A 72,089-nucleotide genomic window follows, 5' to 3' on the forward strand; every position below is an offset into this window, starting at 1 on the left:
TCAAGAAAGGCAGAAGTGACGCATAATATTTGGTGAGCTCCTTCTGTGGCAGGAGCTGAACTAACCAACCCCTTCCACGTGGATCACTTCACGTAATCTTCCAAACAGTAGAGGATTGTCCAAACTTAATGCATGCTAAACACCACATGCTGTAGGTACCTGATCTTTACGATCATTACTGATTGATATTCTCTCCGTTCAATTTATAGATGTAGAAACTGAGGCATAGAGGATGAAGTAACATGGCCAGTTAGGGAGCAGAAGAATTAGGGGTTTGAACCCCGATCTAACTATTAGGAAAATCCATCGCTCACCAACACACAGGCTGCCTCCGATCAGAGAGCTGGGCTTGATGGACCACAGTAACCCCTATGACAGTGCCCAGCTATGACAGTGTAGTAGAGCCTCTCTGATAATTCAGGAAGAGTAGCAGATCATGGTTTTCTCCCCACCAACTACAGAGACACAAGCTTCCAAGGAAGGCCCGTTTTATTCACTAACTGGTCACTGGTTAACAGCCTGCCAGGCAGTGTCCATGGACACAACTTGCTAGGGAGTCCTTGTGACTGTCACTGATGTAGGCTATCATCCATCCTCCTTCATGCAAGAGGAGGAAATGGCAACCCACTCCAGCATTCTTGCCTGGGAAATTCCATGAACAGAGGAGCTTGGCGGCCTACAGTCCATGGGTTACAAAGAGTCAGGCACAACTGATCATGCACGCTTCACGTTTCATAAGGTCATTCTAGTTGGACTGCTCTGGCCACCTCTGTTGGTGAGAAGCCCTGGGATGTGGCAGTGGGGCCAGGCTGGGGTGGAGCAGAAACACTGATGAGAGATGTAAGGGGCATTTGGGAAGGAAGTTTGGTGAAGGCTTGGCTGGCCAGGGAATCAAAAGTGAACAAGAGATCTGAGGCAGAGATTAGAAAAATGGCAGGACCTTTTTCTAATTGTTTGCAGTAAAGACTGGGTATGGTTTGGACTCCCAAGGTAAATTTTTATTTAGATATGAAAGTTTAATATTCACAATTTTAAAAAGGGGCAGGTAGGAAGGAGCAGGTTGTTTACTCAAAAAGAGCCTATTGATGCCTTTGCGTTTAAACTGCCATTAATATTATGGGCTTCTGAGTTATAGTTTCTCATCATTAAAATTGAGGCTATCATTTTTCAAAGTTAGTATGTTGGGGGTGGCAAGGGTGCCAGGGAGAGTTGAGGAGTCACTTTGCTACTAATTCCACTGAAGTTAATCATCTTTTTATCCTGGATGCTTTTAAGATTTCCTTTATATATTAGGTATTCTAAATTTTAATTTGTTGTGTCTAGGTGTGTATTTCTCTTCATCTTTTCTAGGGGGATTCAACAGCCTTTTCAAATCTGTAGATTATTGTATTGTAACTTATAAATCCTCATTGTTCTCATCCATTTTCCTTTTTTGTTTCTTTAAAATTTGATTAAAAATTGTTTCTTCCAGTTTTATTGAAATAATTGATAAATATAGCACTGTATAAGTTTTAGGTAGGAAGCATAATGATTCAACTTATATGCTCATGAAATGATTACCACAATAAGCTTAGAAAGCATCATTTCATATAAATAAGAAATTAGAAATGGAAAAATTTTTTCCTTGTAATGAGAACTCTTAGGATTTACTTTCAACAACTTTCACATATAACCTATAGCAGTGTTAGTTATATTTATCCTGGTGTGCATGACATCATTAGTATTTATAAGTGGAAGTTTATTTATTTTGACATCTTCATCCAATTTCCCCTCCCCTTACCCTGTGCTTCTGGTAATCACAAATCTGATCTCTTCTTTCCTGAGTTTGTTTTTGAAGTATACCTGACCTACAACACTATGATAGGTCCTGGTGCACAACTTAGTGATTTGATATTTCTATACATTTCAGAATGATGACTACAGTCAGCCTAGTTAGCATCTGTCACCACAAAGATATGATGTTATTATTGAGTATATTCCCCACTATATCTTTCATACCTGTGACTCACTTATTTTGTAACTGGACGTTTGTACCTCTTAATCTCCCTCACCTGTTTCTCTCCTCCCCAAGTCCCCACCTCTCTGGCAATCACCTGGTTGTCCTCTGTATCTATGACTCTGTTTTTTTTTTTTTTTTTTTAATGCTTGTTTTTTAGGTTTCAGATATAAGTGAACTTACTTGTCTTTCTCTGCTTTATTTCATTTGGCAAAAGTATCTTCTAGGTTCATCCATGTTGCTGCAAATGCCAAGATCTCATTCTTTCTTATTACTGATTAATATTCCATTGTATATATTGCTGGATCATATATGGTAGTTCTAGTTTAAATTTTGGGAAGAATCTCCATACTGGTTTTCATAGTGGATGCACCAATTTACAATCCACCAGCAATGAACGAGGGCTCCCTTTTCTCTACGTCCTTGCCAGTACCTCTCATTTGTCGTCTTCTGGACACCAGCCATCCTGACAGTTCTGAAATGATGTCTCGTCGTGGTTTCGATCTGCATTTCCCTGATGATGAGTGATGTGAACATCTTTTCATGCGCCACTTGGCCTTCTGTTGTCTTCTTTGGGGAGATGCTTATTCAGGTTCTGTGCCCATTTTTTTAAATCTTTTTTTTAATGTGGGTTGTATGAGTTATTTGTATATTTTGGATATTAGCCCCTTTTCAGACATATCACTTACAAATATCTTCTCCCATTCAGTAGGCTGCCCTTTTGTTTTGTTGATACTTTCCTTCACTGTGTAAAATCTTTTTAGTTTGATGAGGTCCCATTAGTTTATTTTGCTTTTGTTTCTATTTTCTGAGGAGACAGATGCAAAAAAAATATTGCTAAAACCAATATCAAAGAGTGTATGTTTTCTCTATGTTTTCTCCTAGGAGTTCTATGGTTTCAGGTCTTACATTTAAATCTTTAATCCATTTTGAGTTTCTTTTTGCATACTGTGTTTTACTGTGGTCCTCTTTGGGTTGATCTTGTTTGTAACTCTCTACTTCCTGAACCTGGATGTCTGTTTCCTTTTCTAGGTTAGGTAAGTTTTCAGCGATTGCATCTTCAAATAAGTTCTCTGTTCCCTTTTCTCTCTCTTCTCCTTCCGAAACAACTACAATGTGAATGTTAGTATGCTTAATATTGTCCCAGAGGTCTCTTAAACTATCCTCATTTTAAAAATTCTTTTTTTCTGTTCAGTTTGGGTAATTTCCAATATTCTGTCATCCAGTTTGTTGATTTCTTCCTCTGTTACATCTAATTTACTGTTGATTCCTTTGGGTGTATTTCAGTTGTTATATTCTTCATCTTTGGCTCTTCTTTATATTTTCTGACTCTTTGTTAAACTTCTCACTGTGTTCATTCATTCTTCTGCTGAGTTTTTTGAGCATCTTTATGATCATTACCTTGAACTCTTTACTGGGTAGAGAGTTGCTTTTCTCCACTTTGCTTCTTCTGGGTTTTTATCATGTTTCTCAAAGATATTTGGAACATATTCCTTTGTCATCTCATTTTGCTTAATTTGCTGTTTTTAGCTCTATGTATTAGGTAGCTCAGTCATGTTTTCCAATCTTGGAGAAGTGATCTTATGAAGGAGACATCCTCTGGGACCCAGCAATACACTTTCCTCTGGTCACCAGACCCACACACTCTAGCAAGGCCCTTTATGTGGGCCTCATGGACCTTTCTATTGTACTGGGCTGACTACTGTGGGCATGCTATTAGGTGTGGCTGACCTCTGTCTGGTTGGTTGCCAGGCCCTGCCTAGTGTGGAGGCTGCTGGCCAATGATGGGTAGTGGCAGGTCCTGGCATAGCTGGCTGCACAGCCTGTGGAGTCACCAGTGGGTGACCAGGTCCTGGGTTAACTGGCTGAGGGGCCCTGGCAGTCCTAGGGCTACTCCTGGCCCACAGGTGGCTGAGGCTGAGACTGAGGCTGAGTCCTTAGCCCTCTGGTGGGTGGTCCTATGATAGTGGGTCTGCTGGTAGGTTGGGCTATGCTTCTGCACATCTGTCTGTTTGGACTGGAGTTTCCCAGGACTGGGGATGACCAACTCATGGCCAGGGTCACATCCCAATGCTAATAATCTAGAAGGAGGATTCCACAATGGTGCCCACAGTAAAATGATGTCCCCCAAATGGCTACCGCCAGTGTCTCTGTCCTCAAGGTAAGTTCCAGGTGCCTCGTGCCTCTCTAGGAGGCTCTCTGAAATCAACCAGTGGGTCTGACCCATGCTTCTTTCAAATTGCTGCCTCTTCCCTGGGAGCCAGAGCACGTGAGATTTTGTGTGTGCTCTTGAAGAATGGAATGTATATTTCCCACAGCCCTCTGAGTCTCCTGAAAGTAAGCTCCCCTGGCTTTCAAAACAAATATTCTGAAGTCTTGTCTTCCTTGTGGAGGAGGCCTGGGCTGGGGATCCCAGTATGGGACTTGGACCCCTTGCTCCTTGGAGATAACGTCAAGGCAATTGTAATTATCCTCCCATCTGTGAGTCATCGATCCAGGAGTGTGGGTCTTGACCATACCACATCTCCATCCTCCTACCCATCTTGTTGTGGTTCCTTCTTTATATCTAATTTTAGAACATACTTTCTGCTAGTGTTCATCTATAGCTACTCTGTAAGTAGTTGTAATTTTGGGAAGAGGAGGAGGTGAGCTCAGGGTCTTTGTACTCTACCATCTTGGCTACTCCCTTCTTATCCATCTTCTTGTTGAATATTGTGTCCCTTTTGTTTTCCTTCTCATCACCTTCATAAGCTCCAGTTGGATGTATATAAGATATTATATCTCTGTTTTCTAGGATTCTACTCCATGTTTTCATGTTATTAGCCTCTTTATTTCTCTATCCTCAAATTTACTGGGGGACAATGTTTGGCACATAGAAAGCACATGATAAATCATTGTACTCTTTCCTGGTCAAGGTGGATAAACATGTAATTATTAGGGTATGGGCAGTAGGTGAGCCTTATATTTAAAGACAAACTGAAAAATGCATGACTGCAAAGTGTATTTGTATGAAGATAAAATGGGATACAGAATGGTCCTCTAAATCTTTGCTACTCAGGCATAGTTCCTGGACTGTAACATCAACCATACCCTGCATCTTGTTAGAAAGGCAGAATCTCAGGCCTTACCCCAGACCTGCTGAATCAGAATCTGTGTTTTAACAAAAGCCCCAGAAGACTCACATGCATTGTAAATTTTGAGAAACTCAGTTGCTTTACAAACTTGCCTGAGTGTCGAAATTATAAACTACTGGCACCCAGGTCTCACTCCCAGAGACACTGATTTTTTTGGTCTGGGCACTGAGTCTTTTCTAACATGCAGCCAGCATTAGGAACCAGCACTCTGCATCCCTGGGGTTTCGGGTGCTTGGTGCATCTGGGCAGGGGGTGAAACAGAGGAAACAGGTTGCCTGCTCAGCTTTCTCAGACAAAACCTCCTTGCCACAGAAGGAGTTGCCCTGGCTTTTGCCCAAAAGAGGATGCAGGGTTTAAAGGAAGGAAATTTGGGTACTAATTTCAACTCTGCCTCCCCAGTAGGCTGTATCCCTGAGTCTAGTCACTGCTGGCCAAAAGAAGGACGAGGAAGTGACCTGTCCCTCTGAGTCCTGGTGTCATAACTGGAAAAGGAGGCTATTTATTCCCTCCAGCCATATGGTGTAAAGTTTTCCCCTATATTTTCTGTCCTTCCTGCTTTATGGTCCTGCAAAAGAGGGCTTCTCCCAGCTGGTCTGGCAACACTGGGACCTGAAGCAGCTTCAGGCAGAGCAGGTGTGCTTCTGAGGGGTGCAGAGAACGTGATTTCATTTATAGGAAGGTTGTGAGGGTCAGAAGAGTGGTTACCCTTTGGAGGAGTAACTGACAACAAATCGGCACTTGGAAGACTGCTGGGGAAGGATGGTATTCTATATCTAGATCTGGGTGGTGGTTTTATGGGTGTATAAACCTTCACTGAGCTATTCACCTGGGAACTGAAGACTTTATGCAAATTATATCTCAATTGAAAACAAAGAGCCAGTAGTGCTCAGCAGGCTTGCAGGGAAATAAAAAGTTCAAATCACTTGATGGCTAGAGGCTGGGAAGACTGGCTTGGGAGCTAAAGCAGAAATTGGGTAGATGGGGTGAGGATGAGTATGGACAGAGACGATGCTTAGGGGAATAAGCTAATCCAAATTTCAAGCAGTTGAATTAGTTCTAGGTAAGAAGGGTGGGGTTTGGCTTCCAAGTAGGGTGAACAACAGTACTGGTTTGCCCAGAACTCCTGGTTTTGGCCCTGAAAGTTTTGTATTCCGGGAAACATCTCAGGCCAGGGCAGTGGGGACACCGCATCACCCTGCTTCCGGACTCTGGGCTGAGGCTGGCAGGGAAATGGAGCATGTCGAGGGCGCCCAGGAGGGTTAGGTAGATGGGTTCTCTCCTCTCGGGCCAGAGGTGGCTATTGCTCCAGAGTCTGATGTGAGGTAGTGGCCACCTACTTCATGGCTGCCCTGCACATACATGGCTTCTGTCCAATCGCTGCTGTCATGTTACCCATCAGGCTAGTCTGCGGTGACTTATTTGCTGTGAGTATTTCTCTTGGCTTTGCACCCCTGTGGGTTATGGATGAGGCTCCCTTGCCTATGCAAGTTCAACTCTTGTCTGCTCAGGGCCCTAGTGCCAGCCCCTCAGGGGATTCCTCACTGGCTCCCTGAAGACATTTTAATCCTCTTTTCAGAATAATACTATAAATGCATAAAATGCAAAGAGTTGCACACAAAATCAATTGTGCTGACATACAGCCACGCACTTGTGACAAAGTCATAAATGTCCTTTATTAATGCTTTACCTAACAAAATGCAGCAGCAGGTTTGACTTTGAGGTAGCCATGACTACAAATGGTAATTCCTGATCCCTGCAACAAGTGTACCGTGAAAATGAAAATACTGGTCATTTCTGTTGGTGACAGTCACGGTGCTGCTGACACTCCTGTGATTTGTTGCCAACATCTCTAATAGCAGGACATGCTAAATTTTTACTTAACTGTTGTTCAGTCGTAAACCGTGTCTGACTCTTTGCAACCCAGTAGACTGTACCCCGCCAGGTTCCTCTGTCCATGGGATTTTCCAGGGAAGAACACTGGAGTGGGTTGCCATTTCCTTCCTCAGGGGATCTTCCTGGACCAGGTATCAAACTCATGTCTCCTGCGTTAGCAGGCAGATTCTTTACCATTGAACCATCAGGGAAGCCCTTCACTTAGTCAATGAAAATATAGATGTTCTTTTGCTTGCTTGCTAAGTCACTTCAGTCGTGTCCGACTCTGCGTAACCCCATAGATGGCAGCCCACCAGGCTCCCCCGTCCCTGGGATTCTCCAGGCAAGAACACTGGAGTGGGTTGCCATTTCCTTCTCCAATGCATGGAAGTGAAAAGTGAAAGTGAAGTCACTCAGTCATGTCCGACCCTCAGCGACCCCACGGACTGCAGACTTTCCACGCTCCTCCGTCCATGGGATTTTCCAGGCAAGAACACTGGAGTGGGTTGCCATTGCCTTCTCCGAGATGTTCTTTTAGTCTCCTCCAAATTCAGATGCTCCCCTGAATTCTACCCATGTGCCCAGGTTCCAAAAGTGCTGTGTAAGTGAGTGAAAGATCTGAAGTAAGTATGGTAAACCATAGAGTGCAGTGCCCGTATAATATTGTTATCCCTGGGGGATGTGGGTACTTCTGGGATGGGCAGGAGAGGATGAGAAACAGACTAAGAGCAGATGATTAGCCAACAAACAGTGAGGCCAGAAGCCAACAGGGGTGCCCAGTCTCCATGTTTCAGATCTGGCTGCTGATCCTCACCAGGTTTTGCTGCAGTAAAATAGCATTTGGCCTGACCCTTGCCCCTTCCCCTTCCATTCCCCAATGTGTAGGAAACTAACCACTGGCCAAGCTCGAGCACTGAGGGGAACAGGAAGCCTGTCTCTTCAGCCTGGAGAGAGGACTTTTGGGGCATAGTAGGAGGTGCGACGGGGTCAGGCCCCGCCCATAGCCAAAGGAGAGAGCTGCAGGGAAGGTCTCCGTCCTCACCCCACCTGCATCCAGAGACAAACTTCAGGTAAGCCCTCCTGGGCTGGGGCCCTCTTGTAAGATGAAAGTCTCCCTGGGAGAGGTGGGGCACTGAGATCTCAAGACCTCAGCATGAGTGATCTTTTATATCACCCTGTGTAAGAGTGCAGGGGAGCAGAGACCCTGGGGGCAAGGGGCCCCATTCCTGGCACCAGCCCAAATGACCTCCAGCTGGAAAACTGCCCTCTAATTAGCAATCAGGAAATGAAGGTATCGCACAGCGCCAAGGAGCACGACCCCAGCTGTAGCCTGGTGACATTCCAGCCCTCGAGACGGCATGCCCCTGCCCCCGCACCGCAGGGCTGCAGACCCTGTGGGTTATTTTTATCTAAGGGCGCTATTGTTGGTTGTGTGGTAGCTGCTGTGGTGGGTCCCAGCAGCGGGGAGCTTGCAGCCAGGATTTCCTGTGCAGCTTCCTTCTCCTCCTCCCTCATGCAAGGGGCCCTCCTTCCAGTGCTCAGGAGACAATCTGAGGGCTGCCTGGAGCCTAACCCTGGCCTTGGAGGAGGCCAAGGGCATCGTGGCCTTCTCTGGCTTCTCCCGGCAACACTGGGCCACCCTGGCCCTGCCCTTGGGTGCCTCAGCCCCATTTCCTCTGCAGAGAAGGGTATAAAAGGCACTGTTTCTAGCTGCCTCTCTTCTACCCCACAACTCTAAAAGGTAAAAGCACTGCTTTCTACAAAGCCAGATTCACTCAATGACTCTATTTTAATGGCAACCTACAGCAAGAAGAAAAATTTCTCATGATCCAGTACATACATCCACACACATGTAGGAATGAAACAGACGTTTCAGGAAATAACACAATCTTCCCATGTCTGCTGCACTCTGATTTTTTTTTCTTTCCTGTTTTATTTTAGTCTTTTTTGTTGTCTTTCTTTTAAAAAATTCTTGTTGCAACTCACAGATAAATCGGTTTCACAACCCAATAATGATTCATGATTCCGTTGGAAAAATACTGTGCCAAATACGTCTTCTGGAGCTATTTCTCTTTTCTGATTGAAGGAAGGGCACGCACTAGAGTTTATAGAGGGCTTCTTAACTAGGCAGTACCCGGTGTTGGAATTAAATTCATTTTCTAGAAAGGGATGTTGAGACTCTGACAGGCTGAGTAGCTTGTGCACAGAATCAGCCAAAGTGGGATCATTTACCCCATGGAAATTGCCAGAAGTTTTAAATCAGGTTTGTTTTTTGTTTTTCTTCTCTTGAGAGCCAGCTCTTACACATTTACCAGCACATCACTGATTCTAACCCCGCTCTTTCAGACCTCAGCTTCTGACCTCAGCTTCCTCATCTGTAAAATAACATTAAAAATGTCTACTTCATGGGAAAAATATATTGAGTACCTTCTGGTAAGTATGAGGGACAATGACTGGAAGGAAACAAAGATGCAAATCATCCTGTCACTTGCCACTGGATGGGATTTGAAAGATGAGGTCCCCAAACTCTGTCTTCTACCTTGCTAACTGTAGTTGATACAGAAAAAAAAAAAAAAAATCTATATATAAAAACCCACATTTTAAAAAGCTGTTGTGAGAATTAGAAGAAGTGATAGTAAACCTAGAGCCCAGTGCTCTACAAACGGTAGCCAATATTAGAAAAGAGTGAATTCATGTTTTCCTGATTGGAAATGGCAAAGGAAGTAGTGCAAACAAATTGCATTTCAAGCAGGACCTTCTTTGCAGATAAATGGGGAAAGGGGAGTGTTGTAATGAATATTCTCATATGCAGGCTATAATGACCAATATGAAAAGTGAAAGTCGCTCAGTTGTGTCCGACTCTTTGCGCCCCATGAACTGTAACCCGCAAGTCTCCTCTGTCCATGGAATTCTGCAGGCCCGAATACTGGAGTGGGTAGCCTTTCCCTTCTCCAGGGGATCTCCCCAACCCAGGGATCGAACCCAGGTCTCCCGCATTGCAGGCGGATTCTTTACCATCTGAGCCACCAGGGAAGCATCCACATGTCAATCATTAATTCTTATTCTTTCTAGAAATTTGAAAATTAGTGAAAACATTTCAATCACTAATTTTCAAATTTCTAGAATAAGCACTTTACAGCCTCAGATTTACCCAGTCCAGAGCAGTGGTGCCCTCTCTAGCTGACAGACACCTCTGCCTGGAGACACCAAAAGAACATTTAGCCTTAAGACAGCGTGGGCTTTAGAGCTGGACAGTGGACTTGGCCTGCTTAGAACCCCTCCTGTCCACTGACACCCTGTTCTCCGAGGCCACGCAGGAAAAGTCTGTCTCAGCAGTCCCCAACCTTTTCGGCACTGGGGACCGATTTCATGGAAGACAATTTTTCCATGGACCAGGGTTATGGCGGGGGGGAGGGGGGGATGGTTTCAGGATGATTCAAGTGCTTTACTTTTATTGTGCACTTTATTTCTACTCTAACGTGGCTGCTGATCGGCTCCTGTGGTACCAGCCTGTGACCTGGAGGTTGGGGACCTCTGGTCTATATCATCATCACCACCACCATATTATAACAATGGCTGTTTTGGTTTCTTACTGTGGCTCAAACAAATTACCACAAATTTAGTAGCTTAACCTGAATTTATTATCTTACCGTTTTGGAAGTTGGAAGTCCAAAATATCACTGGGATACAATCAACATGTGGGTAGGGCTGTCAACCTTCTGGGGGCTTCAGGAATTGTTTCTTCACCTTTTCCAACTTCTGCAGAGAGGTACCTTTACTCCTTGAGGCTCCTTCTGCCATCTTCAAACCTCTCTTTAACTCCCAAACTAGCTCATCTGCTTTCCCCCACCCCCTATAAAGACCCATATGATTAGATTGGGCTCACCTGGATAATCCAGACTCTCTCAAGTCAGTCAGCTGATTAGCAACATTAATTTCACCTGCAACTTTAATTCCCACTTGCAGTGTAACATCACAGAGTCACAGGTTCCTGAGATTAGGATGTGGACAACTTTGGGGAGTCAGGGGAGGGTATTATTCTGCCTTCTGCAATGATTAACATTTGAGAACTTACTTTGTGCCTGGTACAGCTCTAAGCTTGTTACTACTTGTAACCGCACTTAAGCCTCACCTCAACCCTGTGAGGTAGGTACCCACTTTACAGAGGAGGAAAGTGAGGCCCAGAGAAGGAAAGTAACTTGCCTACAGTCACACAGATAGTAAAAGGCAGGGCTGAGCTACATACAGATCCAGGGGCCTGAGCTCAGTGCCCATTCTCTTAGCCATAACCACTTTTCAGTAACTGGAGGACAGATGTACAACCAGACTTCTGCCTAGTTTAATCCTTCTTTGATGATCCAGAAACCCCTTCAGGCTGTGACACTGCCTCAGGTCCATCAATCCTGACTGCCATTTGCACTGGTGAGACACCTTTGAATGGGCTGAGCAGTGGATTTCTTGGGGCTGGGATGCCTGATGAGCCTGCTTCCTTCCCCAGTGGGCTTCTCACAACAGGCAATAGTGATTCTAAACTCCACTCTGGTATCTGACCTCAGCTACTTCTCTTTTCCTCTGCTCTAGCCCCGCTGGCTTCACAGACGTTTCTCCAAAAGAGTCAAGTCAATGCCTACCACAGGGTCTTTGCACTTGCTGTCACCCACATGTTGAATCTCTCTCCATTTCACACAAAACCATCACTTCCAACAGGTCTCTGCCCAAGGATCTCCTCTTATTTAAAAAGGAGCCAGACATCAGGCCTAGCTTGATGGGAGATGTCTCCCTCTCCCCTCTCCAATATTTTGGTGGACAGAGGCTTTAATGTTCCCTTCATCTCTCTGCTTTCTCCCCGCTCATGGTGATAAATAAAAGGGGCAAACTAAGAGAGGAATTTTTTTTTTTTTCTGTTTAAATTTGCTTTAAAAAAGAAAGCAACTCTGAATTATAAAAAAAAATTAAAATGCATTTATCTTCCATTAAGATCAATTAATCTCATCATTAATTGATCAATTAATTTCAGCATTTGTGGATAGAGAGCTGTCTTCACCTTGAAGCTCTTCTTGACTCTTGGTGTGCACACAGGACTCAGTGTGAAAAGCAGGGGAAAGGCAGGGGCTAGTTCCTCAGCTACCCCATCTTTCAAGGGGAAGAGAGGTAAAACCTCGACTTGTGGAGTGCTTACTGAGTGTTCAGCCTTCCCATCCCTGCACAAGAGGTACTAGAAAAGAAACCCGAAGATCCTGGACATTGAGAATCTGGCCCCAGATAACATACGGACTGAGCAGGATGGGAATACAAGTCATCCCGAATAACACAGCAGAGTTCACCAGTTGCCACCAATGCTCCTCCTTTAGGGGGAGAGGAGGTGACCTGTGGTGGAGTAGGGCAGCACTGAAGCCACTGACCAACCATGAAAAACAAATTTTTTTCCTAAATGAGTAATTATTCTATTTAGAAAGTCACATGGAGACAATAGGAGGCAGAAGTAAAGACTCATGTTTCCGTCCCCAGGGGATATTTGCATGAGGATATACAATTTTTCGGAGAAGGCAATGGCGACCCACTCCGGTACTCTTGTCTGGAAAATCCCATGGACGGAGGAGCCTGGTAGGCTGCAGTCCATGGGGCTGCGAAGAGTCGGACACGACTGAGTGACTTCACTTTCACTTTTCACTTTCATGCATTGGAGAAGGAAATGGCAACCCACTCCAGTGTTCTTGCCTGGAGAATCCCAGGGACGGGGGAGCCTGGTGGGCTGTTGTCTATGGGGTCGCACACAGTCAGACACGACTGAAGCGACTTAGCAGCAGCAGCAGCATACAATTTTTCTAGCACCAACTGTTGAAAAGATCATCCTTTTTTCACTGGGTTGCCTTGGCCCCTTTGTCAGAAATCAATTGAACATAGGTGAACCTATGGCTGATTCTTGTTGATGTTTGGTAGAATCCAATGCAATACTGTAAAGCAATTATCTTCAATTAAAAATAAATTTTTTAAATGTTACAACTACTTAAAAAAAATCAATCGACCATTTATGTTTGGGTCCATTTCTGGACTCTATTCTGTTCCGTGGATCTATTTGTCTGTCGATGCCAATACTAAATGTTTTGAATACTTTAACTTTGTAATAGAGTTTAAAGTTGAGATTTGGGTTCTCTAAGTTTGCTCCTTGTTGTTTTGGCTATTCTAGATCCTTTGCATTTTCACATGAATTTTAGAATCAGATTGTCAATTTCTACAAAAAATAAAAAAGCTTACTGTTATTTTGTGTTGAATCTACAGGTCAATTTGGAGAGAACTGACATCTTAAGAACATTGTGTGTTTAGGCCCATGAATATGATATATTTGTCTGATTAAGTGTGAGTGATAGTTGCTCAGTCGTGTCTGACTCTTTGTGACCCCATGAACTGTAGCCTACCAAGTTCCTCTGATTATGTAGGTCTTATTTTATTTTTCTCACTAGTGTTTCATAGTTGTTATTGAACGGGTTTTGTACCCCTTTTGTCAGATTTCTCCCTAAGTAGTTTTTTATGCTAATATAAGTAGTATTTAAAATTTTAATTTCCAGTTATTCATTGCTGGTGTATAGAAATACACTCAATTTTTGTATATTGATTTTAGATCCTGCAACCATGCTGAACTCATAGATCAGCTCTAGTAGATCTTTTGGGCAGATTTCATAGGATTTTTCTACATAAATGGTGTCATCTGTGAATAGAGATAGTTTTCTGTGGGGCTATGTTTAAGGAGGCTGTGTCCTAATAAACTCCATCCTCAACTGTTGGGGAGACACAGAGGGACAACCCAAGATGAGGATGGTCAAGACTTGAACTTTATCATCACGGCAGCAGATCCATAGAGCAAATGGTCTGACAGGCTAATGTTAAAATGGATCAATCTTCCATTAAGATTAATCTCAGCACAGATCACTTGATTATCTATACTCTCCATGGTTAAGAGCCCAGATATGGGCTGAGTAAAGGCAAAAATATCCAGCCCCAGGTTCAAGGTGTCCAAAACCCTTTTCCACAAAGCACCACCATCTCTCACTCTGATCTCCACATAGCCCCCTTCCTGGTCTCTGGGCCTTCCATCTTGCCCCCTCCAATTCCATCTCCACTGAGCCAGATTGTGTAAAAATGTAAATGCTACTATCCTAGGCCCTGCTCTTAAAATAAAGCCCAAACTCCTCACCCAGGTCTGAGAAGCCCTCCTTGCACTATTTCCTCCTCCCCTATCCCTCCAGCCAAGCTCATTGCAAACCTTCTCTGCCGGAAGCACTCTCTCCATGCACCTCACCTGCTCCTTGTCACGTCTTCAGACGCCCCTCCTGACCCTTCCAACAGACACTCGCTATGTTTTTCCTGCCTTGCACTCAACACATTTGTCCTTTAATTTCATACTAAAGCAGTGCAGAGGGCTGGGACACTGCTGTTTTGTTTACCTAGCCTCTTAACAATGCCTGATAAGTCCTAGGCATTCAGTCAACGGTTTGAATGATTCCTGGAGTTCTCTTGAGCTACATACACACTCATTCACTCTCAGTCTTTGTGAAAAACTTTGCAATATATTGGGGGTGTTTCTTTCCCTGGGTCGGGAAGATCCCCTGGAGAAGGGAATGGCAACCCACTCCTGTATTCTTGCCTGGAGAATTCCAAGGACAGAGGAGCCTGGTGAGCTACAGTCCATGGGGTCACAAAGAGTCAGACATGACTGAGTGACTAACACTTTCTTTTCTCTTAGAAAGGTGGTTTAAAACCATGGCTGTGTGTTAAAATCTCCTCCAGGTGATTCTAAAAAATCCTAATGCCTGAACCTCACCCCAGACTATTCAAATCCAAGTCTGTGGGGGGTAGGATGCAGGTATTTATAACTTTTTAGAGCTCTGCTGGTGACTCTGATGTGCATCCAGAGTTAGAACCACTAGTGTAGAAGAAAAAAGCTGTTTTCATCCAACCAGCTGATAAAAACCATGAATGGGTTCATCCCAGAAGGGCCAACAGGTAAGGTACATAAGGACCCTCACACGGGCCGGCTATGCTGAACTCAGCCTCCTGCGAGAGTAGCTCCTACGCTTTGTCGGTTCCAACAGAGCAGCAAGAAAAAAAGAAACCAGACCAGAGTGGAAAGCATTTTCAAACTTTATTTACAACTGTCACAGTGACAAAAAGTAGTTTGAAAAAAAAAAAATGCTAGTTTCTCCCTGAGCCTCAAAAAAGAACAGATAGAAGTTACAGGAGGTTCATCTTACAACAGGCATTTTTACTGAAATACTAGGGTTGGGTTTTTTTTTTCTCCAATAGGATCAGTTAGAAATACACACAAGTTACTTTAAAAAAAAAAAAAAGAGGAGGCCAGACAGGAGCTCAGCCACTTGTTCAAGAGCAGCTGGGTCCCCACAGCAGGCTCACCGCTGAGGGTCCTGACTTAAGCTGTCAGCCCCTGGCCTGCTCAGACTCCATGTGGTCATACAAAGGGATCTAGCGACCAGCAAAAAATAATAAACCACCCCCATAAACACACATATACACAAAGCAGATTTGTTATGCAGTTTACAAGCACGTTCCCATCACACGGCAAGACTGGAACAGATGATACAGGGGAGCATGAGACGGGGACACAGAAACACGGGATTTTCAAAGGCAAGACCCCATCCACGGAGGGAGTCATGGGATGAGAACTGCAGCTGTGAGGGGTGAGAGGAATGGGGAAAGGCTCCCTGCGGCTGAAACAGGAGGAGATGGAGGAGGAGAGGGAGAACGAGAGAGAGAAAGAGAGAGAGAGAGAGATGCTCCCTCGCAGGGCCGGCTGCAGGCCTCTCCCACTTGCCCAAGGAGCTGGAAGAAGTTATTGCCATCGGTGTATGCAACATGAACAGAAAACACAGAGGGTGGGGGCGGAGGGGCGAGGGGATGAGCATCGGCTGCCCAGAACCAAGTCCTGCTGATACAAGTAGCCACGCTGATCCTCCCGCCCCAGCATTCCCCAGAGCCACACTAACCTTGAGGTATTAAGTACAAGTCTACACGCATGTCCCAACCAAAAGGGCTCAGCCTGGACGGCCTGGGGCCCTCAGGGGACGAGGTGGGTGCCTCAATCGGCTGCGTTCAGCCCCAGGGAGGGACTTGAGCTCACTTCTTGGCTGCACAGTCCTGCTCTGAGATAGAGATGTGTGAAGGGTTTCATCCTGCAATCTCTGCAGCTCCAGATGGCTCTTAACTATGATAAGAAGCTCTAAGTCCAGGTTAGCTTTCTCTGCAACTATAGCCCTCGTTGAGGAAAGGGATGCAGCTCCCTCCCCACGCCACCCACCTTCTGCATCCAGGAACACCAAGGAAGAAGCCCAGGATCTCATGACACCCTTGAGTTTCAAATTCCATCCCCGGGCTGCCTGTCACCGCCATCCACAACTCCCAGGTTCTGCCAGCTCTCAGGACCTGCCTTAATGCTCACTTCCCAATGAGAAACAGAGAAAGTCTCCCCTGCTGGCCACTCAGCCCCCACCAGAAAAAGAAGCCAAGATCCCACGTGGGAGTGGGTACTGCGGCTGGTCAGGCTGGCTCGAACCCACAGCGGGGCTAGCAGCCACCCAAATGGCTGTGCTAGGGCTGGGAGGGTGGGGGTCAGGAGGAGGAAGGGCCAGCCCTGGGGGAAGGCCCTGCCATGCTGTGCCTCCACCCAGAGGGAGAGCGAGTCTGGGGAGAGCAGCGGGGGACGGACCTCGGTGTCCAAGCATCTATCTCAGCCCTCCAACAAGGGCGGGAAAGGCCCTCGCTATTTCCAAGAGGCTAGGGTGGGGGGCAAAGAGGATAATCAGGGGAACGCTCAAAAGTGCAGCCTCTTAAAAAACCTCCAGATCACAGCGGGCAGGTGCACCTGCCAGGGCCCGAGGGGAGGGTCTGGAGAAGGAACCAGGAGACTTTTCTCTTTCCCAGCATCACCTCCGGCTGGCTCTGCAAGAAGCCAGGCTCCATGGCTCTCCTTCACCTGCCTCCCATTACAGACCAACACACCCAAAATAAAAACAAAGGTGGGCAGTGGGCAAAACTAGAGAGAGAGATGAAGACTTTGTGGGGTGATGTCTCAGTGTCTCAGTAGCCAGTGTGTTGCTGGGTCCATCCTTCCTGGCCGCACTTCTCTGCTCGATGTTTTCTCTCAAACGTGTATTTTCTCTTTCATCTCCCATTTGTTTTTCTTGCCCCAGACGCCCTCCCCCGGAGCCCACTGGAGTCCCAGGGCTGCCCCCAGCCCGCCTGAGTTCAGATAATGATCTCCAAGACGCCCACCTCCCCGCACCCCACCCCTGCTCTAAGAAGCTTCCTTTCTCAAAGGCCTGGCACGTAGTCGCAGAGGGCTCCGGTGCCCGACATCTCAAAAAAGGAAAAGAAAAGAAAAGAAAACCAACTCAGTGATTTGCAGGTGCAGAACGGAAGCCATCATCTGGCGTGTGCAGAACTGCAGTGGCTCACACACGCTCTCCTTCCATGGTAGTGGGAAAGAACACAGTTCAGGTACAGAGGCTGTCTGGTGTGACCCCGAGGGAGCTGGCATGGACTCTACTGCTCCTTGTTTTCACTCGCTGTCTCTTCACAGTTGTCCTGCACATCCTCCTGGACCAAGAACTCCTCGGGGGGCCACCGGAGCTCCCCGCTCTCCACCTCCCCCTCTGTGGGCTCCACCACGATGGACGGCAGACGGTCCTTCAGTTTGCAGCAGCGGTCAAAGTCTGACGGGTCAGGGAAGATCTGAAATAAAAGCAGAGGACCCAGTCACGTTCACGTGCAGGACTGAGCCCCCACTGTACACCAGGGACCATGCTATGCCCTGGGAACACCGGGGAGCATCAGGCAGGGGCCAGGGAGCAAACTCCAGGGCAACAGAGGCAATCAGCCCTCAGCCGACTAATCCTGAAGCTGAAGGCTTTCGTGGCAGTGCTACCAAAATTGGTGTTTGTCCTTTTTGGTTTTGTTTTCAGATAAAAGAACTCAAGAACACGTCCTCCACAGTAAGTCACATCTCCAATTGTGCCAAGCATTTTAACTGTAAGTCCAATGCATACAACAGGTGCCACAACAGCAAGTTCCTCCCAGGATAATGATCAGCTCTTGATGTGAGCCAGATACCAGGTATTTTATGTAGGTCATTTGCACCCAACACAGTCATGTTGAAACAAAGGTGCTGCTAATGCCACTCAGGAGATACCTGGAGAAGGAGGGTGCCCAAACCATTCACTCTAGACATGTGCAGTGGCAGAAAGGCATTCAAACCCAAGTCTGTTTGACTCTCAAGTCCATGCCCAATACCACCTGCCCCTTAAGGAGACGGGTTCTAATCTCACTACAGCTGTGAAGTTGAAGTCAAATCAGAGTTGAATGCATGGTCCCAGATACGGGCACGTGGGAACACAATCCCAGGCTCCTTTTCCACTTGTGAACAACCCCTGGCTCCTTGACAGCAAAGAGATCAAACCAGTCCATCCTAAAGGAAATCAATCCTGAATATTCATTGGAAGGACTGACGCTGAAGCTGAAGCTCCAATACTTTGGCCACCTGATGTGAAGAACTGACTCACTGGAAAAGACCCTGATGCTGGGAAAGATTGAGGGCAGAAGGAGGAGGGAGTGACAGTGGATGAGATAGTTAGATGGCATCACTGACTCAATGGACTTGAGTTTGAGCAAACTCCAGGAGATAGTGAAGGACAGGGAAGCCCGGCATGCTGCAGTTCGTGGGGTTCCAAAGAGTTGGACAAGGCTGAGCGACTGAACAATACCCACCTTGACAATTCTATACCTGAAAGAGTCTACTTCTCTTTCCAAAGTCCTGTCCACAAGGTTCCTTTTTCTAAGCCTACTGTGTGTCTTGCCCAGAGCCAGGGGAAACCCTAAACTAGGCTATAAAATCCAGGCTCTGTGGCTTGCCTTTGCGCATGCTGCCCTGTGACTACAGATGACCCAATTCTTTGCCCAGCAGCTTAAGTGCTTAATCCCAAGGGCTGCTGGTCCCCTGCCACACACAGCCCTCGGGGACACACCAGAGAGCTGGAGAGAGGAGACTGTCTGGGCTGTTGGGGCTTACAAAATCACATAGCACCTATAAGATCATCTTTTCCCAACCTGTCCTTTTAATAGATACAGAAACTGAGGCCCAGAGGGGTCAGGAGACTTGCTTAGGGTCACACAGCTTGTTCATGGCAAAAGAAAACAAAGTGAAACAAGGAGGGGGTAGAGACACATTTGAAGAGAACCTGGGGGCTCCCTGTGCCTTGGAGGTACTAAAAGGGCTCTCCTAGAACCTCAGGCCTTCCCAACTTCTGGGCTGTGATGAGGGTGCCCAGTCTTACTGCACCTGACCCCACGAAGTGTGGTCCCCTGACCATGTCAAGGGGCCACGTGGGGCTTCTGGGAATCATGGGCCTCAACACAACCTCCCCAATCCCTGCAGACGAGTGATTATTAACCATTTATCCAATAAAGCCCTATTGCTGGGGATTAAGTCTTAAGCCAGCTGCACAACCAAGCATCATTAAAGATTTAACGAGGCTTATAAAAAGTATCCTAATGGCAGCCAGGAGGAAAACAAGGAAGGGAGGGGCTCGGCTGGGGGTGGTGGTGAAGGGAGGCCTGGGGAAAGATGACCCCACCACAGGCTTCCTCTTCCCGAGGCAGCCAGCCCTGTAGGTCTGGCCCTGGACTGGGCTGTGCACTAGACTGCAGTGCCGAGCAGGGTGGAGGTCATGGGGCTTACTCGGGCCCCTCCTGGCTTCTCTCATATGGAGCTGGAGCCCCTCCCTGCGAGGGGGAACCAGATGCCTTTCCAAGCACAAGCCTTGGGCGTGAGTGAGGGGAACCCCACAAGTGGAAAGTATGCTACGGTTTAACAAAGCTCTTTCAGACATCACCTGCCTTAGGCCTTACTGCCACCACATCACATACCACACCCCCCACCAGGAGCAGAGAGACCCTGGACTCTGAGGGCTACAAGGAAGAGCCAGGATTCAAACCAGATCTGCTGTTTTCAGCACCTGCATCTTCTGAACAATGAATGGATGCCACTGAGCCAACATGTCCATTTCCTGGAACGCTGAGCAGGGATGGTGGGTAAGACCCTGGGCTTTAATGGCCCATCTGGCAGTTCAGGCCCCAAGATGACCATCTGGGCAGACAGGTCCAGAAGATGAACTGTCAAGTCTGGACAGTTGTTCTACATCTTCAAGGACAGAGCTGCGAAATATCTGGAGGGGATGCACACCAGGCCCAGGACAGCCCTGGACCTCTGCCTCTACCCTCTGACCTCAAGCCTGGGGCTGTACCTATGCTGCGACTCCCCAGCTGAGAGAGGTGGTGACCGGCTTCTCATTACAGTCGCCTATACTGAGGAAAAGCTGAAGGGACACGCAGCTGCAAGGCTAGCAAAAGGAAGCCTAGCAAGAGGAGGACAACAAGGAAAGGGCATGTGGTGGAGAGCAGGTGACTTTGTTCTGAGCTGGGAGGGGGTCTCTCATCAAAACTAGGGAAAATGTGAAGATAAGGATGATGCTGCTGATGATGGAAGATACGGCAGGCACATTTGCTGAGCCGAATCGCAGATCACAATAATCCTCTGAAGTATGCAGTGGTGTGATCACTATTTATAGATGAGAAAACTGAAGCACACAGAGGGCAACTGACTCACTCAAGGCCACAGAGCTAGGAAGTGGCTGAACGGGGACCCAAACTCAGAGCCACAGGACTTCAAAAGAGGCACCCATTTGATAACACCAAGGGTCAAGCCACAGACCCCAGGTTCTATGTCCTTGACATCACTTGTCCAACCCTACCTAACCAAGACCTCTCAACCACCTGGGCCTGAGTTTCTCCATTTAAGAAGTGAAGTGGCCTCTGGTCTTACTAGATGGATACAAATCCTGGGCAAATACAAAGATGATCAAATGCTTTGAGGACATATGTTAAATTCAAATTGGAATGTCCTCTTTGGAACAGCTGGTACTCTTTGGACTATGGTAAGTATTCAACCTCCAAGCAAGAGGAAGAAATACTAACACAATAATTAAAATAACTCCAAACAATTTCATACCAGGAGCTGCACAATTAAGTCTTTAAAGTCCTTGGGGGAAGTCTGAGCATTGAACTTCTGATACTGCTTAGTTGCCAGAGAACTTTGCTCCCTGAATTGCTCAGAGCAGGCGCCATGGAAAAAAAAAAAATTAACAAAGCCTGTTAATTACTTAAAAAAAAAATCACTATAATAATCTAACCTTCCCATCAGAGATTATATTTTATTATCAGATAATACCAATTTATGTCTCTGAAAATTGTAGCTGTCTCCAAAGACAAACAGGACGCACCCAGAACCAAACAGCTTCTCATTTCCTCACATCCAGACAGAAAGCCTTGCAAAGCATAGCTGAGTATTTTGCCAGTACAATCTTATCTCTGACAGCTGCCTAAGAGGCTGACCCCAAGGAGGTCAAGATTTTTCCACTAAGTCATGCTTTTTAATCATCTAGGCAGCAGAAAAATGAGAGGTTGCAACGGCAATTTGATGGGGTGGGGAAGGCAGTGGAAAAAAGGACTCAAGTCAGACTTGCCAAGCACATGACAGGTAGGGCTGGGGCGGCAGGCCAGGCCAGCATGCTGTTTGCCTTCAGGAACTGGCAAGGGATAAACCAGTTGCCCCTGTTCCAGAAAGAAAAGGCTTCTGGCTAAACCTCTTACCCCAAAGCGCCCCTTCTCCCTGGACTGGAGAAAGGGGGAAAACTCCTTTTCTCTTCTCTCTGCAGCAAAGGCGCCCTCTAAGAAGTCTGGAAAGGACTATGGGGAGGCTCTGAGAGGTACTTCCCACCCTCACCCTCCAGGCAGGACAGGTCAAGACACATCCCTCACAGCTGGAATTCTCTCAGCCCTGCCCCTTGCTCGGTCCACCAAGACTACACTCTACAACAAGCTGTCCCCTTGGCTGCCAAGGCCGGTGACTTGGATGAAACTAAGAGACACCAAGTTCCCTTCTTTGCACATGAAGTCTTGGCGATCACAGGCACCAAGAACATCCCAGGCCCCACCTGTCTCACTGTGGAGGAACAGCAGGCATTCCAAACTTGATAATGGTGAACTTCATAAGGGACATTTCTTCAAAGGCATCCTTTGCCGGGTGGCCTCCAATCCCAACAGGCTCTGACATTTTGGGAACTCAAATGAGTTCACTCGAAAGGTCAGAGAAGTTTTAGGACCTTCAAGGAACAAACGATCTGCGAGCTGTACTTTGGATGCTGGAATTTTTGCCTGTGTATATTGGAGCTGTCTAATAGGACAGTATATTGGAATATGTTTTCCACAATAATGGAAATGTTTTTACTCTCACTGTCCAATGGCACCAGCCACATGTGGCTCTTAGGCACTTAAATTGAGGCTAAGTGTTTAAAATTTCCTTTAATTTTTATTAATATAAACATATGAAATATGTAAAGTCAAGTAAATATAAATTGCTACACAAGTAAATGGTTAAATATGAGGACAGTGGAAGTAGGACTGTCCGGGAAAGCTCAGGATGTTTGGCTGATGGGCCGACACGGGCTGCCTCAGAGCAGGGAAATCTGGGGTTGAAGGTGAGCTCCTGGAGATGAGGAATTAGTCAGCAGGCTTTTGTTGAAAGTATAAAAGTTGCCGGTCAGACGGCTCCCATTTCACCCATGCAAGAGAACTGAAAGGTAATACCCAAGCTCCAAAGGCCCAAAATTTGGGGGCCTAGCTATCAACTGTCTGCCTCTAAGCCAGGTGACCTAAACCTGGCTGCCTCTGGGGTGGGACAGGAGAGAGATGCCTGGCACCGAGGATGGAAAATGTGAGTGATTTTGGTTGGAGCAGCTCCCCCTCCCCTCCGCCACCCCACCATGTACACTCATCCCTCAGCCATCACCGCGACAAACAACCACAACCCGAGCTGGCCACAAACAGGGTGGAGGGCTTGGCAAAGAGTTGAAAGATGCTAATAAGGGAAAGTGGACACCAGCAAGTAGAGGAGATGAAAGGTGGTTAACTAGACACAAAGGGGTAATTACCAGTTCTGCAAGCTGAGATCCAGGGAGCTTGGCCATCCAGTTCCTCTTTGCTGGAGAGGAATAGAAGGAAGAGGCATGCTGGGGTGGGAGGGGAAGGATGGGAGGTGGGATAGAGCCTGAGATGAATAACCAGGTGGCTCTCCGAGGCTCCAAGAGGGATCTGCCTGAGCATCCAAAACCACACAGTGAGCCTCCTCCCTCCCTGAAGAGGGGAAAAAAAAAAATCAACCTCAAACCTGCGATGGAAAATTTCCACTCCCGCAGGTAGACCAGGAGTCTGAAAGATCTGGCTTTTCCCTAGTCCCTGAATCTTATTATCTCTATGACTGGGGTCAAGTCATTTTAATTTCCCTGAGCCTCAGCTACCTCCCAAGTAAAATGAGGAAGGAGTTCCCACTCTTACAGTATTGTTGGAAGGATTACATGATGCTTCAGATTGAGTGCCAGCATGGTACCCAATAGGCTCAAAGATGTGGAGGCCCACCCCCCTCCTTTCCTTATTTATAAATTGGGATTAATGCTCATTCCCATCTTACAGGGCTTTGGAGAGAACTAAATACAGGTATGTGCGAACATATTGTAAATTTAAAATTTTAACATATCTGTAAATTTTAAATTCCTAATGATGGTTCTTATTAGGGAAAGCTGGGGTCCCCAGGGAACATTTACATTGAGGAAAGTCTGTGGCTGTGGCTTAGGACAGAAGGAAATCAGCAGCACTCCTGGGCTTGTGCTCACAAATTCTAGGCAAGGTTCTCTGGAGAAATGGTTGTGACTTCATCACTTCCTCCCCAGTGCCTCTCTGTTCCCAGGGCATGAGTTAGGCCAGCTGGAATGAAAGCCACTGCCTGGTCCAGATCCTGGCCTTTCAGTGGAAGCCCCTGCAGCTAGAAGTCTCCTGATTAAGCATCCTTCCCTCCCTCCCCCAGCCTACTCCCAGGTCCTGCTGCCCAGGTTTCTTATTTTTCCTGGAGAACAACAATGGATTGGCCTTGTGTGTTTATTCCTCCCTAGGAGGGGCTGGTTTATAACAATGGGCAGATCTCTACCAGCATCCTGCTCTGCCAAAGGCTGAGTGAATGAGAGGCAGCTAATTAAAAAAAAAAAAAGTACACCCTGCTTCATCATCACTTGCATTTTACCAACTTTTCAAAGTGAAATGTGGCCGGTTAAGAACATAAAGAATTAGAGCTTAGGGGCACAGTGGCCACTGATGGATGCAGGGAACAAGGAAGAACAATCTCCCATTTCCACTGGGATGCTTGTGACGTCATTCTCCATCCTTGAGACGTACCTCGCTCGAATCTCCCCCGGACAGGGTTATGGAATATCCACCTCACCCTCTCCTACACTTCCCTGGTGACTCTAATCCTAAAGGAGACTTGAGTAGAGATTCGGGGCTTCATAACAACTATTGGATCTTCTTCCTTTGGATTAAAGATGCTTAAGCCTCTACCCTTGAAACTTAAAAGAGAAGGAAATCCTCTGGATAAACACCATCTTTCATAAACATCTCTCCAACACACACCCATCCTGCAAGTCAAGAGTTCCAAATTCCAATTAATTAGCACTAATTGCTGCTGATAATTCTGGATCCAGTGAGCTGATGGGGCTTTTGGAATATTAAAGAATGTCTCTCAAAGTTCCCCAGGGTGGTAAGAAAACACTGCAGCTATCTTGCATAGGATAATTTCACATACCCACATCCTATGGTGTATAGCGTTATTGCCCTTTGAAAAGAAGACAAGCTTCTCAGTCATCTCAGAGTTGGGGAATGGCCTCTCTGTCTCTCCCATTTGTTCTACCCAAGTGTCCCACAGCCACACACCCCCTTTCTCAGAAAGCCCAGACTGAAAGGGCTGCTGTCTCCAACCATTTCCTCAATCTTTGTTTTAGAGACAAAAATCTTGAATATTTGGCCTGGTCCCATAGCCTTCCCATTCTTGTCTGGGGCTCTGCTACTACATGGCTTCCAAACTCATCACTGGATGGAAACAACTTTCAGGTCTCCAAGGACTTTCTTACAGCCCAGCTCCAGGGCCTCTGCTTGGCCTTCAGTCATCATCACCACCTTTGCAGCACACTACAAAGCCAGTCTGCTTCAGGACTCACTCTCTCCTGATTCTCATGATCTTGCTCGGGTTTGCCTGACCTGTCTAACGTCACCTTCCCTGTGCCCTCTCTGGACTCAGTATCCCCCCAGGTTTTTCTCTGGACTCAAGGCAGCTTTCTGGCTTCAACTACCCGTCTTAGACTGAGGATTCCCCAATCCATGGCTATCCATCTCTTTCCACAATCTGTGAAAAGTGTCCACTTGGACGACATCCATCACTTCCCACTCACCTTTTCCCAAAGTGAGGTCATCAGCTAATGTATGTCTTTAAAAGTTTTCTGCCCCCTCCCAAACAGGAAGCTTGATAGTAGGTCCAATAAAAGAGATCTGGAGATTTTAGTTGATCATAACTACAGTGTTGATGCAAAAACATTGAAAGAAACAGGGCTATGTTCTCAGAGGTCTGCTCCTCTCATGGAGCTCTTCTACACTATCTGCACTGAGATGCCCTGCTGCGGCCCTCTGGTCTCTGTTCAGTCTAGAGCTGCTGCTGCGTCGCCTCAGTCGTGTCCGACTCTGTGCGACCCCGTAGATGGCAGCCCACCAGGCTCCCCTGTCTTTGGGATTCTCCAGGCAAGAACACTGGAGTGGGTTGCCATAGTCTAGAGCAGTGGTTCTCAAAGCTCAATTCCTCAGGTCCTTTTAGGGAGAGAGTGTCCATGGAGTTAAAATACTTTCTTCATAATACTAAGATGTTATTTGCCTTTTTGCTCATGTTGATACCTGCACTAATGGTATGAAAAGCAACAATGAAATTGCTGGTACGGGTGGCTCCAATGGTAAACAATCTGCCTGCAATGCGGAGACCTGGGTTCGATCCCTGGGTCAGGAAGATCCCTTGGAGAAGGAAGTGGCTATCCACTCCAGTATTCTAAGCCTGTAGAATTCCTTGGGCAGAGGAGCATGGCAGGCTGTAAGTCCATGGAGTTGCAAAGAGTTGGACACAACTGAGTGACTAATACTAATTACGATGCAAGAATTAATGATGGCAGTAGCAGCAAACTAGTAGTCAATGTATTCTTCACTGCCCCCCACTCACAATGAAAACAAAATTCTCCATGTCCTTGATGAAGCAGTAAAGATTAATTTTTATTAAATATTGATTTTTTAAGTACATGTTTTTTAATACACTATGCAAAGTCGCTTCAGTCGTGTCCGACTCTGTGCGACCCCATAGACGGCAGCCCACCAGGCTCCCCCGTCCCTGGGATTCTCCAGGCAAGAACACTGGAGTGGGTTGCCATTTCCTTCTCCAATGCATGAAAGTGAAAAGTGAAAGTGAAGTCACTCAGTTGTGTCCAACTCTTAGCGACCCCATGGACTGCAGCCTACCAGGCTCCTCCATCTCTGGGACCCTCCAGGCAAGAGCACCGGAGTGGGGTACCATTGCAAAGTTGGAATACAATATTTCTGGTGCGTGTCAGAGCACAACAGTTGTCTCGCAGAAAAACACTTATGGGATTGAGTTGCAAGCTGAACTAGCTACTTTTTTCCATGGAACACCATTTCAGTTGAAAGAATTATTGACCAACAAACCATGGTTATTCAGGCTTGGATATCTGGCAGACATAAGACTGGTATTTCAAAGAAAATGTCTGATGATGTTTGTTACCAATGGTAAAAACTGAGGTCTCAAGTAAAAATTAGAATTTTGGAAAACTTGTATCAGCCATCATAAGCTAGACAGTTTCCTATCACTTGAAGAATTTCTGATGAGACCAGTGGAGATATTAACTAATGTGATTTTTTTTATATTATATAACAAAATATATTAACATTTGGAAGATCTGCATAACTTGATGAACCTATATTTTCCAAATGATCAGTACATCAGGTTGTGAAACCAAGCATGGGTAAAAGAGTCATTCAACGTGCAAGATAGGCTAATGAATTTTATGTAAAAGTACAGAAAGTTCACTGATAAGGTTTCAGATTCCACATTACCACTAACCTTCAAGAAACTACCACTTATTCAGTTTTGCCAAAATATCAAAGAAAAATATATGAAAAGGCTATTAAAGTATTTCTTCCTTTTCTAAGTACATATCTGCAAAGGCCAGATTTCTTTCACTGACTTCAATCAACACATATCAAATCACAATAAATTGAAGGCTTTAGCTGTTTTCTGTTAAGCTGGATATCAAACAGATTTGCAAAAAAATGTGAACACTTTTCTTTGTTTTAGAAAGTATATTTACTTTTATTAAAATCATTAGTTATATTAATTAATGGTTTTAATTGTTATTTTAAAGGAATTAATAAATAATAAAAAAATTTTAAACACTCTCTTAATGTCAAAAGATATAACCCACATAAACAAATGTATCTCTGGGGGTCCTAAATAATTTTTAGGAATGTCAAAGAGACTAGGATTAAAAAGTTTGAAAGCCAATGGCCTAGAGAAAAAAATACCTTCATAAAGATGACTGTATAAGTCAAGGTTGAAGGATAATAGGTTTTAAAACTGGAAAAGACTTGAGGGGAACACAAAATGTACCTTCCAATAATTGAAAGGCTGACATGAACTCTAAGAGAGAGAAGATTTTTTTTAACTCCAGGGGCCAACTAAGATTAGGATGGAGGACTTCACCTCATTATATAACATTTTATCAGAAATGATAGAATCAACTCTCTCCATGACACATGGGGAAGGCAAGGCCCAAAGAGATGCTGGGAGTCACCTGAGATGATGTACAGTAGCAAAGCCAAGCTTAGAAACCAGTTGTCCAGATTCATAGTCTAAAACCCTGCTGTAATGAGAGGTTCTGAGCTCCATATCACTAACAGTGTCCAAAGAACACGTGGGTGACCCAATGTCATGCTACTGGCATTTGAGTGCATCCCCACATCTGACAGAGACTGGTCCAAGTCTCAAAGGCGGTCCAGCCTCCCGCACTCCATCAGAGATGCTTTTATCCCAAGGAGAATATCTGTATCCACGATCTCCAAATATGGTATATACTTTGAAAGAATTTTGAAAAATTGTCTCCTTTCACACCTTTTAAAACTAACACCTAAAAGTTTTGCTATATTATAAACACCACCATTTTAAAATAAAACTTTTATGCTACTCTTTTAAATGTGTTCTCAATGGCTTATAAACACCATAGCAACTTGATAGCAACCATCACCTATTTAAAAAAACCTCATGAACAAGCTCTTAAGTCAAATCATATTCCTTTCCCTACTTGAAAATGTACATCCATTCTACTGCTCTATAGAAGTTTATCTTAATATATTTTCCTGTTTGAAAGTTTTTAGTCATTAATTTTTTCATACTTCTCAGGAATAATATGTCTTTATTGCATATAAAGTGACTTGTAATGTTTTTATGTCTTGTGACCTTAAGGTTTTAAAAAAACAAAATTCTGGATTGTCTTATTGCAGCTAATAGTATATAAGTGATCAATAAATATACCACAAATAATTATTAAAGACAAAGGCAATTTTTCATTGGTTTCCTATAGACAAGTGGGACTTATGAAGCTTTTTAGACAGTAACATTTTTAAATGGTCCATTTGTTGATGCCCTTAAAGTTTCTACACGCTGGGGAAGCACCTTAAAAGATTTAAGGTGGTGAGAAGCAGGTCCTCTTACAAAGAGGATGGAGGGCAATCTTGACCAGAAGGGTAGGAAAAGAAAACTGGTGAGATCTGTCTTTAGGAAATACAGTTTTACAGAGCAACAGAGGGAAGCCAAAGATGTGGAAACTGATTTTTCCCCAAATGCTCTCTGCTGTCACATCCCTCGGAAAGTTTCTGTGAACCCCAGGGCCAGCTGTCCTCTGGTTTTAACACTTTGCTGAAACAAGACGTGGTGTATACACAGAACATTTATTAAGAAGTAATTTGGCATTAAAACCTCCAATATTAGGGTGCCAAGGAAAACAGCCAAAAATATTTCTGATATGGCTTTAACTGCTGTATCCAAGGGGCCAAATGAAAACACACACACACACAGAGAAATCATAATTTAGTATTAACTGATCTTTAAGAATGCTTCCATCTAAGAGTATATCTTCAGCTCTGGAGGAAAACAATTCCTTCATGGTGACAACAATGACACCAGCCACAGAAGTCAGGCTCCACCATTGTTACTCTTTCCTGTCCACACACACTGTGGCTCAATTATATTTTTTTATTTACTCGCTTGTCTAAAACGTATTAAAAAAAAAAGTTCTATCATTACATAAATGGGAAACTAGTATTACTTATCATAGATGGTAACCATAAAATACACTAACACTTTCAAAGTTTGTCTGTATAACACACACTAACTGTAAACCACCAGGCATATGGGGGCCCCACTGGAATGTTGGTCTAGGCTATTTACCTGTTGCAAAGAACCAGGAGTCTTGCAGTGTTGTTGGATGGAAGGCCCTTGAACACTGGCCCAAGACTTCTATTATGTTCAGATCGACTTCTAAGAGCCCAGTGTATCCTTGATTCCAGGGAAGCTATATTTCTTTTTTCGACTTTTATATTGAAATATAGCTGATTAACAATATCGTGACAGTTTCAGGTAGACAGCAAATGGACTCAGCCACACATATACATGTATCCATTCTCCCCCAAACTCCTCTCCGATCCAGGCTGCCACATAATGTTGAGCAGAGTAGGGGAAGCAATATTTCTAAACCATGACCATTCCATGAGCCAGACCTGAAACCCCAGGAAAACCCAGAGGGTTCAGGGGACTAAACATGGATCTGTTCAACCTTCATTGGTCTCCAAGCCAAGGCAACTTCCCCAGTGTTCCTCAAGGTCACACAGTGCTCCAACGTCCTTAACAAAGGAGATGAATAGGGGAATCGCCAACTCACATACATTCATAAACCATAAAGCATGTCAACATATCCACTATAGGACAAGAATGTCGCTGGCTATTTTAGAATGCTAGCTAAATGGTGTCTAAACATCATTCACTGCTATCATCTCTGCTCAAAATAAGCAATTAATAAACTAGAGGAAGATGTACAGCATCTCTCAAACACTTTAAAATAATCAAACACCTTTCTGACTCTCTCCACAAAGCCCCACCATCATCCTACTTGTATAGAGTTTATACCCCCAGAGATTCTATTTGCTAAAGCTTTCAATGCTGGGAGCTGGGATATTATAATAAGCTCATTTGTTTTCTGTTTTTAAGGTAATATATAATCAAGAAACTTAATGATGTTGAATCTCTTTGATTCAGTAATTCTATTTCCAGGAATTTCTGGAAACGAATCAGACCTGTTTAGAGATTTGTGTAAAATTATGTTCAAAGCAGTGCTCTCTGTAAGAACAAAATATACCACAACCTAAACATTCAGTAATAACTGGTACATAACACAATGAAATGTCATTTTACAAAGAAAACCAAATGACAGGAACATAGTCACAATATCATACAAAATGAAAAAGGACTCACTAGAGTCACTCTAGCACACACAGTATTTCCTCAATTTTATCTTTTAATAAAAATAAATATAAAACTAGAAGTAAACATACCAAAATGTTTCAATGATAGGAATGTGGGCATTTAAAATTTCCTTTGTACTTCTCTGTATTTCTCTAAATTTCTAGAAGGAATTAGTATCACCTTCATAAATTATAACACACACACAGACACTGTTACACCTTTTGACTCGGAAATTCTACTTCTAAGACCCTATTCTAAGAAATAATATAAACTACAAATATAGATTTATATATAAAATTATATATAAATTATCATATTATTTATAAAATAAAAATGCATACAATCTAAAAAAACTAAACAATTGGAGACCGGTAAAAGAAATAATGTTGTAACTTTATGGTAAAATATCATAGCTATTAAAATGCTGGCTTTGAGGCATTAAGATAAGTTATGATACTGTGATGCTGATGACTTACATACCATTAAGTGAAAAAGCAGAACACAATTCAGTATCTTGAGCACATAAAAATACAAGTGCCATGGAAAAGAAAGGAAAAGATGCTAAAATGCTAACAGTTGCAATTTATGCATTGTCAGATTACGGTGACTTGGAAAAAGAACTTTAAAGAAGAAAATAAAAATTCCACAATGGGCATGTGTTACTTTAAAAATTTGAAAAGTAAGCATAAGAATAATAAAATATATACTTCACCAGTGAAAATGTGACATTACTCAAAAAGGGGGGAAGGAAAAGAAAGTTTTCCTACAGTTACAGAATTCTGATCTAAAATAACTGCTATTAACATTCTGCCATCTGCCATTTTGGTCATAAGTGAATGTGTAAGTGTGCTTATGTGTGTGAGAGTTCATGTAAGTGGATGCGAATGTGTGTGTGTGCATGCACGTGCACTCGTGTAGGCATCTCAGGCTTAGTCCCTGGGAATCAGCGGCTAAGCCTGGTGCTACCCACACACACTCGCCTGCTGAAAAATTAGAGCTGACACATAGGGCTGTGTCTGGAGAAAATGTTTAGGAATTTGGGAAAATCAAGGATTCCTCTCAAATCCAGAAATGTCTCAAGCTCTACAAAGTAAAGACAGAAGATGAATTCAAGGCAAACTAATTCTGCCTGGGAACCACCTTCAGGTTCAAGTTAGGAGAAAGTCAGACCTAGAGACATCCCCCCACACACACACTGGACTGAGGTTTGTGACTGCTCTCCTTGCTCAGGGCAATTCTCCTGATGGTGAGCGATCTGGAACCTTCCTTCCTATTGGCTCCAATACAATCCCTGGCTGAGTTATAGACAGTGAGTGTCACTTCAGCTAAATGTTTGAGTGTTTCTTCTATACAGTTTATGTAAAAGGAGCTTCTCACAGTGCAAGGCAATTAATTCTAGCTGAGAGGGGGCTGAGAGAGCTCCCAAACTTCCCTTGAGGTTAAAACAGTCTGGAGCAACTTTTGGCAAATTTTAATTCTTTTTCTAAGACAGGTCTGTGCAACAAAGGGCTCTCCTTCAGTCAAGGAGTGAGGAGTAGACACCAGATTTGATTGACTGATAAAGATCCTCCTGAGCTGGGCTCAGGGACAAGGGAAGGCAGGTGGCAAGATGAGAGATGGCCGAGGGGACCCCACAGCTATGAGACTGCAAAGGAGCGAAGCCCGGGAAGTTCTGATCCCCGTGTGAATGAAGGCCTGTCTTCATCCTGAGAGGATTATTTTAGGACTTGGGCCTGAGAGATCATTTTAGGACATTCACTAGACACCCAGGAATAGCTCTTGGCTCCAGTCACAAGATTTGCCACCCAAACTCATCCCTTTTCCTCATGGTACAATCGTCCTCTCTATCCAACCTGGGAGACTAGGTCAGCGTAGAGAAAAATGCTGATCCTATGAGAACCCACGTCATGGGGTGGTCAAGTGGAGAGAGAATTCTCAGCTCAGGAAAGGGAGAGAAAAAGGGGCCAATCAATCACACAGAATCCAGTAAACAACGATTTGCCGGACTCTGCGCCCGGCTCTGTGGGAACAAAGAGCCGTCTAAGACACAGACCCTGGGCCTGGAGAGTGATGGACACACCACCGCTTGAGAGGCCTCAGGCCTAACACAGGCCCTTTGAGAGAAGGCCGGGTTGTATGGCTCCAGTGTGTGTCACGTTGGCTGGGGAAGTGAAGCAAGCTTGTTCTCTCCCTGGCGGTGCTACAGACTCACTGTTGTGACCACGGTGTGTGCGTTGTGGGGGGAGCCCCCGTGGGAATAAGTCCAGCCCTCTGCAGGCTCTCACCCAGGGGCATTCCAAAACAGTGAATGCCGTGTGTGTGTGTGTGTGTGTGTGTGTGTGTGTGTGTGTGTGTGAAGGCCTTGGGCATGGAAGGAAGGTGCTGGATCCCCCACACAAAGTAGACATGACCTGAACACTGACGTGACCTGGGCGCTGGCTCAGAAAGAGGCAGCACGTGCAGATGCAGGCCCAGTGCTGCTGAAAGAAATAGACCCCTCTGCTTCCTCTGCTTGTGGCTCTAGCTGCCTTGTTCTGCCTCATGTTCTTATGAATTGTACCAAGCAGGGAGTGGAGTGGATGGGGTAGGGATCGGAGAGAGAAAACGTGCTGGGATTCCAGGAATATGTCATGTTCATGGCTGGACGTCTCTTGCCAAGTGCTTTGGAATTTCAGCTTTATGTCCCTCCAGGGACAACTGAGGCTTTTTAAGTCTGATGTGAAAGATGATTTGCTGGTGACCAGGGGACTTCTGTGTGCCTGCTCAGCCAGGGCTCCCCAACTCCTGAGAACCACGTGGGGTTACTGCAGCTGGGGTTAACCAATGAGACAGGGGCGCCAGGAGGAGGAGACAAAGGGGGCTGATGACATACCTGCCGTGGCTTTGTGAGCAGCGGCTTGAGGGAAAGAGAGCAGAGACAGATGCAGGAACCCCAGCCCGTCATGGATTTCCACACCTGCACTTACACAGGAGGGAACAGGAGAGCCAGGCTCGGGGGTCTCATCAAGGAAGGCTCAGTAGACAGGTGAGTGAAGAGCAAGCGTTTCTGAGCTGCTGTCTGATTGTAGAGGTTCAGCTGAGCCTGCTCTTTGAGACAGGAGTTGCTGCTTCTGATGAAGAGTGAGGATGGGGAGAAAAGGGAGTTGGCAAAATGCTTGCCTTAGAGATGGAGAAGACAGAGAAGGTCTGTCCCAGGAGGGGCCAGGTCTCAGCCAGCCTGGTGCTTCAGACCTGTCCTATTGCAGAGCTGAAAGAGAGGCTCAGACTGCAAGAAGCAAGTGACAGGACTGTGGCAGGAAAAGGTCACCCATCACTGTCCCTCCTCCCTGTCCTACAAAAGTCAGGACATCCCTCCCTCCCGTCTCGGGAAACGCAGGGGAAGATGCAGGAAAGCTCTCAGCGCTGAGGATCAAAGGGAAAGCCCAGAACATGAGGCACTGTGGTGCATACAGAATTAGTGCTCTAGTCCACAGCGCATTCTCCCTGGCTTCCCTGAGAAAGAGGGGAGTCCGCTGCCCCTCTTCTTGGTGGGTGGACATCAAATGGTAGGAGAATGAGACCAAGAACAGCAGGAGGAATACAGGTGGCCAGGGAAGGAAAGTGTGCTGATCAGAGCTTCCCTGGTGGCTCAGAGGTTAAAGTGTCTGCCTGCAATGCGGGAGACCCAGGTTCGATCCCTGGGTCGGGAAGATCCCCTGGAGAAGGAAATGGCAACCCACTCCAGAACTCTTGCCTGGAGGATCCCATGGAGGGAGGAGCCTGGTAGGCTACAGTCCATGGGGTCGCAAAGATCTGGACACGACTGAATGACTTCACTTCACTCTAGGAAGGATAAAAGTTATCAGATCTTGGTCCAGTTGCTTGAGAGGGGACAAATTTAAATGAAGACCGAAGAGCCAAATCTCTCTCTAGAACTCAGCAAGGGGGATTAAAAACTGCAGAAGCCTCAGCAAGCTGTGCTGGGGAAGCCGGGCGGCCAGGCCGAAATGCACAGCCTTTGGGTTGCAGCAACATCCATGACCAGAGGCGAACGCCCAGGATCCTATTCAGGGCCCAGACCAACTCAGGCACAACACAGAAGAAGACCCGGTCAGAAAGGCCTTCCAAAATGTCACAATCAGTGGGGTTGTGGGGTGCCTGCAAGGCAGCCACTGACCTGCTTCCCTGAATTAGAGAAAGTAGGAAGGCATGAGGCAAACATCCCTATTCATCTATCCATTGGGCCAGAGAACAAGAAGCTGACAGATGCAGTGTGGGGAGGGAGCTGCAGCCCAGCAGGACAGATCCCCATCCTCCTTCTGGAGACCCTCCCACTCAGCCCCCTGTGTGCTGGCCACCACTTACATCCCTGTCCAAAATGCACTCTACTTTCTATTAACTGTCACTCACCCACCTGGGAGGGTGTCGTAATTCATGCCAAGTGAGACAGCAGATGTGGCCTGCACATATTGAATTGACTCTCTAAGTAAATGTTAAGATAAAACAGAGTATTGGCTCTGTCAATTTTTATACGTGCTCATAAAACAGCACTGACTCCCCAAGCACAAGAGATAGGGCTTCCCCAAATCTCTTAGGGGATAAAAAGACATCTGTCTGAGCCTGTATAGGGGATGCGGGTTTGATTCTTGGATGGGGAAGGGTGCCTGGAGGAGGAAACAGCAACCCACTTCAGTATTCTTGCCTGGAGAATCCACATGGACAGAGGAGCCTGGTGGGCTACAGTCCATGGGGTCGCAAAGCATCAGACATGACTGAGCAGACAGAGATTTGAGGCTGAGGAGGCCCTTTAAAAATTCTAAGGCAAAAGTGCAGGTGAGCAGCTTTAGAATCAAGAGACTCAATTTTACTGAAACTACCACCATTCACTTAGCACCTGCTTTGTCAAGGCCCCAAGCCAGCAGGCACCTCAGGTTGGGGAGGGCTCCTGCACGGGTGATGGCTGATAGGCACAAAGAGGGAATAAGGCATCCTCTGGTCTTAGAGACCTGGGCAGGGAGAAGGTCAGGCAGGACCACGGCAGCATCTTTTAAGCTCAAATGCCACAGGCGCTCGAGAAGAAAGATGCCACATCTGGGGCAGAGAAATCAGCAAAGCTTCGTTCGGGGAGGTCTGGAAGGTGGGGGGAACAACTGACAAATTCCAGTGTGCCTATTTATTTTACGACCTTATTTCAAGGTCAAACCACAAGTCTGAGATTCTGTTTCAAGTGCTAAGTCGGGATTGATGTCTCCATCCCACTTTTAGTTCCTGGGAAAAGCAGGTCGCAGTAAAAGCCATGTACTATTATTACCCTCAGGAAGAATGCCAAGAACAGAGCTCAAAGCTCTGCTGCCCCCAGATCCAAGTCCAGCCTGAGCGTGTACACTGGACAGACCCCGGCCAGTCCCCAGAGCTCTGGTGGGAATGTGTTTAATTGGATAGCAGTGGCTTTGAGTGGGCCCAGAGAATACCAGTTATATGACAATTGTCAGACCAACCTGCTGCAGAGCCCTGAGCTTGGCCCAAACAGGGGCAAGCCAAAGGAGCTACAAAATTAGAGATGGAAGTGTTCTCTCAAAGTCCTAATTTTCTTTCAAGGCCGCAGTCTGACTTTCTCCTCCCAAGCCTTCCCACTGCCACACATCCCCACATTGACCATAGCTTTCCAGTTGTTCCACCAGATGGCCTGTATTCCAGTTATGTGCATGTTGGTCTCCCCCATAAGCCCTGGACCCTCCTCATAATGCCCAGCATAGCATGTTACATACAGCAAGTGTTCAATAAATGCTGATTGGTTGAAGATAACCACTGCTCCCCTCTCTCTTCTCCAGGAAGACCTTTCTGAAATCTTGTGAAGGACTGCACTGGAGTTCAAGGTAAGATATTTTGGAACTGGGCAGTAGTCTGCTTCAAGGTAGCAGGAACAGATCTCCTGAGAGGCTGTGAAAACTGGGCCCTCAGTCTAGCACCACAAGGGAAGATCTGAGGGCCCTTTGCTTAGGCAGCATCGAGTTATCTCAGGAGCCCAGAGGCAATTTTATTTTCCTCCAGCCCACAGCAGCCCCACTTGAGCTGTCCTCACCCAGCACCACAGCACCTTCCTCTGTCATTACCTACTCTATCCCTCAGATTCAACAGAGTAACCTGAAGGTCAAGAAAACGGCCCTGCAGGACCTGGCCCTTTATCCTGGGATGTATTCAAAAGGAGAATATAGAAAGCACACATGAGACATACTGACAACTGTGCCTGGAAAGGTTCTGTGATGGAAATCTGAAACCCAGAACGAATCAAACAAACAAAAAAACCCCTCACCTGTAACCACAAAGAGATTCAGTCTGATTCAGTGACTTGGAAACTGGTATCCAAAAACACCCCAGCCAGTGGGTCAGGAAACTTCTGCCCTCCCACCGGCTATGGGGCCTTCAGTTGTCTCTCTCAGACCCACTCTGAGGGTAGAAAGTAGAAAACCAACCAGGAAAGGGTATTTCCCCCCCAACCCCAAACCCCCTCCAGCCACCTGAAGACTTCTTTCCAGCCAACAGAAGAGGCTTGGCCATGTTGACACAACAAACGGGGCCTCCTTGAACCTTCCAAGTGTGTCTGAGGAGACTCTTGCTGTCACCTGCCAAATTACCTTAGCCAACCTCAGCTTTCATCTCAGCTCTCTTTGATCACCCTCCCTCCATCACACACACCCAGCTTTCTGTGTTCTCTTTCTTCACAAAAGCAAACCTAGAATGGTTCTAAGGAGTGACTAGCCAGAGCAAAGTCTCAATTCTAGGCAAGAACCAACCCTAAGGCACAGACATATGACGCACCAGAAGAGCAAGGCTTTGGAATTCGAGACCCAAGTCATCTACTCAGTCTGAGCCTGTTTCCTCATCTGTGAAACAGAACAATAATTCCCACCTCAGAGCTATGGTCAAGACTGAACAAGCACTGTTTGTAAAGTGCATGGCCCATAGCGGCGTTCAGTTAGTATCTGCTGAATGAGCCCACTGCACCCCATTCATTTTCCCCGTTCAGCCACGCCACATAGTTTCCAAGATCTTCTCTTAAAAACAGACTCTTTCCTCCCCCATATGTAATGACCGAGGCACTCTTCTCAGAAATCTGAAAACAGTTCACTGCCCTGACAGTGAAGGCAATGGCTCCCCACTCCAGTACTCTTGCCTGGAAAATCCCATGGACGGAGGAGCCTGGTAGGCTGCAGTTCATGGGGTTGCTAAGAGTCAGACACGACTGAGCGACTTCTCTTTCACTTTTCACTATTGGAGGCAATAGCAACCCACTCCAGTGTTCTTGCCTGGAGAATCCCAGGGACGAGGAGCCTGGTGGGCTGCCGTCTATGGGGTTGCACAGCGTTGGACATGACTAAAGCGACTTAGCAGCAGCAGCAGCCCTGACGGTATCTGAAGGTCTCTGTAGTGGGCCAGGCGCAGTGGAAAGCATATGGTAGGCCAGAAAGAGCATGGGACTGAGAATCTGAAGGCGTTACTCAGACCACTCTTTTGGTCCTTATATATTCTGGATCCACCACACAGGATAATCTATGTGCTAGATCCGGGCAATCACATCCTTGAGAGAACTACCCTTTGGGGAAAGGTCTCTTCAACTCTAAGTTTGAACACTAACCCTGTTGGAATCAGTTGGTCACCCATCAACCAGAGGAAGAGAGCAGCATTTGACACAGCAATTCCTCCACCAGACCACCCTTCTTCATAAGATGCCTCTCACAGCAATGTTACTACTGCCCAAGGCTTGCCTGGGGAGGGAAGTTCTAGTCTGAACTGATTGCACAAATCACCTCCCCTTTGCCACCATAAAGGGAAGAGTTCACAGCAGCCAGGATGACTAAGAACTGGCTCATGCTTTCTGAACGCTTACTGTGTCCCAGGTACTGTGATTGCCTTATCCATGTTATTTCATCATGTTGAATCTTCACAATTCTATGAGGTAAGAACAACTGTTGTCCCATTTTACAGATGAAGAAATTGAGGCTTACTGGCATTCGGGAACTTTCTCAAGGGCACATAGATCTTACAAACAGCACTGGGATACAGAACAAAGTCTACCACCAGCCCCAGCAAAAGCCACTAGGCTCTAAGAAGCCAGAAGGGAGCCTGTACTGAACTCACCTGGTAGGAAAGGCCATCCTTTCGGGGGTTGAGGCCAATTTCTTCCATGGATGGGGTGTTCATCATCACTTCAGTCATCTCGGCCGATCTCAGATAGTCAGGGCTGCCAAGAAACCCAGAACAAAAGTCAACAAACATACACACTTTCACATTCCTCCTCTCGTGCCTTCTGCTGTTAAATCAGGAAACTGTCTGGAAGGAGGATGAGAGGTGTTCAAAACAGAACTCGCAGAAAAACAAGCTCATACCCTGAGGAAGTGCCTTACAAGCCCAGAGCATCAGGGCTCTCAAAAAAGCCCATTGTCTGAAAACCACTCTGGCAAACCTCCTCTTTCCTCCTCTCTCCTGTACTAGTCCCCACTGGCACAAAATGACTCCGAATTTTCTTTTAAGTGACAGAACTAGAAAAAAACCCAAAACAGTAAGTAGTGGAGGCCATCTGTCTATATTAAAACCAATTCAACCCGTCTCTATTGAAAACGAATACTGCTATTACATAATGATAACAGGCCAACCTCAGGCAAACCGAGTCCAATATGCTGCCTTCCTAAATTTCTATGTCTCTCTAGTGTTCCTTTTTGCAAAATGCCCCACATAAAGCCCCAAGGGGTCAGCTTTCCCCAAGTTTCACATCTGCCATCCAAGCCCCTTCTCTGGCCCTTGCCACAGCAGCTGAAAGCTCACAGCTTGAAAAACATCCCCTGGATTAAAAGCCTTAAGGATGCCCAGACTCTGATTGCAAAGGAAATTTCCAGAGGGGCCAAGTTGGCCCACCAATGGCTGACATGTGAAAGTGCTTTGTACTCTGTAAGCAGGATACAAGTGTTCCATTATCCTCACACAAGCCATGGGCACATACAGGGTACCGAATGTGTAATGCCAACGTACTCGCTACACAACACAACATTTTCACCATCATGCCTTTATACATTGTTAAAAATAAAAATTAGGGTAGGCTTTAGAAAGACCACAGCTAAGGAAACAGGGGTACCAAACTCATCTTCATTTTACAGTTTCTACATAGCATAGAAATGTCACTGGATTTGGAAACAAAAGCAATAGGTTCTGGTCCCAGCAAAGCCACTCAAGTGCTGTGTGATTCTGAACAAGTCATATAACCTCTCTGAGCCACAGGTGCCCTGTTAGTTACCATGATACTAATGCAGAGCTCACAGTTTTCACAGTTATGCTCACAATGCTCCAAGGGTGAGGGGGTGGAGCACTACAAACCATGAAATGCTAATCAACTGTAAAGTGAGACCCAACCTTAATCTCTCAGGGGACAATAACCCTGATGGGCCTTGACACACATCTTGGTGAGTTTTGAGTGGTCAGGGGAACACAGCCTCCAACGGCCTTGCGAGTCTCACCCATTTGGTACCTGGAGGTAGGAAGGAAGGGGCCTTCTGCAGGAGGGCACAGCAAGCCTCAGGGTGAAGGAATTTTCACTCTGTTTTGAGAATGCAGTCTCTTTTCTAAACAGGCAGGCTGGGTTGAGGGAGGGGAGACTAAGAGAGGATGCTAGGCTTCCGGGCAAGTCTGAGGTCAGGGACTAGGACTCCAAAGTCAGTTTCCACCTAGGTTCGGGAAAGGCTATTGCCCACACGACTCTCGCCGGGCTCTCAGCCTGATGTCCCGGCGTTCACTCCTCTCTCAGCGCGGGGCCGAAAAGTTGGAGCAAGAGGCATGAACTTTCCGGTTTCTGAGCTGAGCAGGACTGCGCGGAGCTGGAGCCTGCGGGGCCGGGCTCTCTGCGCCCGCACCTGAGAGCGCGCTCGGGGCCACCAGCGCTCGCCCCCTGACCGCTCTTCCTCTTCTCAGCGCAGGAAGGAAGCAACAGCCGGCACGCAAGTCCCAGCGGCCAGGGGCTAGCTCTTCAACCAGCCGGGCGCCCAGGACGCATCCCTCCCAGCCCCGATCTCAGGTCGGGTGCAAACCTCCGCCTCCCTCTGCCCGGCCCGGGCAGCACTAGGACCCCCAGGCGAGCCTGGGGGGAGGGCGGCTCCTCTCCAGCCTCGGCCCCCAGAAAGGCGCGTCGGGTTTAGGGGCTGTGGAGAGGAAAAGGGATCGAGAGGTGTAGCAAGTGATTGTGCGGCTGCTTGTGGCTTCAGTCGAGTTCCGTGTGGAGAGGGCGTTTTCCCCACCCCTCGGAGCTCTGCAAACGCGGCCGCTGCACCAGCTCAGCCTGGCGGCCGCGGGCCTCGACGCCAAGACTTGCATGCAACAAAAAGGAAAAGGGGAGGGGCCGGGGAGAGCTGGAGCCCCCTGCGCCAGGCCGGGCGCGCGCCTCCTGCAGCCCTCCGCAGAGAGGGGGGTTTTATTAGCCAGGTTCAGCCCTGACCTCTGGTTCTTCTTCCACCCCACCACGACCGTAAACACACCCTCCCAGCCGTCACTTAAGTGAAGGCTGCGAGTTCACTTCCTTTGTCTGGATGCTCTCAGCACCCCCACCCCCACCCCCATCTAGGCAACCTTGACTTTGACTCCTGCACGGGCTTGGGCGGATGGTTAGTGCCCGGGGCCGGCGCGCCGCCCGCTGCCCTCGCAACCCAGCCGGTACGAGCAGGCGCCCCGGGGCCCAGCAGCCACGGCCGCGAGACGGATGCCCGCCGAGAGCGCAGAAGATACTCACCAGTGAATGGGGAAATAAACAGACATGAAGTCCTAGGGGAGCCTGACCCACGCCCTTGTGATTTAAACACGGTCACTGCGTCCCGGGTAAGGATGTCAGGGGCGCAGAGAGGGGCGGCAGGCTGCCGGGCGCGGGCACTGGGCGTTCGCTGGTCCGCCTCCGGGAGACAGCCCCGATAGCAGCGATGTCGGCAGGGCAGACGAGCTCGCGGCCCCACAAAGAGCCCGGGAAGCGGTATTTATACGGGCGGGGGCGGGGCTCGGCTCCAGGAGGCCACGCCCTCCCTCTCCCACTCCTGGAATAACGTCACCAAAATCATGAATGGCTTCAGCGCTCGCAGCTCCGGCTGGCGGCGGCTGGGGGGCGCGCTCGGCTCCGCTCCCCGAGGGCCGTGGTTTGCTGCAGCTTTCGAGCCCGGCCCCCACTCCACCACTCACACACGCAAACACGCGCGTGGACACGGGCACGCGCGCACCCGCACGCATGCACTAGGACCTGAATTCAATGTCAACGCCACTACCCGCTTACAATCCCGCCGGCGTCCGCGCCCCTCTCCCTGCACACACCCCAGGGACTTCTGGGCTGAGGACTGTGGCGTGAGGAGGGCGCCGGGGCCCACTCTGGACAAGACCGCTCCGCGGCCGCCCTGCGCTGGGGGAGGGCGCCATCCCTAAACCAGCGCCCTCTTTTGCACCCATGCGCCGTCCCCAGCCCACACCTGGGGTTCATCCCCGCTCCCCCACCTTAGGCCTTTCCCTGGCATCCTCGCCCGCAGCACCTGGATCGCTGCGCCCGAGGCGAGGCGCGTCTCTTCTGTCCCCCGGGAAGCTGAGTGGAAAAGCACAACTCCAAAAGAGGCGGTGGGAGGGTACGCGGAGCTGGAGGCGACCGAGTGCCCGCGGAGGGTCACGTTAGCTTGCAAGGGGCTGGTCTGCAGCGCTGGGAGCCGCGGAGGGTTTGACCTGGGTGAGAAAAGATGTGGTGTCGTCGTAGGGTTTTTTTCCATTGGACACATACACACTCGGCCGGCGGCTGGAGACCGGGGGTGCTGGGGGACGCGCCGCACAAGAACACACCACCCACCAGCCTGGGCTCCCAGATTTGCTCCAAGGAGAAGAAACAAAAGAGCTTCAGCCGAACCCTCCCAACCTGCCCAGGAACTGCGGTGCCGCCGCCGGGAGTCTCTGGGGCGCTCAAGCTGCAGAGCAGCCCCCATAGCAGGGGTGGAGTCTGCCCCTCTGTGGCTGGAGTGCGTTGCTTCACACCTCTGCCTCAAAGCCTCCTGTAAAATAGCTTCATAACCCTGACTTAAGTGTGCAGAGGATGTCTGTGGGGCGGTAGGGGGAGGTGGGGGAGGGAGGTATCCCAAACTAGGTAAAATGAAGTGTGTGTTGAACTCAGCTCTTTGAAAGACAGTGAATGTATTGGGTCCATATGTTTGTGCTTAAAAGTAGAAACGTCAGGTTTATCTCAGGTAAAGGAGGATAGGATTAATGGTGAGGTTTTAACTGTGGCAGAGTCATGAGGTGGCCCTCATAATTTGATCAACCCTCTCAAGCCAACCCAAATAAAAATAATCGATAAGAATGTACAAGAATAATTACATGAAAACCAATTTTGCTCTTTTTAGTCATTCATATATATAATCTGAATAAAAACAAAGGACTTCCTGTGAAAATGTGCCTCCAGGCCAGATCCCTAGTTGCTCCTTCCAACCAGAGAAATTCAGGAGCTTCTCACCAACTTGTCCTCCACTCCTACGCCACAAGATCTATCAGAAATTGATTTCAGCTGCCAAGTACCACCTTCATTCTGCTCCTTTGACGGTAGTATCCTGCTGAGGGTGATGATACTTCTGTGGACAGGTGTCATGGGGGTAAGTGGGGGTTGGATTCCAAGTGTGCGTTTACTGCCGACAGGGGGCGCTGTTTGTGCCTTGTCTGCAAGGTAGGGAAGCTTCTCAAAGGATGCCTGTAAGTGTGACATGTCATCTACTCCACCCAAATAGAAGCCAGTGATTGGAGACCTGGTTTCCAGCCTGGACTTTCTGGGCACCTAAACAAGAGTTCCTGAGCCAGGGCCTGTGTGCTCTCTGCTATCTTTCCTCAGTAACAATCTGTGGCAAGGCCTGGCATGAAGGGCTGTCTTACCACTTATACAACCAACAGCCCTGTGTTGCATCTTTGTGATTATTGCTTTATGAAACTCTCAAAACTCAGAAAGCTACCCCCCCACACACACACACACTTATACACTCCTTAGTGTCAAAATGGCCTCATTTGGAGAAGAGGGTGGGAAGTAAGGCCCCCACCAGCAGATATCTGGCCTATCTGGTCTCTGGAAAATTTTCCTACATTGGAGAACATTGAGATAATTATCTTATGCTCCTCTTGGGGAAACTTTCTATTAATACCAGCTTTAGCTAAATTTCACCTCCATTTCTTAGGATGGAGTTGAAAGTAATCTTTGGGTTGGGACCCCAAATCTATACTTTCTGTTTCTCCTCTGGGTCCTTGTGACACATTCATTCACTTGAAAATATGGGAAGCAGGGGGCTAAACTTTGATACAAGTATAACAGCTACGCGTGCATGCATGTGCATGCTAAGTCGCTTCAGTCAGCATCTGACTCTTTGCAACCTTATAGACTGTAGCCCGTCAGGCTTCTCTGTCCATAGGATTCTCCAGGCAAGAATACTGCAGTGGGTTGCCATGTCCTCCTGCAGGGCATCTTTCTGACCCAGGGATCAAACCAGAATCTCTAATGTCTCCTGCATTGGCAGGTGAGTTCTTTACCACTAACGCTAACTGGGAAGCCCATAAGAGCTATACCGTTTCTCAATTAGAATACTCTATATAGTACCTTGCAGGTTTTCAAAGCATTTCCATGATCTCAACTCTGAAAAGAACATATCAATAGAAAGATGACCATAGCACAACTTTACAAATATTCCAGCTGAGTCTGAAATAAATAAAGTGGTTTTTCAAGGATTACACAGCCACTCAGCTACACTGCTGTGGGTAGCTGCTGCTAAGTTGCTTCAGTCATGTCCGACTCTGTGCGACCCCATAGACGGCAGCCCACCAGGCTCCCCTGTCCCTGGATTCTCCAGGCAAGAACACTGGAGTGGGTTGCCATTGCCTTCTCCAATGCAGGAAAGTGAAAAGTGAAAGTGAAGTCATTGAGTCTTGTCCGACTCTTAGCGACCCCATGGACTGCGGCCCACCAGGCTCCTCCATCCATGGGATTTTCCAGGCAAGAGTACTGGAGTGGGGTGCCATTGCCTTCTCGGGCTGTGGGTAGAGACATAGGTTATTTTAACCTGCAGGCTGACCATTTCTTCCCAATATCCCATGTGATAGGTTTCTATGGCCTTTGAATAAATGAAGAAACAGGAACACAAATGCATGAAGTTGCATAGAGGCCCAAAACTTTAAAGCTGAAAGAGACTTTCCAAATCACCGAGTCTAGTCTCCTCATTTTACAGGTAAGAAGACATCGAAGATTAAGTGGCATGTCCTGGTTGCCAGGCTGTTAAGGGGGTATAGATGGAAACTGAACACAGGCCTTCAGACTGCTGGTCAAATGTTCTTTCCACTACAACCCCGCACCTTGCATTGCACTTGCCAGGAAGTCAGCAGCAGAAATCGAACACATAATCTGGTCTCTCAAAACCCTCTCAGTCCACCACCAACATTTACCAAGCATTTACTATATGCAGAACAGGGATCTAAGTACTCTTCCATATTCCCTTCTCCTGTCTTTAACCCCAGGAACTAGAGAGTTGAATTGCAATTATGCTTTGATAAAGCATAATCAGAACTGCCTTGCTTTCCAACATTCCATAAATCCAGTTTCCCAGCTCTTTCTCCTCTCACCTAAAATAAGAATTAAAAAAAAAAGAATAAAAGTACTTAGCTTTATTTCTCATTAGAGCTATCTCAGGCAGCACTGTGCCATGTATGCAGGACACGTAGCTGATTATTCATCGAGGAGAAAAAGTCTCCATCCACATTCATTTAGCAAAATATTTCCACACATTATCTCCCTCTAGCTTTGCCAAAAGGCAGTATTGCTTGTCATTTGCTAGCAATGGTGGAGCTGGTCCTTACTGGTGGAGTCAGAAGGGACTTCACAATGTAAGCATGCTGAGGCACACTCAAATCTGTTACAACCCTTATGCCTCATAAACAACTTGAAGACAGTGGTACTATTGCTTCATTTTATAGCTAAAAAAGAGAGGGTCTGAAAGGTTAAGTAACATGACTCTCAAATGGCTCAACTAAAATTTGACTTTGAGGCTTGTTGGTTCTAAAGCCTTTTTCCCCACAAAACACAGACTTTATTCTGGCCTCTGTGGTTTTATTTGTTTTAACTACTAATCTATAAACTGAATACAAAAGTGTTGATTCCAATAGCAAAGATCAGGACTACTTTGTGTCCATCCAGTGGGGTACAGCTGGCAGAATAAACAAATTTCCTACCCTGGGGATCCAGGAACTTCTCAAGGTATCGGTCAAAGGCTTGGGGCTTAAAAAAAAAAAAAAAGTGAGTGGGAGATGGGGAGTTTCTAGCCTTTTTCAGTGAAACTCATTTGAGTGTATAAGAAATCTGAAAGGCAAGAATGTGTGTGGGTTGATGTGAGGATGAAATGAGATAATGTTATGAAAACACTTGGTGAGTTGGAAAGCCCTGAGCAGACGCGCAGCTTGTTTTTAAGGTGTGGGGCGGGAGGAGGAAAGGGGTGTTCAGCAGACATGATTGCATACGCTTCAGTTTCTCACTTAGTTCAACCACAGACTGCCCCATTTTCCCCTGGAGCCCCTTGACTGAAATTTCCAGCTTTGGGGGCGGTGGGGGAGGGCAGACATCAGAGGCAAGCGGAGAAGCTCGGCCTGGTGGGCATTGCTGTGGCCCCAGCAGCACAGCAGCTCACCTCAACATCCCCTGGAGTTTCTGGTGCCTCCTAGCAAGCATTCAGCTGGGTTCTGGGCATGCGATGAATGAGCAGGCCTGAGAGTGTGGGCACACTTTCCCACCTCAGCCACTAGGGACTTAGCAGCCCACCATGCAGAGCAACCCTAACCCGGCAGACAGAACCCTCTAGCCTTCCTCTGACTTTGCTGTAAGTCCTCAGCACGTTGTGTGAACTCTGGTCTCAGGCTCTGAAAGCAATAAAGCAGGCAATAGAGTCTCTTTTTGGCTCTCAGGGTGCTAATAAGGCCGAGAGAAATTGCTTCTGTAAATGCTCGAGAGGGAAGTGCTTTGCATCCTCCCCTCAGAGTTCTGCAGCCCAGTATAAAGCCCATGGACGCGTTTGCCGCGTGCCATTGTGAGAGGAGCCTTCATTGTTCTGCCCAGATTGCTCTCACTGCCCCCATCCCCCACCCAGAGAAGCCTGGGGTCTGTCAGCCCGTGAACTCTTGCCTTCCTAAATATCAAAGACATTCAACCCTGGCTTATTCTTTATTTCTATCAAGGGGCCTTTGAACCAAAGGGATTTTTCAGAGAAAGAAAACTCTATGGAATCTTTAGGGTCCAGGCTCTTAAAAGAAAACACTGAAACTGGAACCAGTTCAAGGCTCTTATGTCCAATTAAGGAAATAGTCACATTCCTGTCCCGGCTCTGGCCCTAGCTTGCTTTCTCTCTTTCCCCATCTACACAGGAATGCACTTTAACAGCCAGAAAAGAGGTTACTATCACCAGGATGCAGATCACAGATCATATAGCTGAGGGCTCCTCGGGGTGGGCTCCAGTAGGCTGACACCTCCCTCATATCAGACAAAGAGCATGCACCACAGAACAACCTAAATTCCCTTCATACCACCCTACACTCCACCCCCCACCCCTCACTGTTTCACCCACAACTCTGGACCCCAGAAACTCCGTGGTACCTGAGGGGTTAGGAAAAAAAGAGGAAAACACGTACAATGGTTTCTTGTGAAGAAAAGCGCTTTCAGTTTTCTTTTCGAATGTACAGGATGTCAGCTAGCTTCCTCCAGGGGCAGCGGCGTCCCTGTTGATTTCACACCCTCTGCTCTTCCTTGGAGGAACAAGCAGTGAATTATGCACAAGGAGCAGCTCCTTCGGAAGGCCCCTGCCAACTCAGTAACCCGAGCTAACACCAGAACGCTGGAGTCCCTGGTGTGCTTCACACCCACATGGTGCCCAGTCTCAGGATCAGATAGCTGGGTCCATATTACACCTTCCTGACCTTTCAACAACAATTCTACCTACAGGTAGAATTAGGAGGTATTAAGCCAGGCTTCAGCAATATGTGAACCGTGAACTTCCTGATGTTCAAGCTGGTTTTAGAAAAGGCAGAGGAACCAAATTGCCAACATCCGCTGGATCATGGAAAAAGCAAGAGAGTTCCAGAAAAACATCTATTTCTGCTTTGTTGACTATGCCAAAGTCTTTGACTGTGTGGATCACAATAAACTGTGGACAATTCTGAAAGAGATGGGAATCTCAGACCACCTGACCTGCCTCTTAAGAAACCTATATGCAGGTCAGGAAGCAACAGTTAGAACTGGACATGGAACAACAGACTGGTTCCACATAGGAAAAGGAGTACGTCAAGGCTGTAAATTGTCACCCTGCTTATTTAACTTCTATGCAGAGTACATCATGAGAAACACTGGGCTGGAAGAAGCACCAGCTGGAATCAAGATTGCCGGGAGAAATATCAATCACCTCAGATATGCAGATGACACCACCCTTATGGCAGAAAGTGAAGAGGAACTCAAAAGCCTCTTGATGAAAGTGAAAGTGGAGAGTGAAAAAGTTGGCTTAAAGCTCAACATTCAGAAAACGAAGATCATGGCATCTGGTCCTATCACTTCATGGGAAATAGATGGGGAAACAGTGGAAACAGTGTCAGACTTTATTTTTTTGGGCTCCAAAATCACTGCAGATGGTGACTGCAGCCATGAAATTAAAAGACACTTACTCCTTGGAAGGAAAGTTATGACCAACCTAGATAGCATATTGAAAAGCAGAGACATTATTTTGCCAACAAAGGTCTGTCTTGTCAAGGCTATGGTTTTTCCAGTAGTCATGTATGGATGTGAGAGTTGGACTGTGAAGAAAGTTGAGCACCAAAGAATTGATGCTTTTGAACTGTGGTGTTGGAGAAGACTCTTGAGAGTCCCTTGGACTGCAAGGAGATCTAACCAGTCCATTCTGAAGGAGATCAGCCCTGGGATTTCTTTGGAAGGAATGATGCTAAAGCTGAAACTCCAATACTTTGGCCACCTCATGCGAAGAGTTGACTCATTGGAAAAAACTCTGATGCTGGGAGGGATTGGGGACAGGAGGAGAAGGGGACGACAGAGGATGAGATGGCTGGATGGCATCACTGACTTGATGGACATGAGTCTGAGTGAACTCCAGGAGTTGGCGATAGACAGGGAGGCCTGGTGTGCTGCGATTCATGGGGTCACAAAGAATCGGACACGACTGAGTGACTGAACTGAACTGAAGCAGTTACTATGTGTCAGATAGTGGAGTTCTAAGGAATTACTTTCGGAGATCTTCAGTTCTCTCCCACCTCCATCACCCTTGAAAACCGTCCCAAATAGACACACAAACTACGTGATAACAAGAGATCTGACAGGCCAACACAGCTCTAAGACAAATCACTAAATTGCTTTCATTTCAGTTCAGTCACTCAGTCATGTCTGACTTTTTACACACCAGGCTTCCCTGTCCGTCACCAACTCCTGCAGCTTGCTCAGACTCATGTCCATTGAGTCAGTGATGCCATCCAACCATCTCATCCTCTGTCACCCCCTTCTCCTCCTGCCTTCAATCTTTCCTAGCATCAGGGTCTTTTCCAATGAGTCAGTTCTTTGCATCAGGTGGCCAAAGTATTGGAGCTTCAGATTCAGCATCAGTCTTTCCAATGAATATTCAGGATTGGTTTCCTTGCAGTCCAAGGGACTCTCAAGAGTCTTCTCCAACACATTTCAAAAGCATCAACAATGATAAAACTGAATAAAAACAGCACACAAGCTACACAAGTACAGTTTGCATATAAGGCCCGTAGCCTCTACCCTTCCTACCAGATTTTCTGTCCCTGAGTTCCATATATAAAGAAATCAGGGGCTGCCTCTGGTGCTTGGCATGGTGTCTGTCCCTGGGGAGATGGGGCAAGGCCCTCCCCTTATAGAACCATCTGATAGGGTGATAGAGATGTGAGCATGGGGGTTGTTGTGATTGCTCTTGTCTTGGGAAGATGGGTGCTGACCACCAGAATATAAGCTCTATAAGGGTAAGGATTGAGTCTGTTTCATTTCCTGCTATACCTTCACCACCTGGAAAGGTACCTGGCACATAGTAGGCACTCAAGAAATAGTGGTTGAATGATCGACTGAATGTTATCTGGAGAAGCTAAAGGGAAAGGATGCTACTGAGTCAGACACGACTGAGTGATTGAACTGAACTGAACTGAGCTGGCCTCAAAGGATGGGGAAAAGTCAGAGAAGGGAACTCTTAGCAAAAGAATGGCATAAGCAAAGACTAGGGGTGAGAAAGTGGCAGCGTGTGCTGGGAACCAGGAATGAGCCAAAGAATCGAGATCTTGGGAAGGGGCGTTGGAGGCCCCTGGGACCCCAAGTCTGCATGCTAATCAGATGCTTATTTGTTAGGAAAGGGCCATTTGCTCTGCAGAGTGGACTATGCACGGAATTTCTGGCAGGAAAAAAGTCCGTCACTTCTATTAGCCAACCCAGTCCGGTTTTCCTCGCCTCTCTGTTATTTGAGTTAATATCAGCATTTCTCCTCCTGCTGGGTGGGGCCTAAGCAGAAGTGTTAAGTAGGTCAGATTGAATTTATGTGAAATTGTGTCTTCTGAGACTTCCCCTTTACATCTCCTCTTGTTTCTCACCTTTTAATGACCCGCCTCGGGCACCCACTGATCTTAAGAAACCCATGCTCCCTCCTTCATAACAGCCGCTAAACTCCAAAACCATCTTTTTTTTTTCCATTGAAATGTCTGCCCTTCACCTCCTAATCTCAGGCAGCTTCCAGGCAAGCAAACTTGATCTGCCAAATAAATTCACACTATTGTGAGAATGACATGCTCGAAGTACCTCCAGGGTCTCCGTCTAATAGTGTCATTTCAGGCGGGCTGAGTGAGGGAGAAGGAAGATCTCTGGGCTCGAATGCTGGATGATGGTTGCTGGTTGAAGGCTGGGGACAGAGAAGGAAGTGCACCCCTCAGAAAGTCTGGGCGGGTGCAACCACATATGGAAAATGATTTCCATAGTCGGTCACAGCCCTTCTGGAAGGATCTGATTGAAATTCTAGTCCCCAGCTCTAACCTGCCGACAGCATAGTAGCAGATTAACACCAGCGAGGAGGGGTCAACAAAATGTCCGGGCAGATCATTTTCCTCCTTCCTTTTTACTAAGAAGGGATGGAACGTCAGACCAAAGGGAATTTCTCCAAGTGGATTCCAGGCACCCAGTGCCTCTGGCCAGGCCCAGGCCAGGCCAAGCAGCTCAGGTGTGCACCAGGATAGAGGTGGCCCTGACGTCACTGCTGAAATCCTGCACCAGCCTGAGCAAAGCCGATGACAGATTGGGATGATGAGAAAGACAAGTGCCCTTTCACCTGCTTGCTGAGGCCCTGGGGAGGGGACGGGGGTGGGGGGCAGGGGCTTCTGTGAAGGCTTCTGAGCCTAGCCAGCAGACCGTGTGGCACGTGAGCTCAGGCAAAGCAGGAACAGTGCTGCTCACCAGCTACTGAGTACAGTGGGGCAGCTGGCCTCCATGACCCCCATCCTGACATGTGACGCCCGAACTCCGGCAGGAATCTTGCCTTGCATCTCCACTTGCCCTCTGAATGAGCACCTGGCTGTCTTGTTCCTTGTTACCTTGGCCTTCTCTGAGGAAAGGAAAACCAGAAAGGGGGAAAGAGATTCTTTGGAGGCTGTTTTCTAAATTTAATGCCCTTGATGTTACTACTGAGGACAGCTGGAGCATGAGGTGTGTTTGAGTCCTTCTGGAGGGTGGGGGAGGGCGTGGGAGTGGGGTTCCCTACCCCTAGCCACGTGCTCTTTTTTTTATTTAGGAGTAGGTGGAGAACCCAGCAGTGAAAGCCCTGATCCACTTCATGTCCCTTTCCTCACTAGAGGGGTCCCCTCCACACCTACTCCCCAGGGTTTTTCTCACATTATTGCCTCCATCTGCGGGATCCTAATCTTCCACAGTAATTACTACTAATTTCCTCATTTAAAAAGAAAATATAAAGACTAATGAATTACACACCAGATATGATGTTGTCTGACATTCTTAACAAGAGAACAAATGGGTCTCTTCACTAGTCTGGCCTCAGTTTGCCCCTCTGTGAAATAGGCCTGATATTCGCCATCATCAGCTCCTCACACGTAAGGGTACAGTATTGGCAGACATGGGCTTCCCTTGGCTCAGTGGTAAAGAATCCACCTGCCGTGCAGGAGGCACAGGAGACGTCGGTTCGATCCCTAGGTCAAGAAGACCCCCTGGAAAAGGGCGTGGCAACCCACTCCAGTGTTCTTGCCTGGAGAATCCAATGGATAGAGGAGCCTGACAGGTCCGTGGGGTTGCAAAGCATCGGACACGACTGAAGCAACTGAGCATGCCTGCAGGGGCGGACGCTCAGCTTCCTTGGCGGTGTGGTGCTAAATTAGCCTCTACTGGATCTGCTTAAAGATGAACGGGAAAAAGAAGGGAAAGTAAAACCTGCATCAATTATTTCATTCTGTTGCTTGTTAACAGGAAAACATAGTAAAGGCAGCAACCCTTTCTTATTTCCTGAGACAGAAAGGCCAAGCCAGTTGTCTTAGAAGAGAATGATGCCACATATAATTGTTGATAACCCATCTCTTCTTCTTCCCAGAACATTTCATGGAATATCTGCACCGGTCTCACACCTGCCAGTGCCTTAACTAGAAGGCATGGTATATGAACTGCTGCATTTCCATCAAAGCCCAGGGAGGTTCCACTGGCCTTCATTGGCAGGCAAATGGCCTCCCACCTTCACAGCCAGCCTGCCCTTTGGCACACAGGGACATAGGCAGATGAAAGCTATTTATTCAACAAAGAACATTAAGAAATACCCTGGTATTGAATGCCAGCAAGTCACCCAGCTCTTCTTTTGTTCTTGGGACCTCCACATGTCCACACAGGCACATACACTTATGTGCCAGGGGCACCTCGGCCGTTGAACAAGTGCTCTGTTTTCTGGGTTTAAGGTAGGGAAATAACGCTGACCTCAGTCCAAATAGAAACAGAAACTTCTTATCCAATTCATGTTGTTTAACCACCTTTGTTTGTGTCTGAGTCTTTGTCACAAGCAGCAACAAATACCTCCCAGTGACTTCAGGGGAAACAGGTGCGAAGGATCGGCGTGACTCCACTCTCTCTAATGTTCTTGCCCTTCTGTAGAGCGATGATGGAGCGCAGCCGGGGCTGTCTTCTTGACAGGAGCCCGCATGAGGATAAACATCCAACAGTAAGAAAGGAGGGGCAAGATGGAGAAAGGGAGGTCAGAAGGGGATCTGCTGTGATGGCCCAAGAGGGAGGTTGTGTCCATGGGAGATGCAGATGACAAGGTGAGAGGCCATGCAAAGATGAAGGCTTTAGAACTCAGTGTTTGGATGTGGGAGCAGAAGGCAGAGGGAATTGGAAGAGTCTTGGAGTCCTTGAGCTTGCATGACTGCAAAACTGTCACCATCTGCTGGAAAAGCAAAGCCCAGAAGGGGCTGGTCTGGGGAGAAGAGGGTCATGTTGGTTTTTAGATGGGTGGGGTGTCCATGTGACGACTGCCCGTTGAGATGCAGCTGTGGTTGCAAGTGCTGTCATACCATCAACGCTAGCTATTTCTCTCCCTCTGGTCCTTGGTGACTAAGGCTTCTGTTCTGAAGGTCAAGTGCCTGGCAAGTCTTTATGCTGTGAGTGCTTTGAACGTGTTCCTGATTAGGTTCTTCAGAGACAGCTGTGGAGAGAGGGCTTGGGACCAACACTGATGAAAGGAGGGGGAAGAAGCCGACTTGGGCTGAGAAAGAAATCTAACACTGATGCAGGCTCAACAAATCTCAGCCAAACCTATGGGGAGTTTTGGGGCAAGTATTACCTGTTAGAGTATCCTGTGCTGTGCTGCGCTTAGTCACTTCAGTCCCGTCCGACTCTCTGTGACCTCATGGACTACAATCTTCCAGGCTCCTCTGTCCATGGGGTTCTCCAGACAAGAAATCTGGAGTGGGTTGCCATGCCCTCCTCCAGAGGATCTTTTTGACCCAGGGATCGAATCAGCATCTCTTGCTTCTTGCACATTGCAGGCAGATTCTTTACCTGCTGAGACATCAGGGAAGCCCTTAGAGTGTCCTACTTTGGGACAAAACTTACCTGGGCCTTTTTCCTCCTGCATCTGCAGTGTGAGTTGTCCTGAGAAGGGCCTGATCTTGGGAGAGGAGGCTTGGGGCTGACCTTGAAGGAGTCAGCAGCTGGTGAGAGTCTGCTCACCCCACTTGCAGCAGCTGGCAGCAGGTCCTTTCCTGAAGGCGATCCAAGTGGCACATTTCCATTTCCACCACAGACCCCAAAGCTGGTAGCCCTGCTTTCTGACCGCTCTTCAATCTGCCATGCATCACACAGAACAGTGGCTGGGGGAATCCTCCGGGAAGGGACAGATTAAATGCCAGCCCACCTTCTCCATTTTGCAGGCAGCAGAGCTAAGGCCCAGAGAGAGGAGCTGACTTTCCTCAGTTCTGACAGTCAGCGTGAACTCAGGACCAGCCCTGGCCCTTGGCTCCTCGGCTTGTGCTTGCCTAGGAAAAGAGACTGCTCCATGCCCAGAGAGCCATGGGGAGCAGACCACTCCCAGTTCAGGGAAGGGCTACATCGCCTTCATTGTCTGCAGATTTGCTGGGAGTGCTAAGGACTCACACGCCAAAGCATTGAGTGAGGTGGGCACGAGACCTGGAGAGCAGACAGAATTCATTTTCCCAGAGAGTCAGGCCTGGGGAGTGCTTAGAAATCACACTGTCAGATTCCCAGAGCAGTTCTTTGCCTCTGATTTTTATCCTGGGACTAAGCCAGCTCTGAAGGGGTCACTCTGGAATCTTTTACAATTGCTCTCAATGGATTAGGCACGGGCACAGCCATCAGCCCACACTGGCCACAGTAGAGGAAACGTCCCGAGGAAACAGCCTGTGGGATTCCCCATAGAGTTGGTGTTGAGGACACTGTCGATGACATTCTGCTGTGTCTTGATTCTCCATCCTAAAGCCCTATGGGGGAGCCTCAACACCAGGAGCAACCACTGCTTCATTTTTACAGTGTAGGTATAGTAAATACTGTCCATGTTTTTCTTTTTTGCTTTGTAGGTTAGGATGTCATAGCTGGCTTTAAGATACCTTAATCCTGTGCATGGGACCCTAAAACATCTGTTAAGTTATTGACCACACTAGACTCAATCCTCTTTTACCTTTTATTTTCCCTTCCTCTCATAGTTCCGTTGCTTTTTTTCTTTTTCATATTTTGTTCTATTTTATATAGTTTCTGAAAACTCCTTCAAATATCAGTTCTTTCTGGGATGATTTAATATGTAAATAGCCAAATTAAGTATGAATTTTTCAGTTCAGTCACTCAGTCATGTCTGACGCCTTGCGAAGCTGGCATGAACTGCAGCATGCCAGCTTCCCTGTCCATCACCAACTCCTGGAGCTTGCTCAAACTCATGTCCATCAAGTCCGTGATACCATCCAACCATCTCATCCTCTGTTGTCCCCTTCTCCTCCTGCCTTCAATCTTTCCCAGCACCAGGGTCTTTTCTAATGAGTCAGTTCTTTGCATCAGGTGGCCAAAGTATTGGAGCTTCAGCTTCAGCATCAGTCTTTCTAATGAATATTCAGGACTGATTTCCTTTATGATGGACTGGTTTGATCTCCTTGCAATCCAAGGGACTCTCAAGAGTCTTCTCCAACACCATAGTTCAAAAGCATCAATTCTTTGACACTCAGCATTTTTTATAGTCCAACTCTCACATCCATACATGACTACTGGAAAAGTCATAGCTTTGACTAGATGGACCTTTGTCAGCAAAGTAATGTCTCTGCTTTTTAATATGCTGTCTAAGTTGGTCATAACTTCTTCCAAGGAGCAAGCATCTTTTAATTTCATGGCTTCAGTCACCATCTGCAGTGATTTTGGAGCCCCCCAAAATAAAGTCAGCCACTGTTTCCATTGTTTCCCCATCTATTTGCCATGAAGTGATGGAACTAGATGCCATGATCTTAGTTTTTTGAATGTTGAGTTTTAAGGCAACTTTTTCACTCTCCTCTTTCACTTTTATCAAGAGGCTCTTTAGTTCTTCTTCACTTTCTGCCATAAGGGTGGTGTCATCTGCATATCTGAGGTTATTGATATTTCTCCTGGCAATCTTGATTCCAGCTTATGCTTCATCCACCCTGGCATTTCACGTTATGTGAATGGCACCCCACTCCAGTACTGTTGCCTGGAAAATCCCATGGATGGAGGAGCCTGATAGGCTGCAGTCCATGGGGTCGCTAAGAGTCAGACACAACTGAGCGACTTCACTTTCGCTTTCCACATTCATGCATTGGAGAAGGAAATGGCAACCCACTCCAGTGTCTTGCCTGGAGAATCCCATGGACGGAGAAGCCTGGTAGGCTGCAGTCCATGGGGTCACACAGAGTCAGACACGCCTGAAGCGACTTAGCACTCTGCATAGAAGTTAAATAATACGAATGACAATGTACAGCTTTGACATATTCCTTTCCCAATTTGAAACCAGTCTGTTGTTCCATGTCCAGTTATAACTGTTGCTTCTTGACCTGAATACAGATTTCTCAGGAGGCAGGTAAGGTGGTCTGGTATTCCCATCTGTTTAAGAATTTTCCACAGTTTGTTGTGATCCACACAGTCAAAGGCTTTGACATAGTCAATAAAGCAGAAGTAGATGTTTTTCTGGAACTCTCTTGCTTTTTGATGATCCAACGGATGTTGGCAATTTGATTTCTGGTTCCTCTGCCTTTTCTAAATCCAGCTTGAACATCTGGAAGTTCACGGTTCATGTATTGTTGAAGCCTGGCTTTGGAGAATTTTGAGCATTACTTTGGTAGGTTGTGAGATGTGTGCCACTGTGTGGTAGTTTGAGCATTCTTTGGCATTGCCTTTCTTTGGAATTGGAATGAAAACTGACCTTTTCCAGTCCTGTGGCCACTGCTGAGTTTTCCAAATTTGCTGGCAGATTGTGCAGCACTTTCACAGCATCATCTTATAGGATTTGAAACAGCTCAACTGAAATTCCATCACCTCCACTAGCTTTGTTCGTAGTTTGGAGGGCTTCAGTTTGTCTTGGGACTTGTTTCTCTGAGTATTTCCTTCTGTGATGGAGTTATAATAGCCTCCCAGAGGGCCTGAACCTGGCCTTCCCCACCCTGAGGTACAAATCGCGGTTGCCTCTTAGAACCACCGTTGATGAGGTTCAGATACTAATGGAGTCCTACAGCAGTCCGGTTTCCTGAATGGTCACCAGAATATAGGTCTTCCAAGGGTCTGGGAGAGAGTTTCATGTTTTTCCTACTTTGCCTGCGTGTGGTGCGGACGAGTCAGACTGCCTTGCTTTTTGAGATGCAGACATGATGCAAGTGCCTATGAGGAAGCTGTCTAGGTTTCACAAGGGCACATCACAGTTCTTCGAGGTATTTAAATATCTCCAGGTGGGCCAGTCAGTTATAATTGCCTTCACTCTGGTGTTTCCACAAGCTGGGGCATTTATTTTTCCCCTCCTGCAGTCCTGAATGGCCCTTAAGAGGCATTCTTTCCAAGCTGACACATCAAAGCGTCTCCTCCTGGTATTAAGAATCTCAAACCGCATGTCCTAGGGGCGAACACATCAGTACCATAGGGATCTGAAATCCAGACATGTCCACCTTTCTGAGCAACTGTCTCTATTGAGACCAGGGATTATGGGCCAAACATTCATTCTAGGATTCCTGAATTCCCGTACTTGGCCCTGACTCTGAACAAAAGGTATTACTCATTCTCTGGTTGTCAAGAGGGCCGATCACCACAAGCAGACCACGCCCAGCCCTTCCATGGGGTGTTTGTTATCCTTTGTCTTTGGGTTATTTCAGATGGCTGTGAAGGGGAGGGAAGGCAGCAATGAAAGCTCTTGGAAATGACACTTACATAGCAGGAATTAACCTCTCTTAGACCTCAACTTCCTTGCCTGCCAAGGAAGGGGTAGGGATAACAACGCCCACCTTGCAGAACTGGTAAGAAGATTAAAAGAGCCTGAGGACAGAAAACACCTAGCATAGCACTTGTCACAGAGTCAGACAGAGCTCCTTAAATGGTAACTATTTCAACTGTAAAATGTACACAGTCATTGAAACATTCAGGCTTTGCTAGCTCACCATGTGGTCCACAGGCCAGCACCATCAGCATCACCTAGCAGCTTGTTAGACACGCGATTTCTCAGCCCTGCCCTTACCTGCTGCATCAGAAGCTGCATTTTAACGAGATCCCTGGGGAACCATATGCACATTACAGGTGGAAAAACATCAAATTAAAGGACATAAGTTTTACCTTTGAATCTGGTGGAGTTGATGGCATTTCTCTTGACAACCAACTGACAGTCTATAAATGAGTCCGTCAGTCAAATCTAGGTAATATTTACTTAACATGGCCTGCTGGGGCCAAGCTGACTCTGCATTGACTCCAGCCAGCCCGTAGCTCACCTCGCTCACCTGCCTGCCGCGGTCACCTGCCCAGTGGCCAAGGCTCCGGGGAGCTGGAAGGCTCCTTGTTTACAGGACAAGCACAGATAAGGTTTCTCACAGCCCCACCTGAGCTCCTGTGCCAAGGTAAACTTGCTCTCCAGAATCGCTCCCTGACTGGAAAATGTGTCAGTCTATTTATTTCTCACTCCCACTGGAAAAAAGGTGGGGTGGGGGGAGTGGCTGGTCATGATGTCATTCTTTCCACGGAACTTCTCAAAGGCATCGCATTTCACGGTGACTTCCAGGCACCACTTGGGTTTCACTGCATGGTACAGGGCAGAATTGTCCAGAAGCACAAGTTTCTCTTCCTTCTGCCAGTATTCTGTCCCCTGCCCCCACCTCTGCCTGGGGTTTTCACTCCCTGAGGGTTTTGGAGGGAGCCCTGAAAAGCAACCTGGGAGCCACAAAGTGTGGGGAAGTTCTCTTAGCTTTTCTTGCAGAGATGACCTGCATCTGGGGAAACAGTTGCTGATTGGTGGGGATGGAGGGCAGGTGTTGGGCTCTGAGAGGGTAGGGGAAGGACTCCCTGGTGGCAAGGTTAGCGTTTTCTGACACATCAGAGAATTAGGAGCAAAGGGTGAAATGATTTTTCTAAAACCAGACAAAAAGTCAGCAACTGTTGGGACCATTGCATTCATCATAATTCTTGTTTACATTTCTCTGGAGAAGAGCTGAGACTTTCTAATTGAATTTCTTACTCCCACAAGCTGATGAGAGATGCTCTAGGCTGCCAGACAGAACTGTAGGAAATCTGGACTCAGGCTAGGAAGGCAAGCCCATCATTCATTTCCCCTATCAAGGGATCTAGATCTCCTGTCATTCAATGTTGCTTCTATCTGCAGTCTGAGATACTAAGAAAACAAGCATTGATAAAATAAGAGAGGAGACCTATGCAGACCAATAAAGATAATGTGCCATGAACTGAGAAATGTGATTAATCCAGTCCAATTTTAAAGCTGTTTTTAAAATGTCTTTGTAATATTTCAACATGTAGATAAAATCAGAGACTAATAAAGTGAACCCCTGTGGACATACTTCCCAGCTATATCAGTCAGGACAGAATTTGTTGTGCTGTGATAGCAAACACCTCCAAATCTCAGTGACTGAAAGGAACAAAAGTTCATTTCTCACCCATCTACCTGTCCTTCACAGGTTACCCGGAGATATCATGTCTGCTTAGGGCCTGAGGCTTTGCCCTTAGGCTCCCATGTTGGGTAACACTTATGTGTGGGGGCTCATGAGACCAGAAGTGTAAGTCACTTCCACTCCAGTTCATTGGCCAAAGGCTCCAGGCCACCCCTAACTTCAAAGTGAATGGAAAATGCAATCTCACCATGGGCCTGGAAGGCAGAGAGCCAGAAATATTTTGTAGACAGCACTAATGATGGCCACATCAGCTTTAGCAAATATTAGCATATTGTCTTATTTGCTTCAGGTCTTTTTACTTCAAAGAAAGTAAATATTAGAGACACAACTGAGTTTTCCTCCGTACTCTTCCCCACCCCATTCTCCTCCCACATTTCCCAGGCTGAGGCACCATTTTGAATTCAGTGTTAAATCATCTTCCTGCATGTTTTTATATTTTTTACTATATTTATTGCATTTTTATGTATCCATAAACATTATAAACTATTATTATGCTGAGCCAGCTTTTAATATAGGTATGTATGTGTACATGTACATTATCATAATCTTCTGCAATGCGTATGTCTCCCCTAGCATTGCAATTATGAGATTTTTATCTACGCGGACACGCACTGTATTGTATTCCATTGTATAACTATAATACAATTTAGTCATCCATTCTCTCGATGGGCATGCTGCAGCAAACGCCTTCATGCATGTCTCCTTGTGCTCACACACAAGACTCCTACACAAAAAGCCTAGGAGTGGAATTTCTGGACGTGACCACCTACAACTTTACTAGTAACTGCCAAATTGCTCTCCAAAGTTCTTGTATCAATTTACAATCCCACTGGCAGTGAATGAGACTCCATGACTTAGCATCTTTGCCAGCACCTGGCATTGGCTGACATAAATTTTTGCTGATCTGGTGGGTGTGTATGGTATCACATTACTATTTTAATTGGCATTTCTTTGATTAATAGTGAGAGCAAGCATCTTTCTGTATTTTTATTGACCTTCCAGAGTTCCTCTCTGCAAATCGATAGTTTATATTCTTTGCCCATTTCCCTCCATGTGTTGTTTATCTTTTTCTAATTAATCTTAGAGATTTCTCTACATGTTATAGTCACTGTGAATATCTTCTCCCAGACTATGGTTTGTTTTTCCCTTTGTTCTAGTGGCCTTTTGTTGTATAGAAGTTAATTTTTAATGTAGCAGCCAAGATTACCCATTTTTTTATGGTTTCTATTTGTATGTGCATGTTTCTGAAAGAAATCTTTATCTTAAAGTCATGAAGAATTTTTCTACACTTTCATCTTGTATTTTAAACGTATGCTTTTTGTTTTTAGTTCCTTAATCTACCTGGAGTTGATCTAGGGTAGAAATCTAATTTTGTATTTTCCATATGGGTAACAGTTGCTCCTTAGACTCATTGATTAAATAGATGCACACTGATTTGTGACATTTCTGCCTTGTATTGTCTCCAAGGATGGGTGAGCCAGTGGCGGGGCTCTCTATTCTGCTCCATTGGTATATCTTTCTGCCCAAACAATAGTGTCTTCATTACTAAATATTTTGATAATAAGTCTTGATATCTGGTAGGGCAAGTTTTACCCTGTACTTTTTCAAAATTGCTTCTCCATTATTCTTGGCTCTTTCCTCTTCCAAATCACTTTTGGGATCAGATTGTCTAGTTCCAAATGAAACAAAACACCCTGTTGGACTTTGATTAAAATTCCACAGATGAATTTGACATCCTTATGATTTTGAATGTTCCTATTTATTCATTTCATTTTGTATGACATGTGATTATGATTCCAGACTCTCCATAAGACCCCTCATTTCCTCCTTCGCACCCTTCTCTAACCTTTTTCACTTTGATTCAAACATTGCTGCTGCTAAGTCGCTTCAGTTGTGTCCGACTCTGTGCGACTCCATAGACGGCAGCCCACCAGGCTCCCCGGTCCCTGGGATTCTCCAGGCAAGAACACTGGAGTGGGTTGCATTTCCTTGCTTACTTCTTATTTCTTATTGCAGCTTCATGATTTGTACTTGCAGTTCTTACCTCCTTCGAAGGTCTCCTAATTCTTCCAACTTTTCCTGGTGTGCAAAAGGTAAAACCCATACACAAAATGACAAGAGGCAAAGGAAAGGGTTCCAGTAGTCTCATATGAGGAAACATAAGAGCATAATTATATACAGGGGGTGTTCAATAACCTCTTCTGAGCTTCAGGAGGAAGTATGCAGAGTGGGAAAGAAGCCATTCTGCTGAGCTGAGTTTGAATCCCAAGTCTATCGTTTACCAACTTCAATTTTGGGCAAATGACTTAACCTTACTCGGCCTGTTTTCCCTTCTGTCACATAGGGATGAAAGTATTAATTATCTCATAGCATTATTACAAGAAATAAATAGGTTAATGAATGTAAAGTACTTGGGACAGTGCCAAGTTTATTGTGTGTTATCTATGGTTGTCATTACTAAGACAGAATTTCCAATGCACACTAGGAGTGTAGTCAGTTTGAATATTCAACCTAGATAATGTCAGAGAAACTCAATAATCGTAACACTAGATAAATAACTTACTGGTTAGGCTTGTTTCTTCTCATTAAGTAGATAGTTACCATCCACATCGCTGCGGGTTTAATCGCCAGTGGTCCTCAGTGGTGCCGGTTTAGTGTTAACCATGTTGCAAGTTTCAAAGAATCATTGAATTCAGGGTTGGATGGTGCCCAAGAAAATCAAATCCAATTTCTTACCTCATGCACTTGAAACCTCTTAAAGCTATAGAAAAGGAAGACATTTATGAAAGAAGATTAGAAAAGCAGGAATACTAAAAGGGCATCAGATCTACTTAAAAACTAAAACTGAAGAGGACTTTCCTGGTGGTCCAATGGTGAGGAATCCTCCTGCCAATGCAGGGGACATGGATTCTATCCCTGGTCCGGGAAGATCCTACACGCCTTGGAGCAATTGAATCCATGCGCCACAACTACTGAAGTCCACGCCTACAGCCTGTGCTCTGCAACAAGAGAAGCCTCTGCAATGAGCTGCCTGAATTTCACAGCTACAGAAAGCCTGCGTGCAGCTGTGAAGACCCCGTGTAGCCAAAAAAAGGAAAAAGTTTTCTGAGGTTGGCCACTGAGAGAAGTTGAAAGTAAGGGCATGGTTCTAGAGAGCTGATAGCCTTGGTCTGAAAGAATCTCATTCAGAAAAATGTCTGTGCCTGGGAAACCAAGGGCATATTCTGAAGAACACTGTTGCCTAACTGGGTTATTTGAAGGGCTTGGAACAACCCTCTCCTCTCTTCCTGCTACCGGGCTGCCAAGAGACCTGGTATTTCTACCTTTTGTGTTAAGACTTTGGGTATCCTATGGAAATAAAATATATCTTTCTAGTCAAGGCTATGGTTTTTCCAGTGGTCATGTATGGATGTGAAAGTTGGACTGTGAAGAAAGCTGAGTGCTGAAGAATTGATGCTTTTGAACTGTGGTGTTGGAAAACACTCTTGAGAGAGTCCCTTGGACTGCAAGGAGATCCAACCAGTCCATTCTGAAGGAGATCAGCCCTGGGATTTCTTTGGAAGGAATGATGCTAAAGCTGAAACTCCAGTACTTTGGCCACCTCATGTGAAGAGTTGACTCATTGGAAAAGACTCTGATGCTGGGAGGGATTGGGGGCAGGAGGAGAAGGGGACGACAGAGGATGAGATGGCTGGATGGCATCACTGACTCGATGGACGTGAGTCTGAGTGAGTCACTCGATGGACGTGAGTGAACTCCGGGAGTTGGTGATAGACGGGGAGGCCTGGCGTGCTGTGATTCATGGGGTCGCAAAGAGTCAGACACTACTGAGTGACTGAACTGAACTGATGAGGAGTAAGCCCATATCATCCAAGGAACTCTTAGATTGAATTCCTCAGCTTAGGCCTACCTGAGAGCAGGTCATAAGGTATATACATAGCAAAGGCAGTTCTTCTTGGCAGAGGGGAAAGAAAATGCTCAGAATGTGGGACCCTCTTACAAGCAGGGAAGGCCAGAATGGAAACTTAATGAAACCAGAGCAGGATACGGTGAGGGGATGGAGTTAGTCAGGGTTAGGGGTGTGAGTGAAGGTGTGGAAGGGGAGGGTGAAGAGTGATTGGAATCATCCACCTGGAGCTGGCTCTAGCTCTCAGAAGTTTCAAATGATCTGAAAAGCCACAGACCTGCAGGGAGTGTTGCTCCTCTCCAAGGAAGCAGGGTTATATTAAGAACTATGTAGCACCATGTGGGCGCTCCCTTCAGAACACAGGCTCCAGGGTCAGAGACTTTTACATGCACTATGCTATGTCCTTGAGGACAGCAGCACCCTGTTTACAGACACTTAAACATCTCTTTTCCTTACTCCCCTGGAAGCTGCATAGGATAGTGACATTATCCCCAAATTATGAAAAAGAAAACTGAGGATCAAAGAGGAGGGCAGTTTGCCATAGGTCCCACAGCTGGACAGGAAGGACTCAGACCAGCAACCCATTGGGATCCCCGTGGCTGTCAGAAAGGAGCTCTGGGTCAAGTGGAGAGCTACTTGAAGATATGGCTGACTCTTATCCCAGGTCATTATCTTGGAGCGTGACTGGGCTGTGCTGGGTGCTGCAGGTGTTTCCTCCCAGAGGGAGGGGTCTGCTAAAGAGGCTGCCACCCTGTAGAAGTGATACAGCTGGGTGTGGGCACACCGTGTCAGGAGGCTTAGTTGCTGCCCTGGCCCCACAGCAGCTCCTACTCCAATCCTGCGGCCACTGCCACTCCTCTATTCTCTAAATTCATTCATTCATTCAACTCACAGTGAGCACAGATGCAGTAAGAATACTGAGGCAAAACAGGCCCCTATCACTGCCTTTCACGGTGTCAGGGAGGGAAGCAGTGCCTAAACAGACAAGGGCAGCAAAACGTTGACTTAATTTTCAGAGAGGGAGGACACTGTTGTGGTTCATATCACAGGCTTTGAAGCCAGAATGGGAAAATGAATTAAGAGGAGAGGATAAATTTGAAAGTATAATAACTGAGAATTTTGTATAAATAAAAAGCTTCTGTCGAAAGGACTCAGTGTATCTAAACAAGACAGATGAAAAAGGAAGTCACACCTAGAAATATTGTAATGAAATTTAAGAATATTAACAACAAGGAAAATTCTCAAAGTATTTATAAACAGAAAATAGATGACATAAAAAGGAAAAAGAATCAGAACAACATGAAGCTGCAGTAACGAAAACGGATATAAGAAAACAATGAAGTAATATTTTAAATGTTGATGGAAAAAGACTTCAAACCTAGAGCTTTATATCCAATGAAGCTGTCATTTAAATGCAAGTTTAAAAGATGCATTAAAATAAAATAGTATCAAATATATAATTATGAAGATAGTTTATATCCAAACCCTTTTTGAAACATTCTTAGAGCTAATTTTTCAATGCAGGAAACCAGAAAAAAAGCTCCAAAATAAACCTAGAAGAAGACGGAGGAGGAGAGGAAAAGAAAACATACATATACCGTCAGCAAAAACAAGACCAGGAGTTGACTGTGGCTCAGATTATGAACTCCTTATTGCCAAATTCAGACTTAAATTGAAGAAAGTAGGGAAAACCACTAGACCGTTCAGGTATGACCTAAATAAAATCCCTTATGATTATACAGTAGAAGTGAGAAATAGATTTAAGGGCCTAGATCTGATAGATAGAGTGCCTGATGAACTATGGAATGAGGTTTGTGACATTGTACAGGAGACAGGGATCAAGACGATCCCCATGGAAAAGAAATGCAAAAAAGCAAAATGGCTGTCTGGGGAGGCCTTACAAATAGCTGTGAAAAGAAGAGAAGCAAACAGCAAAGGAGAAAAGGAAAGATATAAGCATCTGAATGCAGAGTTTCAAAGAATAGCAAGAAGAGATAAGAAAGCCTTCTTCAGTGATCAAAACAAAGAAATAGAGGAAAACACAGAATGGGAAAGATTAGAGATCTCTTCAAGAAAATTAGAGATACCAAGGGAACATTTCATGCAAAGATGGCTCGATAAAGGACAGAAATTGTATGGACCTAACAGAAGCAGAAGATATTAAGAAGAGGTGGCAAGAATACACAGAAGAACTATACAAAAAAGATCTTCATGACCCAGATAATCACGATGGTGTGATCACTGACCTAGAGCCAGACATCCTGGAATGTGAAGTCAAGTGGGCCTTAGAAAGCATCACTACGAACAAAGCTAGTGGAGGTGATGGAATTCCAATTGAGCTATTTCAAATCCTGAAAGATGATGCTGTGAAAGTGCTGCACTCAATATGCCAGCAGATTTGGAAAACTCAGCAGTGGCCACAGGACTGGAAAAGGTCAGTTTTCATTCCAATCCCAAAGAAAGGCAATGCCAAAGAATGCTCAAACTACTACACAATTCCACTCATCTCACACGCTAGTAAAGTAATGCTCAAAATTCTCCAAGCCAGGCTTCAGCAATATGTGAACCGTGAACTTCCTGATGTTCAAGCTGGTTTTAGAAAAGGCAGAGGAACCAGAGATCAAATTGCCAACATCCGCTGGATCATGGAAAAAGCAAGAGAGTTCCAGAAAAACATCTATTTCTGCTTTATTGACTATGCCAAAGCCTTTGACTGTGTGGATCACAATAAACTGTGGAAAATTCTGAAAGAGATGGGAATCCCAGACCACCTGACCTGCCTCTTGAGAAATCTGTATGCAGGTCAGGAAGCAACAGTTAGAACTGGACATGGAACAACAGACTGGTTCCAAATAGGAAAAGGAGTACGTCAAGGCTGTATATTGTCACCCTGCTTATTTAACTTCTATGCAGAGTACATCATGAGAAACGCTGGACTGGAAGAAGCACAAGCTGGAATCAAGATTGCTGGGAGAAATATCAATCACCTCAGATATGCAGATGACACCACCCTTATGGCAGAAAGTGAAGAGGAACTCAAAAGCCTCTTGATGAAAGTGAAAGTGGAGAGTGAAAAAGTTGGCTTAAAGCTCAACATTCAGAAAATGAAGATCATGGCATCTGGTCCCACCACTTCACGGGAAATAGATGGGGGAACAGTGGAAACAGTGTCCAAAATTTTTTGGGCTCCAAAATCACTGCAGATGGTGACTGCAGCCATGAAATTAACAGGCGCTTACTCTTGGAAGGAAAGTTATGACCAACCTAGACAGCATATTGAAAAGCAGAGACATTACTTTGCCAACAAAGGTTCGTCTAGTCAAGGCTATGGTTTTTCCTGTGGTCATGTATGGATGTGAGAGTTGGACTGTGAAGAAGGCTGAGCGCCGAAGAATTGATGCTTTTGAACTGTGGTGTTGGAGAAGACTCTTGAGAGTCCCTTGGACTGCAAAGAGATCCAACCAGTCCATTCTGAAGGAGATCAGCCCTGGGATTTCTTTGGAAGGAATGATGCTAAAGCTGAAACTCCAGTACTTTGGCCACCTCATGTGAAGAGTTGACTCATTGGAAAAGACTCTGATGCTGGGAGGGACTGAGGGCAGGAGGAGAAGGGGACGACAGAGGATGAGATGGCTGGATGGCATCACTGACTTGATGGACGTGAGTCTGGGTGAACTCTGGGAGTTGGTGATGGACAGGGAGGCCTGGCGTGCTGCGATTCATGGGGTCGCAGAGAGTCGGACACGACTGAGCAACTGAACTGAACTGAATGTCAGAAATATGATAAACAAAGAGTGCAGAAACAACAAGACATAAAACAAGCTGGTTTCTTTAAAAGGTTATAAAGTATACAAACAATAGGTAACAAAATTAGCCAAGGAAAGAAAGAGAAGATGTAAATATGCAATTAATAGGGAAAGGAGCATGAACACAAAAAATTTTGGATTAACAATGTCATGAAGAATTATAATTTGGAGACATTAAAATTGATACAATTTTGGAAAAATATGAAATTCTAAAATTGCAACAATAATAAATAGCAAACTGAATTGTCAAGGGTTAATTAAGAATTACAATATAACCAAAGATGTCCCCTACTCCTGAAAAGCCCTAGGCTCCAATGATTTTAGAGATAAGCTCTATCCACTTGTAAGAATGAGATAATACTGATATATACAAATTGTTCCAAAAAATAGAAGTCAGTTTCTCCTTTGCTATAACATAGGTCTAACTTTCATAGCAAAGTCAGATAAAGATGGTAAAAACAAACAAAAAACTATATACAGCTATTTCATGTTGGAATAAAGATATGAAATTCTAAATAAAATATTAGCTAACTTTATCCAACAGTATATTTATAAAGTTATGTCCAAAGTAAGGTTTATTTTTAGAATATGGGAAAGTATGGTGTGAGAAAAAACTATTAATGTAGTTTTTACCATTAATGTGCTGAAGAAGAAAATTCCCATGATTATTTCAATGAATGTTTTTTAAAATATTTGAACTTTTAATTTGAAAAGCATTTCTATCAAATAAACACTTCTGAATTTTTTAAAGTCTCTCACAAAGTTAGAATAAATGTATATTTTCTCAACTTGATGAGGACTATATATTAAATATCTGGGGCTTCCCTGGTGGGCCAGATGGTAAAGAATCTACCTGCAATGCAGGAGACCCAAGTTATAGATGTTACATGAAGAAAGTTAGATTCATCCCCACAACCAAGGGTGGCTATTATAACTATTATGGTTCAGCTGAGTACTAGAGACTTAGCCAAAGCATTTATCAGAAGAATGAAAAAGAGCTATAGGAAGGAAAGAGAGAGAATGATGACCAATCACATTGAAAATCCACCATATTATTAGAACTAATAAGACAGCTCAGCAAGTTTGCTTGATAAAGCTATCACAAATATCTTTCTTCTACATCACCAAAAATTATACTAAAATAGAAAATATATGAGAAGTATACTGTTTTCTTCAGAATAACCAAAACAAATGATGGAGTATTTGAGTATCATTCTTACAAAAAAGCATCACACCTTTAAAAAGAAAAAAAAAATTAAACAAAAAAATTTAAACCTACAGAACGGGAGAAAATATTTGCAAATCATATATTTGATAAGGGGCTGGACAGGACTGATGTGACTTAGCAGCAGCAGCAGCAGCAGCAGCAGAATCCCAAAGTGTGAAGAGTTCATACAACTCAATGGCAAACAGAAAAGCCATTCTTTTTTTTTTTTAAAAGACATCTTTCTAGAGAAGACACATAAATGGCCAACAGGTGAAAAGGCACCCAACGTCACTAATCATCAAGGAAAGGTGGTGGTTTAGACACTAAGTTGTGTCCGACTTTTGCGACCCCATGGACCGTAGCCTGCCAGGTTCATCTGTCCATGGGATTTCCCCAGGTAAGAATACTGGAGTGGGTTGCCATTTCCTTCTCTAGGGGATCTTCCCAACCCAGGGATTGAACCTGGGTCTCCTGCATTGCAGGCAGACTCTTTACTGACTGAGCTATGAGGGAAGCCCCAATCATCAAGGAAATTAATATCAGAACAACAATAAGATATTACTTCACTCTTGTTAGAATGACTATCCTCTAAAAGGCAAAAGATAGCAAGTACTGGCAAAGATGTAAAGAAAAAGATATCATTTTGTACTATTGGCAAGCTTGATAATTGGTGCGGCCACTATGGAAATTCCTCAAAAAAATTAAAAATTGAACTACCATATGGTCCCAACTGCCGGGGTCCAGCCCCGGCTGATCCAGGGTATTTGAAGGAGAGATGGCTTCGGCGACCTATTTATTTATTTATTTATCAAAGATATAAAGAGTAATAGAATAAGGATAGCTCAGTAGGAAAATTCAGTGGAGAAAAGAAGCTGAGTAGCTTGGTTTACGCGGAAAATCAATATAACCTGTGACACCAGGTTAGCTCTGACCACTGAGGCTGCAGGCACCCTCTCGAATAGCGGAAGGTGCCCCACCTTAGACACCTTCTCGAGTGGGTCTTAGAAGCCCAGGCAAATAAATGGTTGCAGAGGATATCCGCGCTCCAGATGGAGACTCAGCTGGAAATTGAGGGGAAGAATGACATGGGGAGACCAAGCTTTGGTGAGCAAGGCCCGTAGCTTTATTTTCAACAGGGGCTTTTATACCCTAAGTTACACATAGAGGATAATAGGGGATGCAAAGTCAGCAGTTTTTGATCCTTATCAAAAATCAGGGTTTCTTTCCTGCAAATTTATCCTATACAAATGGTTTAGGTGATTTACATCATCTTCTGGCCAGAAGGCCTATTAACATTTTATGACTTGACAAAGACTTATCAACAAAGACTTATTTTCTCTAAGAGTAATTATTTTAAGGTTTGGCGCCATCTTCTGAAGATAAAATTGCATTCCTATAGGGTGGATGTGTAATGGGTTTACAACAAAGGAAAGAATTTATTACCTTAAGGGTCTAAAGTTACTAACACCAAGGCCACTACTTATTTTTTCTACATACCAACTATATTAATTAATATACATTCAAGGATACAATACAGGGGATGTGGAAACTTGGCAGCAAGCATTGGCTCATCAATGAAATCTTTTATTAGTTTTATTCTGACAGTTTCTAACTCTCTGAGAGGCTCTAAGCTATTTGAATATCTTAAACTTCCCGTGACTCTCGAGGCTGGGAGACTGTAAACAATCTTACGCATAGCTGTAGGAGTCCGGGTAAACTTGTCAGGCGAGTTAGAGAGCCATCTGAAGGGTTTGGATTTAAACACTCCTAATTGCCCAGGAACTTTATTAATTGGAGCTGTAAGTTAACTCTTTGACAGAGAGAGCGAGATGGTGGTGGGGGACAGCCCCTAGTAAAGTCAGAGGTGAGAGCACAAAGCCTAAAGTAGGCAGACTCTGGTTTTTTGGGGGGTAGATGCTCGAGAATATCCAGGGGGACTCCTGAGGCTCGATCCTGCCTTTGCGTATGCCGAGCCTCCTTCCTCATGACCTTTGTCATGAGTGGAATGTCTCTCGCCGGCTACCAGCACCCAATGACCCCACTTCTAGGTATATACCCAAAGGAAATGGAAATAGGTTTTCAAAAAGAAATCTGCATTCTCATGTTCCTTTCAGTATTTTATTCAAAATAGCCCAAATTGAAAACCATCTAAGTGTCTATCAACAGATGAATGGATAGAGAAGATGTGATACAGATATAATCTCACATCTTCTCTATCCATTTGTATGTGAAATACATATCTATGAACACTGCTTGGCCTTGAGAAAGAGGGACACCCTGTCATTTGTGACAATATGGATAGGACTTGGGGGCATCATGCTAAGTGACTAACAAGTCAGACGGAGAAAGACAAATACTGTATATCACTTGTATGTGCAATCTGAAAAGCTGAACTCATGGAAATAGACTACAGTGGTGGTTACCAGGGCTGGGGGTGAGGGAAATGGGGAAATGTTGCTTGAAGAGCACAAACTTCTGGTAATAATATGAAACAGTTCTACGGATCTAATATACAGTGTGGTGATTATGGTTTAGAATACTGTATTATATACTTGAAAGTTGCCAAGAGGGTAGAACTTGAATGTTCTCACCACAAAAAAGAGATGGTAATTATGTGACATGATGCAGGTGTTAGCACTGTGGTGGTCATTCTCAGTATACAAGTATATCAAATCAACACCGTTGTATACCTTAAAAACTTAGACAATCATATGTCAATTATATCTCAATAGTTCTGGAGGAAGGGCAGAAAATTGCATGTGCATAGAAATCATATGGGGAATCTTGTTAAAATGCAGAGCTAATTCAGCAGACCTCGGTATGCCTGAGATTCTGCATTTCTAACAAGCTCCCAGCTTCCAGATGGCAATGCTTCTGGTCTAGGGACCCCATTTTGAGTAGTAATGCAATAGGTCTGTGTGTTCCACTAGGTAGTCACATGAGGCTATTTAAATTTTAATTTAAATTAATTAAAATTAACTTTTAGCTCCTCAATCACAGAAGCCACATTGCAGCTGCTTAAATAGCCGCACATTGCTAGTGGCTACCATACTGGACAGCACAGCAGTATAAAACATTTCCATTATCGTGGAAAGATCTACTGGACACCGCGGTTCCAGCATTCAACTATTAAGTATACGTGAAACTTATAAAAGGATCAAGATCAAAGCAAGAGCTAAGTGATTGACTGTCAGCCTTGTAAGGAGTTCACTCGGACTTTAGGTGATGGTGAGGACTGGCTAACGTGGCTGACTGTGGATGCAGGACTCATAAGCATATACAGCAAATAAGCAAATAATATAAAACAAGCAGGGAAATACCTCCGAGGTGATAAAGTTGAGACTAGTACAAAACAAATTAGAAGCCAGTAAAAATAAAGCAAATTAAGTAGGCACAAGTAGCAGGTAATACAATTAGGGATGGCAGAAGCAGGGAATGAGTAAAGCATATACATAGAAATGGGAAATGAATAGGAATGTTAAAAACAAACAAACAAACCCATAGTTAGAGTCCATGAGTTGTGAACAATACTAACAAAAAATGCTTGTTTTAATAACATCATAAACACCGTATTAGAAATGTTTCTGACTCAAGCCTACAAATGAATGAATGAATGACTCAATCAATGAATGAAAGAACCAATCAACCAAATTGGATGTGGTGCCCATTTAGAGGGTAAGAAGAGTGTTGAACGGGAACACAAATTGGGGATGATGAGAAAATTCAATCAAATAAAACAAGAGAAGGTCTTTGCCTAGCTTGACAATGATAATGTACACAAGTTGAGAAGGATGATCTTTATGTCTATGCTGTTTTTGTTGTTCAGTCACTAAGTTGCGTCAGACTCCTTTGCGACTCCATGGACCGTAGCCTTCCAGGCTCCTCTGTTCGTGGGATTTCCCA

General features: G+C 45.8%; 1 protein-coding gene across 1 annotated transcript; it reads right to left on the reverse strand.

Moving 5' to 3' along the window:
• Positions 1–15,123: 15,123 nt before the first annotated feature.
• On the reverse strand, positions 15,124–41,545 carry LBH (limb bud and heart development). The gene is made up of 3 exons (XM_027555750.1): positions 41,325–41,545; positions 38,693–38,795; positions 15,124–17,745 (listed from the first exon to the last, which is right to left on the reverse strand). Exons 1-3 carry the CDS (start codon positions 41,348–41,350, stop codon positions 17,557–17,559), a joined length of 318 nt encoding a protein of 105 aa, XP_027411551.1. The 5' UTR covers positions 41,351–41,545; the 3' UTR covers positions 15,124–17,556.
• Between the last annotated feature and the right edge of the window lie 30,544 nt (positions 41,546–72,089).

The sequence above is a fragment of the Bos indicus x Bos taurus genome, chromosome 11 (genome assembly GCF_003369695.1).
Source record: "Bos indicus x Bos taurus breed Angus x Brahman F1 hybrid chromosome 11, Bos_hybrid_MaternalHap_v2.0, whole genome shotgun sequence".
Classification (NCBI taxonomy): domain Eukaryota; kingdom Metazoa; phylum Chordata; class Mammalia; order Artiodactyla; family Bovidae; genus Bos; species Bos indicus x Bos taurus.

Bases quoted from the DNA above. Each gene is read 5' to 3' on its own strand.
- LBH (XM_027555750.1), bottom strand. From the start codon at position 41,350: ATGTCTGTTTATTTCCCCATTCACTG. The intron at 38,796-41,324 runs GTGAGTATCTTC...GTTTCTTGGCAG, and splicing joins GTTTATTTCCCCATTCACTG to CCCTGACTATCTGAGATCGG. The intron at 17,746-38,692 runs GTGAGTTCAGTA...CTTTTATTTCAG, and splicing joins AGGATGGCCTTTCCTACCAG to ATCTTCCCTGACCCGTCAGA.